The sequence below is a fragment of the Rosa rugosa genome, chromosome 7 (assembly GCF_958449725.1).
Source record: "Rosa rugosa chromosome 7, drRosRugo1.1, whole genome shotgun sequence".
In the NCBI taxonomy this organism is placed as follows: Eukaryota; Viridiplantae; Streptophyta; class Magnoliopsida; order Rosales; family Rosaceae; genus Rosa; species Rosa rugosa.
Genome location: NC_084826.1, coordinates 19,964,035 through 20,017,452, shown reverse-complemented (window position 1 = coordinate 20,017,452; position 53,418 = coordinate 19,964,035). Strand labels below are relative to the sequence as shown.

Below are 53,418 nucleotides of genomic sequence, written 5' to 3'. Positions count from 1 at the left end.
GGAAGGGGATCAAAATCTTGAATTGCAAAGTTGCTTAAAAGGTTGAAATTGATTCAAGTTTTCTAAGCCAAACCAAAATTTGATGTTAAGTTGGTGTGATATTTTGTTGGGGAACCAAAATGTTGGAAGGCATTTGATTGTGGTTTTCGGGTTTGGTGTCCTTTACTCTCTACTTCATTTGTGGTGACCAAGCATAAAATGAAAAAATTGAATATACAAGAAGGCAGAAGATTGAACATAAAACAAGGCAGTGTGTCGCTGCACCGGCAACAGGCCCTGCTACTACAATAAAACATTTTGCTACTACACAAACTAAAAAAAGACAGAAGAGTGAACATAAACAAATCTGCTACTTCATTACTAGAAACCAAAAATATCAATCACTGAAATTAAACTTTTTCCTGTAAATTTTGAAAATCTTTAATTTGCTACAACGAAACAATGTCATCTGCTACTGTTGAATATGCTACTTCTTAAAAACGATCATCCATGACCATTTATCCCTACAATACTCAGTTCCTCATGACATAGAAACTTCTCAAGAGCTCAAAAAATTAATCTGAGGCACTGCTACTATATAAAATTGCAGTGCGAACATATATGAATCAAAAAATTACATGTGCTACTGTTGAATCAATCTGAATCAATCTGCTATTGCTGAATCATGCCATGTGCTACTGTTACTAATGAATATGCTACTGCTACTGCTAAATATGCTACTGTCTCAGATAGCCACATTGCATGACCTGCGGTTGTGGTGGCCAAGTTGATCACACCGTGACTGGTCTGGACTCTTCTCCAAACGACTTGATCCTCCTTGTCCGCGGTCTTCCAGGAGGTTTTCGAGTCTTGGGAGGCTGCAAAGATGAATCACCAAAACTACTAGGGTCGGGCTTATCAAGATCCGGGACTGGAAAAATAGGAAGATCATGAGCACTTCTATAGAATGAGGTCTTCCAGTAATCTTCAATGTAACGGTAAGGGATACGGTTCGCCTTCTGCATTACTTGAACTGCGTGAGAACATGAGAAGCACCTAAACTACCACCAAGCACAAGAACACTCCCTCTCAACCAAGTTCACCATGACGGTGCTACCCTCTGTACAAACTTCAAAAATATCATTAGTAGACTGGCTAACTCTCCAATTTCTCCCTGTTTCTATCCTTTTCGACAACTTTTTCTCAAGCTTAGGACATAGCACACTCCTCCAAGTAGAAGATTGAACCTTCCTTTCACAAAACATCTCCATAACTCTCACACGAATGCCTTTAAGCAACTGAGGCAGCGACATGCATCTCTCATCTTTGACCATGTTGTTGAAGCTCTCTGCCAAAGAATTACTCATTTCGCCATATTTGTTGGTAGGGAAGCAAGCAATAGCATAGTTTTCGGGTGGCAAGTTAGCAAGAAAGGATTGACCCTGCCCACGACTTTGCTTCCTAAAACACATTTAGAAAACTATTATTAATGTTATATACTGCTACTGCACAACCTAAAAGCAAAACAATTAAAACATCTACTATGATAATATTAAAACTAAACATCACATCAAACTTTGCTACTGCTCTACAAGATATCAAACCTCACATACACAATAATCAACCACTTGCTACTGCTATTACACAAATTCAAACACCTGCTACTGCTCTACTACAATCATACCACAATTATAAACCACCAGACACTAAAATCACAATACTCCAATTATAAACCAACTCAGACCTCAAACTTCAGGATTGAATATATATTCCCGTACCAATTATGCAAAAACACAGAAGGTAAAAAATCAACACACAAATTCAAAATTGAAAAGTAAAAAGAAAAAAGAAGAATCAAATTCAACCTAAAACGAGTTCAATAATTCAAAACGAAACAAATTGAACCAAAACTAGAAGAAATTCACATGAAATTGGATGAAACAGTAGATGATCAAAATCTTAGAAAGCATGAAATTGACACAAAAACATGAATTTGAAGCATGAAGACATGAAGAATCCTAAAACTAACCTGGAAATTCGATCGCTTTCAATAGGAGAAGAGAAATCGGAAAACTTCCATGGACGGGTTCTCTCACTGCGTTCAAATTAAAGAAGAAGAAGAACGGGTCGCCGACGAAAGAGAGAGAGAGAGAGAGACGGTCTCTCCTTGATGTAACAGAAAGGGAATAAAGATACAAAAAAAAGGGTTTTTCTAAATGTACCCAGCAAACTTCTAAATATACCCAGCAATTTATTTGTATTTAAAATATTTAATTAAACCCAGCAAATATTCCCAAAATACCCACCCAAACAAACATGTACCCAGCAAACTGAATAAACATATAAACAAATCGAAATAGGGAGGATAGATGGGATTACGGCCGTTATGAAAAAAGGAGGAGTATGAACTCGTTATGATAAGATGACATCCATATCTAACAATTGCAGCAGTCAATAGACTTCCTTGTAGTTCTGGCTGAGGGTATGGAGTTTTTTTTCAGTTGGGGAGCTTGTAGTTCGGTAAGCATAGAGGACTCTAGGTAGGTCAACGTGCATGCCAGCGGCCTCTGCGCCTTTTTAGCCCCTTCTTCATGCAATCGAAGTAGTGCGATTCATTTTTTCTGCCTGCCTCTGTAAATAACTCTGAGAAGAGAATGGAAGCGTGATCTTTGTGCTTGTTTGCAAGTTTCTGAAGCTACGATGGTTGAATTGGGTCATTCCATATGCTTCTACTCTTCTCTCAAATACACACACAATTAAACGAGCCTCACATCACCATTACAACAAAACCATTGTCTAATTTGTCTTGTGAGAAGATCGATGCTGGTGAAGAATTTTGTGCTGGGAAAACTATGAAGATGGGGGTACTTTGGGAAACTTGTTGGGTTTAATTAGATGTTTAAAAATAATATTTAAATATAAATAATTTGCTGGGTGTACTAAGTATTTTGCTGGGTACATTTAGAAATACCCAAAAAAAATAAGTTAAGGGCAAATAAGTAATTTACCTTATAACAGGTGGCAAGTGGAGAACAGATTGTCTTTATCTGTAAGATTTTGTTTTTAATTTCATCTTTAAATGATGTATCTGCCAAACAATTTTTTGTCAATAACTTATATGCAATTTGTTATTCTTTTTTCACTCAAACATTTCTTCTATAAATGGTGTAAAACACATGTATTTGTTTAAACGGGTCAACCAATAGTCATAGTCAAGTTTTTGTTACAGTCAAAGGCCCTACGTCATACGTGTCGTGCGTATTTAATAGTTATCGCTGGCACACGCCTGTAAGTTATTCCCGAAAATAGCGCGGGGTCTTTATGTCTCCACTCTCCCTTGGGTTTAAAGCCGACTCTGCTTTTCTCCACCTCCAAACCAATATTCAAATTCCGAAATTCTCCATTCTCTTCCCCAAAATCTCATATTACCATTTTAGGATTAAATTTTTCCATCTCTTCCCGGATTCTAGGGTTTGCGGAAGGCCTGGATTTAATCAAATCGATTGAGGTAAGGGGAAGGAAATTATGAAATTCGGAGAGGCTTTCACGGAATACCTGCATAACGAACGAGAGCGCTACTTCTTGGAGAAATGCTCGCATGTCGAGTATAAGCGCCTCAAGAAGGTCCTCAAGACTTGTCAGACATTCCATGATGATGAGGCTGAACAAGAAGAGGCGTCTGTTGATCCTGATGATCAAAATCAGCTGTCCTGTCAATGTCAATCTTGCCCTGGTAAGAATTAATTCTCTTTCCCCGTATATATATATATATATATATATATATATATATATATATATATATATATATATATATATATATATATATATATATATTTTGTTCATTGTGCTGTTTGAATTACGCATGTTTTTTTTTTTAGTTGGAGTGTATATATAGTAATGATGATGGAATCTGTATGATATGGCAATGGAGAATGAGTGCTTTCTCTTTATGCATGTGTACGTAGAAGACTACTGGACCACAGCTGTGGTTCACTTGTGGACTTTACAGATTTCAATAAGGAAAAAGGGTCACTGATTTGATGTCACCTGCTATAAAACAACTCTTTTTGAGTATGCATGTTTGGGTTTAAATTTCACCATCATCAATGTTGTAGGGTTTAACATATTAGGTTGAGATTCACCCAGATTTTTTTTTAGTTCAGTCAATCCCATTCTGCTCAAATGGATTTCAAGAATTATAGGCAAAAACATGCATGCTGTTTTAGCCCCTTTTGATATTATTTTTGCCTTACTAAATCATGTCATTGACTCATTGGAAAACTGTGTGTGTTCAATTATACCCAACAACAGATACTTATTTCAACTTTCTGAAAAATGAGGGATGCTGCCCTCACAATCCTTTCCTAGTATTCCTACTTCAGTTTCTTATTCCATAGAAAGGATGTGGACGCTTTGGAATTTGGTTAAAGAAGTACCACGCAATGAAAAAAAATGTTGCTGTAAAGTGAATTTACATGTATCTTAGCTTCCGGCAATGTGTAGGATGGTTATTGATGATTCTCGTAGTTCCGCTTTATGTTATTGCATCTCCATTTGGTGATCATCTAAGTCATCAAGATTTCCTGATAGACTGAATATGTATTTAGAGTCAAAGATAGATGCTCCTTCATTACATGGAACGCCTGTTTATATTACCAATGATTAAAGTAGACCAGTCTCATCTAGTTTCAATGTCCATCTTGTAGTGTGTGATCAGACATTCTTCTCAGAGTTGATGAAGGAAGCTTCAGACATAGCTATATGCTTTAATTTGAGAGCCAGACATCTACTCCATCTCCATGTTGCTACTGGAATACAAAGATACTTACTGCGGTTTCGACAATGTTTCAAGTATGATCAACAAGCCATGGTTGAAGAAGGGCGGATGCTGATTGAGTATGCTACAATGAACGCACTTGCTATCAGAAAAATCCTTAAGAAATATGATAAGGTATGTGCCAGACTGGTCAATATTTATCATCCTCGATCACTACTTCAATTGATACCATTCTGTATCTAGGAATGACTTTTCACTTGGTTTTAAATCTTCTATTGTAGGTACATTGCTCTGAAAATGGCAAGCATTTCAAATCCAAGTTGCAGGCTGACCATGTTGAGCTTTTGCAATCACCTTGGCTTATAGAACTAGGTGCCTTTTATTTGAATCTTGAGGGATCGGATGGTGGAGAGCTTAATGAGCTTTCTAGTCACTTTTCTTGTGATCTTGATGCAACACCACCGATAATGGCTTTGATTCTTCCCGACTCTCTAAAGATGGAATACGATCTGACTTGTGCTATATGTTTGGTAAGGAAAAATATTTCAGTTCCATTGTAAAGGGAAAAAACCATTCTTACATAGGTGATCTTATGTGCATATTTGATCTACAGGAGACTGTATTTAACCCATATGCTTTGAGCTGTGGTCACCTTTTCTGCAAGTCTTGTGCTTGCTCAGCTGCTTCTGTGTTTATCTTCCAAGGCCCAAAAGCTGCAGACTCAGATTCAAAGTGCCCAATATGCAGAGAGGTTTGTACCTAGTATTTGGAAAGAATGGTCATAATTCTTTGATGTCCAAAAGCCATTTTCTGTTTCAATTTCCTAAACCATTGACTTTTGAAGGTTATATAAAGAATTTGTTAGAATTGCTATTCATATCAGGAACATCTATTGGCCCTCATCGATCCTTGACTTAGTGCCTCCATCTCAAGTCATCAAACATCAAAATTAACTCTCTTCACAAGTATATCTTTATTCTTTAGGAAAGGGTGCAAGGTTTAATACCTTAAACTATGCTCCAACTTTTCGTCTGACTAAGGACTTTGTTATTATATTATTTCTTATCTTTCATTAGCAGAATATGAATGGATTAGATCCGCTGGTTTTTATAAATTTTGATCTTTACTTTCCTTGCTCTCACTGAACATATATGTTCATTGTAGGCGTGATGTCTCTAGATCACCAAGTTTATGCTAGGTCATCCTGTTTTTGTGTCTGACGGTCTGACCTTCAAATACCACAAGTAGTGAACAGTAGCAAAGATGTTCATGTTTTAGAAGGCAATATATAGGGGATATAAATGAGAATATATATAACTTATTCACTGCGTGATCAAATGCGCGCTCTCTCTCTCTCTCTCTCTCTCTATAGTTCACATTTCTTAAGGTTCGTTTTTGATTGATAAAAAAAATTGAAAATTCCTACCCTACACTGTTTGATCCGTTCCTATCTTCCTCAAATGCAGACTGGAGTGTATGCTAAAGCAGTGCATATGTTAGAACTAGACCTGCTCCTGAAAAGAAGGTGAGTAAATTGAAATCATTCATTCTGCTCAAGTTATCATGAGAAAGCTAAACTTTTGTGACTTGAATATCTTATGATCAGGTGCAGAGACTATTGGAAAGAGAGGTATACTGCAGAACGTACAGAGACGATGAAGCAAACTAAGGAGTTTTGGGATTTACAAGCCAAATATGCACTGTATTGATTGATTGAGGTGCTCTTATCTTAAACCAACAAAGAAATGAAAGCTGCAATGTTTTTAAGATCATTCTTTGACGGCAGTCCAATATTATTTCAAAGTTTTTGCACCAAAGTTTCTCTATTCGTTTTGAGTTTGAAGATTGTTTGTTTACCTGTTAGTTTCCATGTTAGGAAAATGTTCTTTCAAATTCTTGTGGCATGAACCTTAATTCAAGAGTAATGAAATAATTGAGAAGAGAAAGGTCTTCAAATCTTTGTACGTACAAGCCAAAATGAGGAAAGAAAAAAAAGGTTATCAATCTGTTTCATAGAATTGTGTTGTAGATGTAACCCAGTAACAGTGAATTATTTCTAATATTTCCATTACCTGGCATATCGATCAATTGTTTCCCCTGCACATCCATCTCTTCTTGGCTAACTCAAGATCTTAAACCTCATCTCACGACCTTTCTTGCGTGGTGCATCATCACCTACATAAAGATATCAGAAGAAAGATATCAAAAAAAAAACAAAGATTCCAAATTCAAAAACAACCTTGGCCCGTGGGTTTGTAAATAAAATAAAATAAAAAGATGCCAACTTCAATCGTCTCTGTCTTTTAGCTGCATAAGTAAAAAGGTTGGCATGATTGCAAAATACCCTTTACAAGTTTCCCAATCGATCATAAGCAGATGGCCCCTATAAATTGAGTTCAAGCCACCCAACTCAACTCAAACTCAAACTCAAACTCACCATGGCCATGTCTTCCTGGTTCTCTCGCTTACGCTATTCCTCAAAGTCCTTGTTCAACTCTACTCCGCCTCTCCTCCGATCCTCCTTCTCCACCAAGCTCATCACAACTCCAACACCAACAGCAAACTCCGGCAGCCCATTTCCGTTTTGGTCTCTTCCAATCGCTGTAGCTGCTGGATCACTCGCCCTCTATCCCCAGTCAAACCCCTCACTCTGCCAAGCTCCCAATGCCAATGCTCGGTAACTTTCAATCACACTGGTTTCATTTACTTTTTTTACTTTTCTTCTGTTTGATGCTTATCTATAGGCTCTCTGTTTTTTATCAAACCCAGAACCGAGTTTGTGGTCGAAGGCTTACACAAGGAAGTCCCACAAGAACTTATCAATGAATTGAAGGCTGTTTGTAAGGTATTGGACTTACCCAGTTTGGCATTCACTTGTTTTAGTTGTATGGGGTCAAGTGATAATTGGGGTAGTGTTTGGTTTGGTTGGATAGGATAACATGACAGTGGATTATGAGGAGAGGTATAACCATGGTAAACCACAAAACAGCTTTCACAAAGCTGTCAACATTCCTGACCTGGTTGTTTTCGCGCAGTGAGCATCACTCTTTAACTCTGCTTCAATTCACCCATTGTGCATTTTCTTGGTTGTTTTCGTAGGAAAGTAATCCTTCTATGTTATATCGAGTATGCATTCCCCATTTTCTTGACTAAATGTGCCGTGAATGATGATTTTCAGGTCTGAAGAGGAAGTTTGTAAGATAGTCAAGCTATGTGACAAGCACAAGGTCTGAACTTCTTGACCCTTCAATGAAGTTGCAATGATTTTTTTTTAAATTATTTTTCGGGCTTGCTTATTCAATAATCTAGTGATTATCATATCTCACATGAACTTTGAGAAATGAAAAGAATGTTTGAAGAAGCCTACATCTGCTTGCATTTCTTTTGCTTGCTTAACTTCACTAGTGTTGGATGGTTGAGTTGACCTTTAAGTGCTAAGCTGGTTTTGTGTTTGTTTGTAAAAAGGTCCCCATTGTGCCATATGGTGGAGCGACATCAATCGAGGGTCACACCTTGTCTCCCCATGGAGGTGTTTGCATTGACATGTCATCAATGAAGGTATATATGCATTGGGTGCTTTTAGTATAACAAGATTAAAAAAGTATATTACTAAATACCGAAATATGACTTTCTTCACTTGTTAATCATGGTCTACTGTCAGACCTGGTTCTTAGACTAAGCAAACCTCATTAAAGTGATTACCTTTCTGTCACCTGAGGTTGAATAAGCGATCTAACAAGGTTGTAAAATGACTGGCATCTAAATCTTTCACTTTGTTGCTCCTACACATTTTCTCAATTCAGATGTGAAGTTTGTTAGTTATTTATTTTTTGGTTCAGTTTTGAATAGTCAACAGTACAAATATGGAAGGAAAGCGTCTGGATTACCTTCATCACCTATTTCGTTCATACAAAACAGTTAACAGCAGATTTTCTAGACTAGTTTAAATTTGAACGAGCCCAATGCATACATATTCCTTGTAGACATTTCTTTGTTCTGTTGTCGTTGTTTTGTTTCTTAAAACTTTCAAATTTTAGAATGTCAAAGCTTTACATGTTGAGGACATGGATGTCATTGTTGAACCTGGCATTGGATGGATGGAGCTTAATGAATACTTGGAGCCTTATGGTTTATTCTTTCCCCTGGATCCAGGTTAGTTTGTTTGATGTTTACCCTGTGCTAAGATTATAGCTTTTATGAAATACTGTTATATATCCCTGGTATGCTTGAGTTGTTTTCAAGTTTTTGATACACTAGTTGAAGAACTTTTCAAATGCATTCTCCATAATGGTGCACTTCTATGAAAAAGTGGCATCGCTGTATGAATGCAATGTGTGGGTTAAATCATTCTCGAGTAATTCTGGTTTGCCTTGATGCATATGTGATTTGCTCTTTTGGGTTACAACCAATATGATAAACTGTTTACTTTTGGTATTGTGGCGGAAATCGTATTTGAAAACTTCCAGAGGTCTGTTGAACATGATATTTGACATGCTAAAAGATAAGTATCATCTTTTTTTTTTTGAACAGGAAGATGAAGCCTTACTATCTATCTACCTTTTATCTTGTTCATATAAAACTAAGAAGTAATGTATGGTACAGTAGGAGTTACACATATTTGAGATTGATGCTGGAACAAGGAGGAAGTAGAAGGTTGTCAATTTGGACCTTTTTGTCATGCTTACACGCTGGTGTGATGTGGGATTATTATATATATTGTGCCTTCAATAATCATCTTGTGGGATAGACCTTCTCCTCTTCCTTTAACCCTCCGGTTCCCAAAGAAAGTGTGTGCATGTTGGTTGAAGTGGAGTAATAGGACACGACAAGTACTATATTTTTATGTTTCCGTGTCTTTCATTCCTCCTATACTGTCCTTTCTTACCTTCAACAAGTTTTGCTATTTACATCTTCATGTATTTCATTTTTGTTGACAAACAGGACCTGGTGCAACAATTGGAGGAATGTGTGCTACACGTTGCTCTGGTTCGTTAGCTGTTAGGTAGTTTCTCTGCTCATATATCAACTAATTTGCATTTAATGCATGCAATATCATTAGAGTCATTTCATGTGAGTTTGCTTGCATATTATTTTGGTATGACTTAAATTGACTGACAATTACGCAGTGTTAATTTGAACTTGTTAACAAGGTTTTCAACCTCAGCATCTAAGATTCTAAACCCTTAGTTAAGATGAACCCTTTAACTTATTCATTTAAGCACAGAGGTCTTACCATAGCTCTATCCATTCTTGTTGCTACATGTTGTGTGGTATCATATATGCTGGGCTGTCCAAAATAGATAAATAGGAGCATTTAAGTTATGTCATTGCTCTGCCTTAAAGACTTGATATGTAAGAAATCTCACTGTACTATCAATGAGATCTGGAAAGTCTAGAAGATGAATGGCAGATTTTTTCATAGATGTCCCAACATCAGTGGCCCTAATAGCTCTCTCTCTCTCTCTCTCTCTCTCACACACACACACACACACACACACACACACACACACACTCTCTTATCTCTCTTTATAATTATGTTCAAGCTACTAATTTTTGTTGGCTTTCTTTTTCTTCTTTCCGCACTTATATGCGGAGTCTTCTCTTCAAGATAAACTGCATGTCTGTTCTTCCGGTGTTTTCCATAAACTAGTACTATACAATATCCCATCATCTACATGTATTTTGCACAATGATTGCTCAGACAAATTATAGTCTGTCAACAATATCCGTATAACCTGCATGTGTGTTTGGTCTAGTTTACTATTCGATTTAATGATTTTGGTTTTAGCATGTAGGTATGGAACAATGCGTGATAATGTCATCAGTCTCAAGGTTTGTTAATTATCTTTACTTTTTTTTTTTTGAACAATTATCTTTACTGATGTTGACTCAAATATATTTGCTGTATTTATTATGTTCTTTATCCTGCAGGCAGTTCTTGCAAATGGAGAGGTGGTGAAGACTGCATCTCGTGCTCGAAAGAGTGCAGCAGGGTTTGTTTCTTTGCTTATTTCTTGGATGTGGCATATCTTCTAAGTGTTTTTGCCAACTCTGGCATGTTATGAACATTAGAGTTTGCATGCCATAGGTATGATTTGACACGCCTGATGATTGGAAGTGAAGGAACTCTTGGTGTAATTACTGAAGTAACTCTACGACTGCAGAAAATTCCCCAATATTCAGTGGTACCTTATTCGATCTTCTATTATAACTGATAATATTCATTTAGTATTATAAATTTTGTCCCTTTCCCTCAAGAATTTTGTGTCTCTCAATGGATGAACTCTTGCACTTTATTTATCCTTATTTACAGTTATGTTTATAGGTATTACTCTCGTATATGTGTTCTGTTATTTACTCGATAGAAATTGCAGGTTGCTATGTGTAATTTCCCTTCAATTAAGGATGCGGCAGATGTTGCTATTGCTACTATGCTGTCTGGAATACAAGTAAGGCTTTGCTAATTGCATATGAACATTTCAAATTTCAAGATCTCTACATTTCTTCTTCATAATCATTATTCATTAGGTGTCAAGGGTTGAGCTACTGGATGAAGTTCAAGTGAGGGCTATCAATATTGCTAATGGGAAGAATTTGCCAGAAACACCAACTTTGATGTTTGAGTTTATAGGCACAGGTCAGATAGGGCCTCTTCTCTTTCCTCTGGAATGCCAGTTATTCTTCTGTTCATTTTATTACTATATCATTTTCCGAAAAAAGCATTTCAATCATTGAGTTAAATGCATTGAATGTTATTCGTTTTTGCTCTATATATATGACAAAAAATCATTATATCTATGAAAGGATCGGAAATCCATGGAGGAATCTGTACTTTATGCGATAATGTCTGACTAAGTAATCAGATAATGTAGGCATAAGATCATATATTCTTTTGAATAATTATATGTATAAAGATTTCTGTTTGCCTCATGCTTCGATCAACTTCTGGTTCATTAATTTTCCCAGCCTCTACCAGCGGCAAATTCCCGTGAAAATAAAGAGAAAAATATGGGGAAAAGAAACAAAAGGAAGACAAGATAATATGACATATGTTATATGATGCTAAATTTCTTTGGTTGATCGAAATCTCAAGGAATTTTATAGTCCCCTAATAGTGATAAATGGGGTAGATGTAACTTTAAAGAGAATACAGGGATTGCAAGACTGGCCGACACACTGAAGTACCAGCCTATATATCATTTTCATCAGCAATGAATAAAGACAGAGGGTTGAAGTCATTTCTAACCTGGTATCTCTGAAATAGGGCCAATGCCAGTGGAATATCAACAGTATTGTTGAATACTGGATCAAAATCAAGGAAAAATCCTTGGATTTGGACAGATTGAGCAGAAAGTTTCTGATTCTAAAGGTAGAAGAGGATAAAGGAGATCTGAATGGACACCTAATCCTAAATGGCTAAATTGGTTTAGTTTAGAACAAAATTAACCAATGCAAGGGAATATTATTTTCAATATGACCACCGCTTGTTGATCCCCTTCTTCCGATGAAGGTCGGACAAACAAAATACTATTTTTTTTTTTCAAACCAAAGGCTTTGTTTTGTTGACTACCCCCAATCCCATGAAGACAAGATGGCCATGCATTTTCCAAAGCTGTTAAGATGCCCCTGTTTCTTTCTTCTACCTGTTGTGATTCATGTTAATTCTTTGCTGTTTTCAGAGGCCTATTCACGTGAACAAACCCAAATAGTTCAGAAGATTGTGTCTGAACACAATGGCTCAGATTTTGTTTATGCAGAAGACCCTGATACTAAAAAGGAACTCTGGAAGGTACCAATACTTTACTGGTCTACATATTGAATTCTTTTCTTCTGTTAGTTATGGGTAGTGGTTGGTAACTTATCTCATTATGTGCGCGCTCCTTTACGGTAACTTACATTTTTGAGTTTTTTCAGTAATAGACCTGATTTAGAAAAGGGTGGTTCTATTCAAACCTCCAAATTTGATATTTGGACCTCCCTTTCAATATTTTCACACCGAACTACCATTTTCACCCCTTTTTTATTTTCTTAAATCGATCTGCTCATGTTCATAATCATGAACATGATGCATGGTCTCCTTGGTTTTTAAGTAAGCTCTCAGTTCATGACTTTGAATACAGCTTGTTTGAATTTATTTCCATCAAGTTGAAGGCCCAATCATTCCAGTCGAATTCTATTCTTGTAAGCATGTATGATTGTCCTTTAACTGAAAGATTAAAAGATGAAGTAACAAAGTTCTGGTTTCAGTACCTTTAGTATTGCAGATTGTCCTTTAGTACCTTTAGTCTCTGTAGTACCTTTAGCATGGCCAACAAACCATGCTAGATCTGCCAGGGAAAGGTTATTTGTGCGTGGCTTCTCTTCTACAGAGACTACTGCAATTTTTTTTTTCCAGTATTTTATAGCCCTATAGGGGATCAATGGGGATTAAATTTTTAAAAAAATTAACAGAGATCCAAATACTAAATTTGGAGGTCTGAATAGAATCACCCTTTAAAAAATCACTCTTTTGCAGTTATTACTTCCATCCATCACGTTATTCTCTTTTAAGTTGAGGCAAGTGCAAAGCAAAACTGAAATTAACTTCTTGTATTGTCGTGGGCTTTTGGCATTGAGATTCTTGTCCTCCTTGCTGTTGACTACTTGAGTGGCCACAGTCTTTTCCATTAATCACGTTTGGCTCCTAACTGTGCCTATATTGTTTGGGTTTGGAGTTTGGAACTCTATTTCAAAATTTCCACATTATTTTATCTTACGATTTCAACATAGTTCGTTGAGTTCTTTACTGCCAGAGACTTGAGCCGACTGTCCTTGTTGTCTTTCTCTATATTTATTTCTTTATTAATTTATTATTATTATTTATTACTATTATTTTGTTGCATGCAGATAAGGAAGGAAGCACTCTGGGCATGCTTTGCAATGGAACCTGATTTTGAGGCAATGATTTCGGTTAGTTGATATCACTGAATCTTGATTATTATTCTGGAATATATTTCCATTTATTAGTCTGTACTCTGTAGAAAAATAATATGGTCAGTAGAATGGAAGGATCTCTAAACATCTGCTTTCCTTCAGACAACCTGGTAGATCCCTTAAGAAAATAACTCAATTTATCATTTGAGTTTAAACCGTTTTCTATATTAACTGATTCTCTTCAATTAATATAATGCATCATTGTAAATCCAATGACTGGTTTAGGGTTCTTAAAGTTACACTTTCTTGTGGTTGTTTCCTCAAATTCTAAAGTTTGTATTTTTTATCTTTTTGCCCTACTTTTTCTACGTGCAGGATGTTTGTGTACCTCTATCATGCCTTGCAGAATTGATATCAAGGTCCAAGCAAGAATTGGATGCGTCAGAACTGGTTTGGTAATGTCTGATCAATCCATGGTATTCAGGAAGAAAAGTTATGATAAAATATAAAATGTATTGCTAGTAGCCTGGAAGATTAAATGGGGACCTTTTGTAGTAACTTTTCTTGGTTTTCCTAACTACAGCACAGTTATTGCTCATGCTGGTGATGGGAACTTCCACACAGTGATTCTTTTCGATCCTAACAAAGAAGAACATCGACGAGAAGCAGAGAGATTAAACCATTTTATGGTTCATACTGCCTTGTCAATGGAAGGTAAAGACAATTCTGGGGCATATTTTAAAATTTCCTTGTTCTCAGAGTCAATGAATGATTGAGGTGATATGAAATGTGGCTGGTATCAACAAATTAATATTATTATTATTGTTATTTGGAGTCTTTTTTTACTCTTTCTGAGTTGTGGTTTATAGTGCCATTGAACTTATTGTAGTAGATGTTGTCTCAAGTTGGTTAATTTTTTAGTTTTTATTATCGATATATTATTCTATCACCATTGACAAGTTATGGCGCTAAAAGTTGGTCAGTGACAACTGAGCAGGAACATGTACTGGGGAACATGGTGTTGGCACAGGAAAAATGAAGGTATGTAATATGTTAACTTTGGAATTGCTAGCCATTTAATGTAAAATAGGCATGGTGCTATGGTCTCTGAGCCAAACCATATTTATATTACTACCAATGTTCATTAAACTTGGTAACCACCCCCCTTGCTGGTCAATGTGGAGCTATATGCCAAAAGGGATAGGTAATTCACATGGATATAGCAAATTAATAAGTTTAGTGAACTTTATGGATTTTGACTTCATCAGTACATGATTAGGTATTTCATTATGCCACTAAGTATAGCTTGATGACTTGAATAACTTTACTCATTCTAAATTTGTTCTCTTTTCTGCTCTCAGTATCTTGAAAAAGAATTAGGAGCAGAGGCTTTGAAGACCATGAAAAGAATAAAAGTAGCATTGGATCCCAACAACATCATGAATCCAGGAAAGCTTATTCCTTCTCATGTTTGTTTCTAAGCAGTCACTCTCTTTATGCATGTGTCTCATCCACTCATCTGGTGGCTGACTGGCTGTTGTAGCTGAGAAACACAGCTAAAACTGCTTTTGTATTACTATCTCATGCAATCTTACATACCCCTCTGTATTTAAAGGGGGCACATAAATAAGATTAAAGTAATACCTATCCACTAGTTAATGAAGTGGATTGGAAGTGATAGTTTTCATTTGTAACTCAAGCCTGAATCGTATGAAATCCTCGTCTTTAGTTGAATACTACATTTTAATGTTAGTCTTCCTTCCTTCCTTGGAAATTTTGTCATCAGTTGGAGTTTTATACCCTTAATTAGTGTCTCGTGGCCAGAATCTATTCCAAGGTGAAATTTTATGTTGTAGCAGCTTGCAAGAATTTTTTAAGCCCTTTTTGAAATCTAATCCCCATTTCCATTTCTTCTCTTCTAAATCTTTCATTCAGATCCTTTCAAAAAAAAATCTTTCATTCAGATCAGGTATGAAGAAAAAATCTTGTGTGCAACGGTGTATGCGACAGTCCTTCACCTTGTCTTTTGTTGATAATTTGACTTGGGTTATTTTGAAAGAAACTTTGAATGCATCCATTGTATGGAAGAGTTCTATGTATTATGAAATCAAATATTTTTTCTAAACCTCTCCATAGATAACCAAAAACAGAAGACTTATGGTCGATTAGTAGAAGACTCCAGTGGGGTAGAGTGGACGTTTCCTCGAGTGAAAACATTAACTAAATTCACACGTTTTTCTTGATTTAAGATCCAAAACCAAAAATAGTGGTATTTGCTAGCAACAACATAATGGAGGCAATCAATCAATATATAGATTGATTCGAAATCGCCTCTTTAGCCAATAAGGTGGATGCTTCATGGTTTTGATTCTTTTATCGGATTAGATAATAGGCTGCTAGCTACGCCATGAATTTCTGAGGCTCTGCATTTGCCTGAGGACCGGATCCAAGTCAAGGATGAAAGGTGACAAAACAAGAGTGGGACAAAATAGTTCTTATCTCTGGTTCACATGGATTTGAGCAAAGTGCTCTGTTTTTTCCTCTAAAAGGTATAGATTCTCATGATTATTTGATGACCAAGATTTAGATTGATCCTTAAATTGGAAGTATTAATAGAGATTTTATCTCTATCTTTAGCCAGAGGACAAACCGACAGAGTCATTGGAACCAATAATAGATAGAACCCATCTCCTATGGAAGAAAGTCTAGGATACAATCCTTTTCTTTTTGATGATTTAGACAAAGGTTTCCATTTCATAAACCATTAACCCAGCTATTGTCAAGTATTATTCGTTTCTACAATGCTGGATAAACACTCGGATTCAAACTCTCTTCCCCTGAGGGAAAATCAAACAAACAGGTCACTTTCTCCTTTCATTTTCTGTTCGAGTCATGGCCTGTGTTGAAACTGATCGACCTGTAGTTTTCAAAGCAACATTTTGTGGTCGACGTGTGATTAGAGCAATAAGTATTATGATAGACACGATACTGTCGATACAAAACGTTAGCAGAACAGAAAGTGGAGGACTGGTGCAAATTTGAGGTTATTTTGAACACCGATCACCATCAAGACAGCTTCAGCCACCTAGGAATATCCCTCTCACAAACTGGATTTCGGTTTGTTTCTAGAAACATATACAAACCTACCATTTTGCACCAGCTAGACCCATGCCGACGATTAGGAACCGAATTTACTACATGAATGACAACCATGATAATTTATCTGAGTCAAGTGTGAATGCTTAAAAAGGGGGATCATTTCTTATTTTCTACACGGCTGCTGATTAAACTCACTGTTGCTGAGGAATCACTCTCAAATCTCAATCTCATCTTACATATAAACGTCATTCCATGGAAGTCTAAGAGGATCATAAAGTGACTTTAAATTTTATTTTACAAGTAAATTGATACAACTACCATTGGTCCCTAAACTTTGACACAGATATTTTTTTTCATAATTAATTATTTCATTCGGATGTTTCGCTTAAGTTTTAATATACTATTTTTTTAATGTTTACCTCTTGTAATGGTTATCTTCAACTTCAATGGTTTTCTTCACATATTATAATTAAAATTTAGAAGGATGTGACTCAATATTTAAGAGGAAGGAAAATGAAACCTAGCAGCCTCGCTATGTCAGGATTTAGAGAGCACCTTCTTTGCAATTGACTACTCAGCACTTACCTCCATCCTTGATGGAAATTTTTTTTTGGTGTCAAGCAGATTGAGCCTGCTTTTGTCGTGTTCGATAAAAAAAAATTAAAATAAAATAAAATAAAAAAAAAAAAAAAAAAAAAACATTGAAGAGGATGTAATAAAACACCTTCGAGCCAGCCCAATTACAATGAAACTGGGGATCAGTAAATAAGTATTAGGTAATGGTACTTATGTTAGAGCCTAGAGGTTCAATGCCTTATGATGTGACACAACTAGAACACTAGTAAATATTTCTTTGGGAGGGAGATGGAAAAACAAAGAATGACAATTTAATACAAATGGGAGTATCCGGTCAAGTTTAGTTAGTAATAACTAAAAAGACAGTAATTACTAAATTAATCCATTGTAGCTTAAATTAACAAATTAACAGACGTCACAAAAGGGACATTGAGAAAATTGGTAAAAATTGGAGGGAGTTGATATCACCATGTCGACGTCGACTATTACAGCCACCACCGTGATGCACGCATACAACCCCCATGCCAGTTACATTTCAATCAAACAAGAAAGGTTTACCCTTCTTTCTTGATCAACTTTTGCATATTTTCTGTGCTGTGCATGGCTTCCTCCGGTCAAAGTGATTTGTAATATTCTTTTCTCCTTCACTGTTTGCCCTAACCCTATCACTGCCCGTGGGCTATGGATTTTCCACAGCTAGTGTAGTAGTTTAGTTTAACTTTATGGACTCCATTGGATTTCCTTGTAAATTATTGTGATCTTGCTGGCTATATACGCAGATATTCGGGGAAGAAGACTGAACTGATGAGTAGACTGTGCTTATATTTTTTTCTGATGGTCGCGTCAATGTTAGGTATAGGAATGAGTGTGTGATCTTTATCTTTTTTCTCATGCAATTCTCATGTTTACTATACGCGCTAGGAATCAATCCAATCCTTGCGCTAGGAATCTCCGAATGAATGTCTCATATGAGATGTTTTTGCTGGCGAACAAAGAAACTGTTAACTAACTTGTCCTTATCTTCTGTTGTGGATATGATAACGTCCTACTGTGTTGATAAGTCTAAGCTAGCTAGCATAATTATCTCTTAGTTGTTGATAGATGTTTGTAATCTTAGAGTTCTTATTGCACTACGATTTGTATACAGCAGCAATGGTTGTATTATATATACAGTTATCCAATACAAAGAATTTATTCAGTTCTAGTAAATGAGAAGAAGAAGCCGCGAAGCCTCCTGCTAAATACAACAAGTCAACAACACCATAAGGCTGGACAAACAATATCGCTGAAGGCGATCGAGAAAAAGCTGAGCGGGATGGCTTTATGGTACTCGACACCATAAAGTATTACAATTTGCGTTTTTCACGTTTAGAAGAATAAAAATTAACACGCTTCTATCTCTTTCAACTTCATTAACATGTAACAATGCAATTTAGACGTTTTCCAGTTGAATAGAATAAGAATGAATAAATAAATAAATCCTAGTCGACCCAAAACATAGAGGCATATTTCCCTAGTAATTAATATATGAGAATCACATTTAAATCACCGTTGCCCCGTTGGTGAGTGTGAACCAGCAATATAACCCTTATCTCCATCCAACAATGAAGCAACTTGGTATAGTATAGTAGACTTCTCAAATGGGCAAGTACGTTCTCATTACATTTTAATAACTTCTGAAAAAATATTAATCATCACACAGGGGTAAGATAGCTATTGGAAATTTGAAAACCTCCAAAACCAAAAGCTGGTGTAATTTTCAACCGTCCAAGCTATAGCAACATTCACCCAAGGGAGCCACCAATCTCATCCATATATGGTCCATATTCAAAACAATAAGATAAACCAATGGCCATGCATGCATATGCCACCACCTTCAATAATGTCAATGTCCCCATCATCAAACTTACAGAATCACCCCCCACAATTTCACTCTATTCCCACTACCACCATCCCTCTTTGTCCTCCATCTCTACTTCTCTATATATACACCCAAACCAAACCTTCCCTCTTCATCGACCCTAGTTCTTATTTCTTAAACCATAAAAAAAAAAAAAAAATGGGTTCCCTCCCTCACATTGTGGAAGACTGCATGGGCGTTCTCCAACTCTTTAGCGACGGTTCCGTCCATCGCTGCTCTTTGAAAGACATAAACTTCCCGTTTCCAGCCGTTAATGACAACTCCGTGGACTTCAAAGACGTCGTTTTCGACAAAAAGCTCAACATTTCCTTACGTGTGTACAGACCTAAAAGCCATGCGTCCCCGACGCCCGCAAAGCTCCCCGTGGTGTTTTACTTCCACGGGGGCGGTTTCTGCGTCGGCTCGCGGGTGTGGCCCAACTGCCACAACTGCTGCATCCGCCTGGCATCTGAGCTCAACGCGCTCGTCGTGGCGCCAGACTACCGGCTCGCCCCTGAGCACAAGCTCCCGGCCGCGGTGGATGACGCGGTGAGTTCGGTGGAGTGGCTGCAGAGGGAGGCTTTGATGAGTGAGGGCAGTGGTGATTGTGATGCATGGCTGGGTGGTGGTATGGTTGACTTTGACCGGGTTTATGTGGTGGGCGACTCATCTGGAGGTAATATGGCTCACCACGTGGCCGTACGGCTCGGAGCCGGGTCGGTCAAGGCGGCGCCGGTGCGGGTACGCGGATATGTGCTTTTGGCGCCATTTTTTGGTGGAGTGGAGAGGACAAAGTCGGAGGAGGGTCCGTCGGAGACGTTTTTGAATTTGGAGATACTTGACAGGTAATTCATACTACTACTTCCATTAGTCCTTCTCTTTAGTTACTAATTAACACTTATCCCCACAAACACAACAAAGACCCTAATTAATTTGGGTAATGCTTTTTCCAATGTGTATGTATCTACTAACAAAAGTTTGGGTCAACTTCATCTACAAATGAATGAAATTTACTAATTTAGTAAAATAAGTTAGAAGCGTCCTTTCAACAAAAATTTCGTACATTAAAATTTATGGTTATAGACTCAAATCTAAAATGAAATATTTTACTCATAAAAATCTTTATATATACTAGTTTTCATTGACACATGTGAAGATAGTGGAATTGAGAAGTTATATCTACATAATGTGGGATGAGAAGTTATTCTTGACAGTTTCCTTCTTTTTCTGATTTTTATTTTTATTTTTATTTTACTATTTACCATAATATCTTTTATTTATTAAAAATTATTTTAAATTAACTTATAGTCTAAGAATATTTATGGTATTTCATACCCAATTTAGCTGACAAAGTGAGTTCTCTTAATAATAGTTCGTGTGTGTGTGTGATAGTGAAAATGAAAGACTAAAGACGACGATGAAAACCTTCTCATCAAACATATCCTTTTTCAAAGATGAAAATTTGTTGTTAAGACTGTTATTTTTTTTTGTTTTTGTTTATGTTAATTGTATTGACTTTGTCTAACATTCTGATTAAATTTTGACTTCTATACAAGTTGGAGAATTCGAAAGTGGGTATATATATATATATTTTTTTTAAAGGGGTTTGGAACCCAGCCTAGCTGGGAGGCTCAGTGACCCCACGCCCGATTCCATTTATCGAAAGTGGGTATATTTCAATGTTAATTTTTTTTTCTATGCTAATTGTCATATTAGTCGTACATTAAAAAAAAAAAAATCACTGTACTTATCAATTTTTACAATAATATAACAATTTGTCTAACAAAATTATCATTTTTTTTATTGTCTTATTGTTGCATTTCGAAGAAAGTAAGAAATTTGAAAAAGGGCATAGGAATCTCATCGAGTGAAATTTGACTAACATCATATGTACATAATACATCAATCTATTCTTTAATGTTTCTGAGCATATTCAATGGAATTTGTCTAGGGACATATTTCCACTACATGCATGATCATCTCGACTTTTGAATGTATTCATGTCGTACATATGTGAATACAGTGAATTGCATCTTTTGTCCTTTCGACTATATGCAAGACAATCGACTAGAATTAGAGATGTGACTAATAGAAGAGACATGAACAGGGGAAATCGGGGGAACCCGAAGATGCACCTCTAAAGTTGCATCTTTTTTATATCAAATTCCTCTAAAGTTGATGATGGGAAAGGCAGCAGATATTTTGTTTTACATGTACGTGTCGGTCTTGGACCTTGATTGGAGAAGATGATGATTTAAACAAAATTTACAGCATATCAACAATTTTCTTTTTTGAAAGTAGAACAGTGATAAAAGATTTTTCGAAATTTTTGTAAATTAGAAGTATAATTTTTTTTTTTATCAATATCGGAATTCTAAACCTTAAATATGATTAGTGATAAAATCCTTTTGTTTTTATAAATTACATATATCCACTAATTTTTATAAGACTAATTTGTATGATAGAGTTTTCAGTGGTTGATCCAAAAGAACTATGACCTACATCCCAAAATGATTAAAATATACTATTAGAGAGCCTTGACATTAAAATAGCTAACCTTATTACAAATTAATAATTAGTGCTTAATCCAATGTATGAGTATGACCTCTCCACATCTATGTAAAGGATTAAGATAGTGCCACATCCATTATCATATCCCCTTAACAAACGATTATCCATGTGATGGTGATAATAATAATTAACTATGATTCCATTGAAGAAAAACCTTGTCCATGCCAAAACTAATTTAGTTCTCTTAATTTGCTGTCTTACTCCATATAACATATATGTGCAGATTTTGGAGGCTCTCATTGCCAAAAGGAGAAAGCAGGGATCATCCAATGGCCAACCCATTTGGACCAAACAGCCCCAGCCTTGAGGAGGTGGATCTTGATCCCATCTTGGTTATTGCGGGTGGCAATGAAATGTTGAAAGATAGAGTGGAGATCTACTCGAGGAGACTGAAAGAGTTGGGAAAGAAGATTGAGTATGTGGATTTTCATGGACAACAACATGGCTTTCTCACAAATGATCCATACTCAGAAGTGGCAAATGAAGCACTGCAAGTTATTAAGAGATTTATGATTGAAAACTCCAACTAAAAACATCATCATCTTAATTATTGGTTCAGTTTCCACTTCATTGAATATTTTGTTTCTTCCTTTTTGAGTGTTTGAGGTTTTGTAAGTTTGTAGTGTACAAGAACTTGATTAGAGATATTGTTTGTCCTTGTGCACCTATTAGTTCTACGTTAATTAGTCCTTCTGCACTTACTAGTTCTACGTTAGTTCTATGGTGATAGTCCTCTTGTAATTTGGTCTGCCTTTGAAAATCAGAGTAGTGATCATATATATGTTTGGGGTTTTGATCTATATCATAAGGCAGACCCTTGGTAAACCATTCCGAATATTATTACTTGCAAAAATAAATTTGATTGAAAACATTAGTCTACTTGGTTATATAATATCCAATTAGCTTTCCAACCATTAAGTAGCTTTTATGGCATTATCCAACAAATCGAGCGCTTCCAACGTCTTAAATGGTGTTTACACAACATAACACGAGTAAAAATGATCGAGTACCATCCAGAGAGCGCACTAGTTCTAATAATTCACAAGGACACATCACTTTACCAAGGACCGGCTTACCCTGCCATATGGTGAGACCTAACGAAGTGCTCACAAGGAGATAGGTCTCCTCTCTCTTAAAATGCTTCAAAGTAACAAGGGAGACACCAAAAATGTAAGCTTTATCCCGGGCAAAGATTAAAAAGATGAAGCACCTAGCCGCTTTATATAAAAGTATCCCTTTATCGCATCATTTACGGTAAACAATTAAGACTCAATTAGCATTATTTTGTCAGATTTACTCTTTTAATTAAGCATCGGAGAAGTAAAAACCATCCACGTACCCTGGTTTATGACTTTACTCTTTGACAATCTATTGTTTCCTAGATTGAGCGAAAACCTGCTAGTAAGTTCAAGAAAGGAACCGTAGTGGAGTGATCAACCTCTTAAATAGGGAAGTATGAGTGGATTGGAGCAAAACTCCTATGTTAACTTATCCCAAGTCGGCAGTCTCAATAGTCATTACCATTAACATAACAGGAGCGAAAGTGGAGGCAAGTCTTGCCATCATGGAAGCTGTACAAAATGAATATTTCGGTGGCTATTGAAAAAAACAAAATTAGATATAGTATTCATAGCAAGTGTTATTCTGCCACAATTAACAAGAATTGCGAGCACTGCAATTATCAATGATTTCGCTAAAGTAATTCCATTGAACAAAGAAAAATTAACAAGATATTTAGATTAAAAAGTAAATTTGTATTGGATTAGTTGAAATGGTGGAAGAGAGAGAAGAAATCGGTCATTATCATATCAAGGTTCGATGCATATACCCTCGATCAAATATAATTAAGAAAAAAGCAATGAAAAGATCTCTCGAGTGACAAATAAACGTCTAAATCCAAAACTTTTTAGACTTGAACTCACGCTTAATTAGTCAAACTTCTGGCCCGAAAATTAATCATCGTATCATGCAATATTGTTTTTATGCTAGATGATAAACTAAAATTATTCATTGTTTCATCGTGAGGATGATTTTGAGAAGATTATGTGGGTCCATAGAAATTCATCCATTCCTGGACGACTTTGTTTTTTTTTTTTTTTTTTTTTTGACGTGATGCTGGCTTAGAGTTTATATATGATATTTATTTTCATCTAAAGTTCCACTGCAATAAAAGTGTGCCTTATCTTCTAATATTATATGAACAAAACTGATAAAACCTTAATGTCACGCCCGAATTTCAATCACAATAATAATACAATTTCAAACAACATAAAAACTCCGCGCGTGATGGTTCAGACATCAAACAAAACAGCTAAGAAAATTTTTCTTTAAACAAACGCAACCAACTATGTCCCGAACCCACAATGTGAATATAGTCTCGTTCTTTAGAGTCACATATTACATTACACGGAGTTTACAAATTAAATTGCGTTAACAAAATAATAAGTAACCGCTCCTAAGAGCTTACTACACAGCGAAAGTCTTAATAACAGTAAAGTCACAAAATTAGCTTCGTACCCGATCAGCTGCTACAAGGTCTCAGCTTCAGCCACGATTTTTCTGACCTGCAGGATTAACCCCTACACCATCGAATAGTGTACCAGGTTGCCACAAAACAAACTCGGTAAGCTTACGAAAGCTTGTATGAGTAAACTCAAAACCACAAAACAAAAACACATTCTTAAATTACCTAAACCTAAACAACGATAAACACATAACTCACAACTAATACCATCGGTTTCATATTCTTCCATATTATGCTTACGTAAGTCAACTCGTGACTAAAACCACATGCTCGGACAAGTAATGTTTAAAATCATTTAAACACACAAAGGCGAATCACAAAATCACACTCCTTTCCTCCCTACTAGAAGCCTTAATTTGTCATCAACGTGACATTAAAGTTGAAAATCAATGAATCACCTTCCTATCTTCACCACAGAGAACAATCGTCACCACTATGACCCTTCAAAATCATTCAAACCCCTTAACAGTAAAACCAAGAAGAAGACAAGGCAATCACAATTCAAAACAAGGTAAATCAATTCATAATAGCCCATGCGTATAGTTTTAGTTCATGAGGTTATATTAAAACAAACAATTCAAATCATAATAATCGTCACAACTTCATGCCCTCACATCTATAGGTAGCTCCAATCATCCTAGTTGCCATCTCATTAGTTGTTAACTTAATAACAAACGTACCCCCTTCACGGAGAATTAATCATCACAGCAACCATCTCGATCATTGTTAACTTATTAACAATTGAACTAAATTCTGCTTACTACCTTGTACTTTCAAGGGTTCATCAGTTTAGTCCTTGCACTTCTAATTTAATTAGAAAAGCCCTTGCACTCTCCAATTTCATCAAATCGATCCAATCCGTCACCACTCTATATCAATTTTCGGGGAAAATTTCCAAACTACCCATCTGCATTCACAATACTGACGCGTCGGTGGGCTGCCTAGCGATGGGTAGTTTGGGAATTTTCCCTGTGAGAAGGTCCCACGTCAGCATTTTAACAGTGAAAATTGACGGAATACTGACGGATTGGATCGATTTGATCAAATTGGAGAGTGCAAGGACTTTTTTGATTAAATTAGAAGTACAGGGACTGAACTGATGAACCCTTGAAAGTACAAGGTAGTAAGCAGAATATAATCCTTAACAATTCAACTCCTTTACAGAGCAATCATCACACAGATTTCACCGGTCATGACACTGATTTTTCCACATTCTTCACACAAAAATCATCACAAAGATCATCACACTGATTTCCCCAATCATTACAAAGATATTCCTACACAAGTTTTACACAACAATCATCACAAGGATTCATCAGACTGATTTCACCGATCATTACGCAGATATTCCTACACAAGCTTTAAACAACAATCATCACAAGGATTCATCACACTGATTTCACCGATCATTACGCAGATATTCCTACACAAGCTTTACACAACAATCATCACAAGGATTCATCACACTGATTTCACCGATCATTACGCATATCGATATTCCTACACAAGCTACCACATCTTAATTCATAAATTAAGATAGTCATACTAGACTCATGGTATCTCAACAAATGAAATTCTACGATCACAACTCCATACACAATTTCTCTGTTCTCAAATAATAATGAACTCATTTCAAAATATTGTTTGCATCACAACAAAACCACCAATACATATATATTCCACATAAATATATATATATACACACACACACACACACACACACGTAGTCATCCACTCAGAAATGCCACTAATACCAACCATAGTCACAATTAAACTAATTAATATATAACTCCAAGACAATATGGTAACTTTATTTATAACGAATATTGTGAGATTTACTCACCTCTGAATCATGTTGCGTCTTCACACGCTAACTAAGACAAGCACAAATCGCCGCAATCCGCTCAACACAATTCTGTCAAGTACCTAAACACATACGGTCTCAATTCAGTGCAAGAATCACAAAGTGATTAAAGTTCGAATCCCCTATTTGAACTAAAATCCGAAAGTAATGCCAATCGAGGCGAAACCTTCCGAGACCACCCAAAGTCTCTGGAACACTCCTACGATCGATATGTCAAAACTACAAGTCGATCGAACTGTCGGATCCTCACAGATCGAAAACCGAACAATTCGAAACAGCTAAAAACCTTAGCATTCTCATACGATCTCCAAAAATTACATATCATATATCAAAATGCTCATATCAACGAGTAAACGAAAATGAAACAAGAAGTTGCCCCTAACATGGCCGGACGCGCTGCCACAGACGGCTGCACGTGCATTGCATGTGCCGCCGAACCAAACTCAAAACCACCTTAATCCAACCGTCTAAAATGGAGATAATACCAAGTGGAGCAACTTTAATACCTGGAGTTCAAGCCAACTCGGCCCAGATTGCCATCGATCGCAGCCGCAAGCCCAATAATTACTGTTCACCTCGAGTTGCAACTCCACACTAAAATCGATCAAAACCACCACCAAGGATCGATAGAGGAGGCTTCCATGAGCGCAACAAGACCTCCAGCCGTAGCCGGAACCGAGAAAACCGATCGGGTCCGCCGCCACAAATCTTCGCCACCTCGTTGTGACGCCATGGGTAAGAATCGCCGCTAGAGACCACCCTATGGAGGACCAGAATGAGGAGAGGAAGAGATCTGGGTCGGTTTCGTGGTCTGCCATCGCCGGAAAAGTCGGGTCTTCGATTCGGGTCTGGGTTAAGTCAACCAGAAAACTGAGAGAGTTCAATTTCTGGAAATTTCTGGAATTTGACAAAAATGGCAACTTTTGTTTTTCATGCAAACCAATCCGGAAATTTCCTTATTTATACAAAAATTTCCAAAAATGAAAATAACTTCCATTGACCATAACTTTCTCATATGAACTCCGATTTACGCGTGCCACATATCCACAAACTCGTATTGACACTCTCTACCACTTTTGTGAAGGAAGTTTTCGAAGAAACTCAACGAATAAAAAGTCAACTCCTTGACCCTTCGAAAATAAAATGTTTCGAGTAATTATTCGTCAAAAACACTTCCGCTCCATCCATGAGCCATGAAATCGTCCAACAACTACTAATTAAATTTCAGAAAATTCTCAAAAAATAATAACGAAATTCTGGGGCATCACACTTAACCCTAACAAATTGTTAAAAATGCCTCTACTCTCCTCAAACTCTAGCCTCTGGAGCTCTGCGCTCCATCAATGGCGGCCGGCGTCGGCCTCCCTCTTAGGCCATTTATTGATGGCCCTCCAACGCCGATTTATGCTGCGACCACCAAATCGAGCATGTAGAGTTTCATCATGGTGTTTGCTTCGCGTCGGAGTGAAATAGATGATGTGGAAGAGATTTTTCGAGGGTCTAATCCGATGACACCCAAGCTAGATAGGTGTGAGAATGAGATTTTTCAATTCGCTCGTGTAGGGCGCGGCTCAAATCGGATCTGATCTGGGTTGGAGGAGTGCATATTGGAGAACCGTGGTGTTGATCAAGGTGGTCTGAAAGCCCTGAGTGACGGGCGGAGACAAGTTTCTGGTCCCCATACTAGAGTAACGGGCGTCATTGCACTCCAACCTACAAGTATGACCAGTGCGGTGGCTGTGCCGATCGGAGCTGTGCACGCTGGCGAGGCAAAGGGTGTCGGATATGCATAAGCGACGGCGAAAAACTCCCATTCAGTGGTTGCGGCAGCAAGTGGATTTATACTTCGTTTGGATTGTGCAATGTCTTGATCGAACCCGGAGCCAGCGAAGTTGAAGGCAGGGATTGGTGATGCAGCCGATGGAGGGGTGCCCAAATCTGGTTAGGTGCCCAGATCAGTCGTGTGGCCCAAATCACTGTGGAGGCCCAATTATGTTAGGGTGCCCAAACAAATTGTCTAATAAATGGTGCTAGCATGCCACGTCCTAAACTTGTCCATAGATGACAAAGGAAGGTATGTATCCATGTCATTCTGCCTTGAGTTAAATGAAAATTGTTTGGCTTGATTTAAAAAAAAAAAAAAAAAAACAACTATTAACACCTTAATTGGTGATCATGTTCATAAGTTATCAATTATCATATTGATATCACTATCACTCTCCTATATTTATGTGAGTCAGTCAGGAAATCAGGAATGTATATATATATATATATATATATAACCTAGGTTTAATGCGTAATAAGAGTGTATTCATAAGATTGAAAGAAAGAAAAAATGTTTTATTAGGAGAATTATTAGCTCTACCACTACATATTCACCCACACATAAGGTGTTAAGAGTTTGAATCTTCTCTCATACCCTCATAATTTTCTTGTAATTAGAAAAAAAAAAAAAAAATCATCCGTACAATACCTAACGTTTTGCTAATTATAAATTTTGGTACCTCAAATTCAAAAAACATCAGAATGGTATATGAAGTTTTAACCCCGATCGAGGATTCGTATCTAGAGACGTTAGCTTCATTATGGAGGCTACCAAGTGGTAAATTTTCAAGGATATTTTCATCCTTGCACTGTTCTTCTTTCTCTCTCTCCCTCAATCAAGCAAAAACTCATGACTTCGGCATCTCAATCACCTGTTCTTGTTATCTAAAACCTATTCTAAACTCCAATTGCGATCGAAAACAAACAAATATAGAACTAGCTGAATACCATGGGCAACTGAACAAAAGATCCACATTGAACTCAAGCTATACAAGGCACTCGATAGCATAACTGCCGCCAATTTTGACAGATTTCGGCTTCTTGAAATCGAATTCAACTTTGTCTGCACCAATATCTTTAACGAATCCCAGAGCTAAACAGCTGTAACCTGACCATTTGATAATCCAAGCATCACCAATGAGCTCAAGGTAAATAGCCGAACCGAAATTCACAGTAAACTATGATTAAGAATCAAATTCGTATAACAATGAGTAAAATTGAACTCGAAATAGCTACAGTTACTAGCAACCAATCAATACAGAGAGCTGGAATAGAAACCAACCTTGAGGTCTTCTGGAATTATATGATTTATATCGATGGCTTTTTTGATCGACGAAACGGCGTCGTCTACAAACTTGGTGAGCGCAGGTGAATATTCTAGCTGGAACTCTCTCACGAGCATAGTTGATGTCAATATTCTCTGCTCTAAAATATGCAAACCCAATTGCCAAAAGAAACCAACTTTTCCACTATACTCAATCACATACCTATACACTGTTTTATAATCATCCAATCAGCAAAATCAAATCAAAGTGACCAGAAATTAACTCCCAGTTTTCCCAAGTTTGGGTTACAGATATTCGATTTCCAGAAATCCAGCTATTTCTCCATGTCCTTGTTTCTCTCTCAAAATTCGAGGACAAACCCAGAAGCTGTGAGGAAGAAGACGAAGAGATCAAGGGAGAGATAAATAGGAACAGTTCAAGGGCGAAAATACCCTTTAAAATTGCCACCTGACAGCCTCCTTAACAGAGTTAATGTCTTTATGTATGAATCTTCAGTCTGAATCGAGGTATCGACCTGACTGAAGATTCATTCCTAGAGATGTGTTGTATATTCCTGATTTGGACACTGATTGAATGCAATGCCTCAGCTAGCCTTCATTAATATCCAGTCACTATATATGATTCTATATACTGACAATCTGAGTGGTTCTTGGTAGGTCAGTTGCTAAAAGGCACTACAAGCCAATACAAGGAGACTTTTAGCTACTGATTTCGGATAAGGATATAGAGTAATGTCTGCCAAAGTGGATAATCTTATGAACAATTAATTAAAGACGAAAAATTAAGATGTAATAAACATGTCGATCGGGAGCTAATCAAAATGGGTTGAAATTAATTAAGTGGTAAAAAGCAGCTCCTTAGTCCTCACTATATCTGTCTGAATTGCTTTCGATTTGGCTTTCTACGTATGAAGAGTGAGAGTAAAATATAGAGCCGTTTAATTTTAGAATTCATCGTTTGATTAACAATCTTACAACAACAACAAAATAAAAATAAAAATAAAATCATGAGGAAATGATGATGAGGGATTGAGGGATGAGGTGTATATATATACGTTCCTCATCGTTTGAATTGCCGCAAGAAAGAGCAATCCTCTATATGATTGTGGTGTTGGGGCTGGACCTGTGTTTCCGCGATGCATGAACTAAACGGCTGTATGCCATGCATGTATTAATTGTAATGCTTCTGGAAATACACAACATGAATATTTGTGATGCAGTCGAAGTAACGGAGTTTCCAAACTATAAACTCTAGAATAAATAGAACTGGAATCCATCACATAGATGAGAAAACTCTCAAGTTGTATCTATAATAAGGATAATACTTGCCAAGGCTAACCATAACCAATAACAAGAGGACACGTGTCCAATAACCAATTATAAGTGTTTGACAAGAATGTGAAAAAGATTCCACTGCAATAAAATATATATGAGTATTATCATTGTTAAATGGACACGTGTCCTCTTGTTATTGGCAAGGCTAACTATAGCTGGTTAGTTAAGTATTATCTTTATAATAAGATAGCAGTTTGCAGCCATTTAAATACTAGAAAACAAACCCTAGGACAACTAACAATCAAGCCTACTATAAGCCCATGAATTAAATCAAAACAAATCGAAAACTAACTAGAAAATCTAAAATGCAGTTTTGAAGCCCAGAACGACCTCAGAAACCCAAAAAAGCCCATACATCGTGGCAAAACAACGATTTTGACTAATGGCACTGTTCCATTCTCAAAAAGATATAATAATTAGCATTTTGACACCGAATATCAAATCTGCTCTTTAATGCTAGCTGTCATCCGTTCTACATTAATTCGAGAGTGAAAGCATGCTGATTTATCTCGTAGTTTTCATTTACTATAATAGTTAACCTATTTATAAGCTAAGGGGTCACCTTCCATTTGTTCAACAAAAAGGAGAGATGCAAGATGAAGAATCCTGCTAATTAATATGCTCCTTATCCTTTCAGTATTTAGTTAGTTATCTACATTCGATTCACACAAAATGAATCTATTGCGCAATTGTGGATTTACTAGGCTTAATTACCGATCAAGATTTGGTTCTTGTGTCTGGACCCCAATTGATGTGTAAATGTGTTTCTTCCTCAGCGAGTGCCTCAAAGAATCAACGCCAAGCCATTAATTCCATATACATATCTATGGGTCAGTCCCTATTTATTTGGAGGAGAGTAATCAGTGTGGTAGTTTTACATACTACATGAGGAACACATTTCTACTATTCCTTTGGTGACCCATTAAATGTAAAGGAAGGCTAGCTATATGTATAACTAGGGTGGTGCAGCAAATATTGAATGTTAAGAGCCGTCCCTTGACCAAGGCATCTAAGGCCTCAGTTTGGGGAAGGCCTCCATCTCAATATATATATATATATATATATATATATATATATATATATATATATATATATCAGTCCGGCTACGATGCGGACGGTACAGATTTCCCGTTTTCTCTCACTTTCCGATCACATTTTCACATCTTAACCGTTCAGTTTTTAGGTCCTAATGTATAGATCACCTCTGCAAAATTTCAGCCAATTTGGTGATCGTTAAGGCATCCAAAACTGCAAATTACAACAATGTACACGAACGGTTCCGGTTTGACAGATTCGGTTCGTTCGTGTAAATTGTAGTTTTGCATGCCAATATTGAGCATGAAACAAGGAGGAATCTTGATGACTTTGCTTCTATGCATGCATGGTATGTGCATATGCTGAATTACATGAAGAGCAATGTCTATATAAAGACATTAGATACAAGAACAAAGGCATCTGAACTTGTCTAAGTTCGAGATCAAGGCATCCAAACTCATTCGAGCATTTGAGAGTTTGAGAAAGTCGGGGAATCCATCATTTGTGAGCAAAGACAATTGCTGCATGCACTTGGTGAGAGAGAGACTACCAAGATAGAGAGAGATAGTTTTGCCACTTTAGTGAAGTTTAGTCGCTATAGTGAGATTGTTTCTTATAATCCCTTTATTTTGCATATATAGTGGAAGAAAGAAACTGCTACCCCACAGACGTAGACACATTTGCCAAACCTCGTCAGATATTGTGTTTTCTTCTGTTTATTTGTTGCTACTTTCACAAATCACAGGAGATGTGAGAAAAGTTAGATCCTGAAATAACCAAATTAAACCAATTATCCATTGATCTTGTATTAAGACAACCCTTCTTTTCTAACAAGTGCCTTTGATGAATTTCTAAGCACCTCGCTGAGTGCCCCAATGTCAAAATGGGAGGTGTGTGCGCTATTACGAAATTAGTTCATGAAAAGGGAAATCATGACGTTTCTATATGCAATGAATTTGTTTTACGTTTCACTTTGTGAAATGAGTAGAGTAGTTAAAATATAGAAGTGCCTTGTGCAGAAAAACCAACAATGGATTTGTTTTAAAAAAGTCAGGAACAAAGACCATATCGATCTCCTAATATGTTAGTAGGGGCAAGGCCAGCCCTGAGGGCTGCTACCTGAGGCAGCCGCCTCAGGCCACCACTCTCCGGGGGGCCTCCGCCAATTTTTTTTTTCTTTCAATTTTACATATATACGTTGTGTAATTATATATTTTTCTTTTCCCTACATTTTGCAATGTGGCTGTGCTAGTGCAGCGGTAACAAAGTTTTGCTGCTGTTTGCAACACCAAGGTTCGAAACATAGTGGCCTCTTTTTTGGTCTTTTTTCTTTCTTAATTAGTTTCTTTGTAATTAAACGTTTTTTGTTCCTTCTTTTTCCAGCTTCTATGGAAAGAATAATTTGGAACTGAATACTAATGTATTTGCCCTTTGTTTCATTGGTTTCTTTTTTTTTATTGGAACTGAATACTAATTTAATTACAAATTTTGTTCTTTTTTATTTTTTCAACTTCTAAGAGAAATATTATTTTGAAATTGAACACCTTTTTTTTTTTTTTTTTTCTTTTTCATTACTATTAATGTAGGGGTTTAATTTATATATATATAAAAATTGTTCGATTATATGATTTTTATTAAAGGAAAAACACATTATATGCCTTCGTCAAAGCAACTGACGAGGAGGGAATCAAGGAATTACAATCACAGCTCAATCAGCATTTAGTATCATTATTGTAATTAATATTTCCATTGTAATTCTATCCCTATATAAAGGGACTATGAAATGAAATGAGTAGACTAATTCTAATTCTATTTTACTTTTACACGTTATCAGCACGCTCAGAGTCAATAGTCAAGAAAAAAACCCTAATTTTCTAGTTTCTTTATTCTTCCTGTCGAAAAAAAAAAAAAAAAACCAAAACCTAGAAGAAAAAAACCTTTTTCTTCTTTTGTGGCATTTGTGCCGCCACCCTAAACCAAAAAAAAAAAAAAAATTCCCCGTCCAGCCGGCCAGACCGGCCTCACCATTGTCCACACACAGCAGCACCCTGCCTTCAGTTCCCGGCATCGCTGCCTCTAGCCCAGCGCCACCGGCCTCCAACCCACAGGCCACGCCTAAGCCCCCCCTCCCAGCCGGCCAGACCGGCCTCACCCAGCCAAGAGCAATTTGCTCTCCGCACCCAAGCAATTGATCAACCAGCACGCGGCCTCACCCATCGCTGTTGCACGCCCAGCGATCCCATCGCTGCTACTGCAAACTTGATCGATATCAAGGTACCCAGCCACCCACCGGCAAACCGAAGGAAGAAGAAGACGAAAAAAAAAACCCAGAAGAAGAAGAAGATGCAAAGAAAAAAAAGGGAAAAGAAAGAGGAAAAAAGGAGGAAGAGGGCTCAGAAAAAAAAATGAGAAAAGGAAAAAAAAAGAGAAAAAAAAAAAAAAGTGACCCAGCCCAGAAAAGAAAAAGGCAGGCCCAGCAAGAAAAAAAAAGGGAAAAAGGAAGAAGGCCCCAGCCCACTGCTGAAGAAAAAACAAAAAAACATCTCTACGCACGCCTGCATCATCACGCTCGTGTGCTAGGATTGTTTTATTTTCTCGAAACCAAGTATGATATCTTTTATTTATTTAATTTCATACTCCGGTATATTTAATTATTTATAATTAGAACTTTTGAGCATGTTTAGTTAGATAATTTTGATCCTTTTAAAGCATGCCTTGTCATTTATGTTTTATGTGATTATCTTTAAGCATGATTTATATATTTTACTGTTTACATTTTTCTTGTAAATTTTTCAAGCATGCTTTGTGATTTTTACATAATTATGTTTAAGCATGTTTTGTAATTTTTATTTACGTTTATATAATTATTCCTAAGCATGCCTTTATATTATGCTATTGTTTATATATATATATATATATATATATATATATATATATATATATATATATATATATTTTTTTTTTTTTTTTTACGCATGATATATTATTGCTATTATTATGTGTAGCATATATTTTGTTGTATATTTGTGAAATATGAGCATGCCATGTAATTTATTTTTATATATGCTATGTTTTATTTATTATTAAATGTGCTATGGTTATTTTTAGAATGCAACATATAAATTCCGTTTTGCCATGATAATGAAAATACATGCGCATTATACATACACACTTACCGCACTACACCAATTTTTCAATCAGACGACAGTTTTTCACTGTCGTCTGATTATAGGCATTGCTGTTGTCTATCTCAATGCCGTCTGATACATAATCAGACAATACCAGAAAACTGTCGTCTGATAAAGTTTAGTACAACAGCAACTACTATCATGTCTGTTGTCTGAATACTACGAAGAACAACAGCAGCTTAAAAACTTACTGTTGTCTAATAAAGTTTAGTACAACAGCAGCTACTATCATGTCTGTTGTCTGAATACCACGAAGAACAACAGCAGCTTATATACTTACTGTTGTCTAGCTGTGGCAGACAACAGGGGCTTATATGCTTGCTGTTGTCTGAAGGCTTTATCAGACAATATGTACTTGCAAATCCCATTGTCTATCTATTATTGATACTATAGATTTCTAAAAAAAACCATTGTCTGTTGTTTTGCTAGACAATGGCTTTCTCGTTCTTTTAGTCCTTAAAGTATTATAGTTAGATGACTCATACAACAGTTTTTGTTAGGCATTTTATGATGATCAATTATTGGACAATAGTTTTTAGCTGGAATAGAATGGTCCGAGAGACATTCAAAAGACCTACATTCTGCATATATGCATGGGATCCAAATGACAACCCAAAACACATTTATTTATGTAAAGATTCGATACATTCATCCATATATCCAACAAAGTCATTCTATCCCAACATTAACCCCCACGATACTAGCTTGTCCATAAATGTGATGCACATTAACCTTGCCTAAACCTCACAAATATGTGAAAACAATGCACCGGCAGCTTTAAGTACATCTTTTTGTTTACCCTCAGTAAGAACCTGCATATAATAATGTAGAGATGAGTGAATACATTATATATTAGTATTATATATCTTAAAAAGCTGTAAAGAGATTGTAGAAATATTAGAGATAAAGGCGTTCAATTAATCAAATGCAAATTAGAGTTCTTACAAGAATTTACTCCGTTCTACCTGCTAAGATAGTCCTATTTACAACATCAACTAGCAAAGCATAAGTTTATGGAATTTAAATCTTCTTATGTACACTTTTAAATCTTCTTACTACTTTATAGTTCATTGTTTCTATATAGAGCACAGTATTTAACCGGACCAATCATACAAATGTGAAATGCCACAGACCAACAATGGTAGAACAGAACATACCAACAAATGAAAACCTACAGCTATTAAACACGTACATTTACAAATAGATAAACTGACCAGCCAAAAAGAGAGCATTTTAAGAAGCAAAAATTTCAAAGTCAATATTTAGGAAGGTCAAGATCAGTAGGCAATCATAGTACCTGATCACATAAAATAACTGTGCCAGGACCAAAACCCTCGTTTTTGAACTCATGGCCTCTGTAGACGTCAAAATCAATCGTATATGTTAGTGTAAACGCAAGAAATCTAAGCAAATCATGATAAAATCCTTAGCGATCAACCCATATCAGAAACAATCAAAACTTGGTAATCCAACTATACTAAGCAATAGAAAACAAATCAAAAAATGAAATCTGAACCCAAAAACAACACAAGATAACGACAGACATAAACCCAGAACAAGAACAATCATATAGAAATGACACCCAACAAAGAGCACACAAGCAATCATAAGATTAGCCCAAATTTAGAGGTTAACAAACTATAAAGCATAAATCTTTAATACCCAGAAAGCGATTTCTGTTTGGAACCGAATCCGATCAAGAACCCAGAACAGCAACAGGTCGAGAATTCAAGAATCAATAATGGGTATTGAGAAGAATAGGAGACCAAAGCATCTGAAACAAGAACTAGCTTTTTCTCCTCTGTCGGCACATTAAAAGTAAATTTAGGTAGGCAAGCACCAAATTGAGGTGATAATATAAGAGAGAAACTAACAACAAACATAGAAATTACAAAAATAACCAAGCCTTCAAAAATAACTATGAAATTATCATGCTGAGGCTTACAGTGAGACGTTGGAGTTTGCTAGTTCGACGAACCAACGAGTGTGAAAGATAAGTATAAGAGTAATATTCTGTAAAGAATTTTTCAACGGTTTCACTGCAGCTGCACGAACCAATACTGTGAACTGATTAGGCTGAGGTTTGGATGAATAGAAGTGAGCAATTCTTCTTGATGAGATATAACTGTACTCCTGCATAGTAATTAAGTTGAATACTGTTGATTCTATTGTTCTAAATGAACCACCAAAATCTGATGAAACAAAGGCATAGAAAAGAAACAAAATCTAACTTACATTGTAAAGAAGATAGCAGACGACTGCACTGAAAATATATGCTGCACAAAAATGAACCCATAACCTCTGCACAAAAATGAACCCATAACCTTTGAAACCAAAATTAACAGTCAGGGTCTCCTCATAATAGGTTTTACCATATGCCTACCATAAATATGATAAACATAAATGAACTTGGAAATATCTGGCCACAACTCCATTAAGAGGAACACGCTGAAGTAAAGATTAAACTAATCTGCAAGCAGGTAATTCAATATCCTCCGAGTCTATGAATGTTCAGACACAATAGGTAAGTGAAAACTCTAAGTCAGGTGCCAAACACGGAGGAACAGATCCTATTTATATTAGCTATCATAATCTGCCAAGGGGAATTAGAATATTCACCACAGACCTAAACCCAAATCTCAACCTAAGATCAAGCTGCCCTCACCTCTCATTAATCAACCAACTCTAACTTAACCGAAGGACACACCGACTTATACGGCTTATAAATGCCATAAATTTGATAGAATTGAAAGCAATAGAATGGAAACTGGGAAACAACGTGTGGAAATATGATAGATGTTATAAATGACCCTCAACCCAGTGTAGCTAATGCAACTATCAAAAACTACAACACCTAGTGTTTAACATTACAATTTCATCTCAGTATTTCCCACAATTTTCAACCACCCTCCCATAAGAACCACATACATACCAGTTTGAGCCATCATCCACATTCGAAATACTAAACGAGTCCAAAGACTTGTTGGGCAAATCGAAAAAATCCACCTCCAGCTGGGTCCCCAGAAAATTTATTGGCAGAAGAACAAAAACCCCAATAATCCCACCAAACCCAAACACCTTCAAACTGCACAAACAAAAAAACCCAACTTCAAAAATCAAACTCAAATCCAATATACCCTTTAACACTACTAGTCCATCCATCACTAACCTGAAGATGAAAATGCGCATAAACACCACGGCATCCAAACTGGTGACAGACAAGAGCTGATCTTCAGACAAGAACTGGTGACACAAAAACAAATATAGTATCATTATTCGAATTTTTATTCATCATCTATAATACAGTGACAAATGTAGACCAATAAACTCTTAATTAATGACAGACAAACTCTATTAAATTGGAATGTCAGCATAGATAGGTTTTCATCAAGTCTGCTGTTCTTCAATCCTAATATAACTACGATCTTAAAGATATGAGGAAATGACCCTGAAGCTCTTTATGAGTTTCGCTTGTCGATGCGCAGCTCTGGCAACTCTGATATGTAATTCTGCTCTAAAGTTTTATACTTTGATTTTGGCATCTGAAACCCCATTTTGACCAGTGATAAAATAGACTCAGTTGCTAAGCATGTCTGCAAGCTATAGTGGCACATGAAGTTCCAGTGATCCAGAATTCTTTATCCCAGAATTTAACACAACATGAAATCATTGAAATGCTTATATGTCATATTTTTATCAATATCCACCTAACTGGAGGAATACAATTTACTTTCAATGAAAACTAACAAAGTTAGATACATGATCACATATTTTTAATGTGAAGAAAGTGGAGAAGTAATAGAGAATATATTTTTACTAATCAAAGGGGCAAAATAGTTTGGAGAGAAAACTCACCAGTTGAAATTCACAGATTTAGTTTGAGGGCAAAGTCCAGAAAATGATCCTAAACTCAAAACTAAAACCAAAATTGCAGAAATAGCTTCCTTTCAAATTTTATCTTTTTCAATACTAAATGTTTAAAGTTCAAACAATTTTGACATCTTCTTTCATGTTACCAAAGATATACCCAAATTAAACACACAACTCTTCGAAAACCCAGCAACCTCTTCGAAGACAAACCCAAACCTTCCTCCAAAAGTCGACCAAAATCTTCAATCTCTCCTCTTCTTTTTCTTACCCCACTATGCACATAAAGAGAAACCACAAAAGTTCCTTCAATTTGATAAAGCCAAATAAACCCTTTTTAAAAACTGTTACTACTACTTAGGGATCCATAAACTCCCAACCAATCTCAACTGTAAACAATTAAGCCCAACCAAATGCTAGAACTAAATGGTCCGTAATAAATATGCAAAATCTGGAAAAAAAAAAAAAAAAAAGGGTGGGGTGGGGTGGGGGTAAGATCTGCTTCAGATGGAATCAACTTCATCAATAGGCTAAAAAGGCTAATTACACCTACTGTTATAAAACAGAACTGTAAATGTGAATGATACAGCAGCCAAAATTTCATTCTTTCTTTAATATATCAAATGGGTTTATCAAAAGCTAAGCATATAACTAAAAAATATGCAAAATTTGAATGACAGCAACCAAAGTTTCAATCCTTCTTCTAAAGTTTATCAAAAGCTTCAGACTTTAATCACACAAATGGCTATTCAGCAATACCCAGAGAGTAAAATCAAACAAAGTTGAGTACCTAAAGTTCAGAGGGAGCTGGGTGAATGAGTCGGAGCAGATCGAGCTTGGGCAACCCAAAAAAAAAACACATCCAACACTTCGCACTTCAAGCCTATTTGCCTGAAATCTCTTAACAACCTACTGGGACATGATATCGAACAGGATTTCAGGATTCACACTAATTTTTCTTCTCTTTTCTCATGGTTTCCCCATCATCCATACAATCCCTGACGAACTCCGGCGGGTTCCAGACCATGAAGCTGTTGTTGATGGAGGTTAAGTTTGAGAGGATCTGCCTTCAAACTGCTTAGTAGAGACGGTTCGTGGTCTGAGAGCGGGCTGAGGGCGGGACTGAGAGCGGGACTAAGGGAGGGCTGAGGGCGGGGCTGATCGAGAGAGACGGGTTCGTGGTCTGAGAGCGGGCTGAGGACGGGGCTGAGAGAGACGGGTTCGTGGTCTGAGAGCGGGCTGAGGGCTGGGCTGAGAGCGGGACTGAGGGATGAGAGTGAGAGAGTGTGATTTTCAGCTGGAGGCGGACTGGGTGTTTTGCTCGATGGAATGGAGAGGGAACGAGTTGAAAGAGTATAAGTGTTAAAAGTATAAGTCAAACCCTAACTAAAGTCAGCTATTCATTGTATCCAAAAAAAAAATCTAAAACTCAGACGACATCAAATAAAGTGCATTGTCTGAAACTCATGTAACAACAGACAAATTAAAAACCATTGTCTGAACCACTTAAATCAAACAACATCTTTCAGTAGCCATTGACTTACAAGATATCAGACAACAGACACCTAATAACAGTTGTGTGACTGAAAATAATCAGACAACAGCAAAAATCAACCATTGTATAAATGAACCTTGGACAACATCACATAATAACTGTTGTCTGAATTAATTCATTCAGACAACATCAAAAAAATAAACAATTGTCTGAAATGCTATTGCACAAGAGCCAAGAAAAAACTGTTGTCTAATTCGAAAACTCAGACGACACAATATTTCTTGCTGTCGTCTGATTAAATCAGACGACAGTTAAAATGTTTGCTGTCGTCTGATATGTGTTGTCTGATTCCGAAATTGGTGTAGTGCCGTGATAAAACATTTTCACATAGCATCGAAAAAAAATATGTGACCATTACGAATCTTGGTCTTGAAATCTAATTCATATTTTTGGAAAATAATTCACGTGGATGTCTTTATGATTGCGTAATTTATATCTTGCCTCTTGTTTATGTAGATGACTAATCCAACTCGACCTGAATTTGACATTTTGGACTCAGAAGGACTTGAGTACCACCGTTGGGTTTCCGATGTAGAAACTGCCTTTGTGGCAAAAGAATACACTGCCACCATCAAAACTCTCACTGACCCCAAAGACGATGGACCGTCTGACAAGGTGAAAGCAAATGCCTTAATGTTTCTGAGGTGACATATTGATCCTAGCCTACGCTCGGACTACCTTCAGTTGAAGACACCCAAAGAACTGTGGGATGCCCTTAAGGGACGTTTTGGGAACATTCATGACACCTTGCTCCCAGAACTAACTGTTCAGTGGAATGAAATCCGCTTGCTTGACTACAAAAGGGTCAATGACTTCAACAAGGACATGTTGCGCTTAAAGGCACGTCTAAATTTTTGTGGAAAGGAGCTCACAGAAGATGATATGATCCAAAAGACCTTTTCTACTTTTCCTACTTCAACACTTATACTAGCGAACCAGTATAGGCTGGAGTATGACAACAGAAGAATCACAACATTCAATAAGCTGATCAGCCTACTGCAAGTGGCTAAGAGGCATAATGAGGTTCTTTTGAACAACAATGCCAGGCCTGTTGGGACAAAGAAAATTCCCGAGGCTAATTATGGCAAAGTGAAAGGTGGAAAGAACCCCAATGCAAAGGGGGTTGGACGTGCTCATCCCTACCCACGTGGCAACAATGCACCACGTGGCAAGGGATGTGGGGGTCGTGGTATGGGCCGTGGAGGCCCTCCCAATGTATGGTGCAAAGATAGTGGTGCTGGCCCTAGTGGTCATGGAAACAAGGTGCACAGGGCACCTAAGAACCCTTCAGTCAAACAAGAAAGAGTTGGCAATGAACCATGCTATAGGTGTGGAGTCATTGAGCATTGGTACAAGAACTGCCAAGCAAGCAACATAGTTGCAGCCACTTACAAGAGGTATAGGGAGTCTAAAGAACAAGAGGCTCACTATATGGAAGAAGGAGGCCATAACCCAGATGTCAACCTCGCAATTGCAGACTTCAATGGCAACAAGGAACTTGCTCAGTCAATGGATGGACTAGATTTTGACTGATCTGCTTTATCTATTTATTTTCCAAAGACAGTTGTGAAGGCATAATGCCTCATTTTTAATTAGACTATTGCTTGGTCTTAAAGTTTATTTTCAATCATGGATTGATGAATTAGATTTCTGAACAAGATCTTGATTTGATTATCGTTGGCTTATTAATAAATTTCGGATTTTATTCTGAAGCAATTGAATTTATTCGATTTTATTTACTACACATATTTACATGGTTCGAAATAGCACTATAAAGATGTAAAGCAATACATCTAGAAAAAGAAAAATTATTAGAATGAAAAGATTGTCATTCTACCCAAATAGAAATACTCACCAAGAGCTAATCGAACCTTGTTAAGTTTCAAAGATATTCGTGCCAACGGTTATCGTGTAGAAACACACTGTAAGAATGGAACTGAATACCTTTATATTACCTCTAATGAATGTGGAAGGAAACGCATTTTAGGGAAACTTATGAGTCAATCTAGTGGACTGTACCTCACTACAATTTGGATCATTGAATCCTATGCTGTCACCAACAATGAAATGTGGGACACTGACTCATACAGGCTTTGGCATGACCGCCTAGGGCACCCTGGTCGTGACATGATCATCCGTATTTTAAAGAACTCACACGGACATCCCTTCTTTCGAGTGAAAAATAAAATGGGAGAAAAATCTGCCACACTGCAAGGTATCGGTCCTAGTACTGCTCAAATGCAGCCATTGCCTTCTGAAATACCAGAAGCACTACCTCCCTCCCATTATGCCTCATTGACTATTTCAAAGGCACATCACTCATTTTGTAAAGCCTGCTCTTTAGCAAAAACAGGATCGAGACCTTCCTATACTAAAGACACAAAACAAAACATTCCATTCTTACAAATAATATAAGGAGATATCTGTGGACCTATCCATCCAGAATGCGGACCATTCAAGTACTTTATGGTTCTGGTGGATGCTTCGACACGCTGGTCACATGTCGCTTTATTGTCCACAAGAAATGCTGCATTTGCAAAAATCCTAGCACATATTATACGCTTAAGGGCTCACCACCCTGATCACCCTATCAAGTCTATAAGGCTTGATAACGCTGGAGAGTTTACATCAAAAACATTTGATGATTATTGCATGTCTATTGGGATCAATGTAGAGCATCCTGTACCCCATGTGCATACACAAAATGGTCTCGCAGAAGCCACCATCAAAAGGCTACAGATGGTGGCTAGGGCACTGGTTATGCGCACCAAGCTACCTATATCCGCCTAGGGTTATGCAATATTGCACGCAGCTTTACTTATTCGTTTCAGACCCACTGCTAGCCAACCATTTTCTGCGTACCAGTTGGTAACTGGATATGAACCTGACATTTCACACTTATGCATATTTGGTTGCGCAGTATATGTGCCTATTGCGCCCCCACAGTGCACCAAAATGGGTCCTCAGAGACGATTAAGTATCTATGTTGGATACGAATCCCCAACAATTATCGCTACTTGGAACCCTTGACAGGCGATCTCTTTACCGCTAGATTTGCGGATTGTCACCTTGATGAGACAGTTTTCCCGTCGTTAGGGGGAGATAGGAAAAAGGATTTTTCAAGGGAACGACAGGAATTGTCGTGGTTTGTCCCCACTCTGTCTCATTTTGATCCCCGCACTTCACAATGTGAAAGTGAAGTGAAAAGAATAATCGATCTTCAGAACGTAGCAGATTCGATGCCTGATACGTTTACTGATATCGCAAAAGTGATGAGATCACATATACCAGCTGCAAACGTGCCTGCAAGGTTAGAAGTCCCCAACAAGGGGCACAACGCCGCAGATAGAGGCACTGCAACCACACTTAGTGGAGGTGTGGTTGAGGCCGTGGCTCCCCAAAGGAAGAGGGGGAGAGGCCACTTGGTTCGATTGACACTCACCCAAGGAAGAGGGTGAGTAAGGCACAAACCGATCCATTAATCATCAATGTAGAGAATCCCTCTCATGAGATTGTCTCTGATTATAGTTATGTCCATGAATCAATACTGGAGGATGCTCCGATGTTTGAAATGATTCCAGAGAACAAAGAAATGAGTAGACCATTTTAATTCCATTTTACTTTTACAATTTTTTTTATGAGGCCACATTTTAATTATTCGCCTCAAGCCTCCAAAATGTCAGGACCGGCCCTGAGTAGGGGCACACAGAGCTAGTAGAGGGCCTGCTGTGGCCTTGGCACCCCCAATTGTAGTTCTTCAGTTCCCCTTAATTTCCTTATAATTAAATTATGGTTCTGTTGTCCATGATTAAAACATACAATACTGCATGAACTGGCACGTAGTTGTACTGAACTACTAGTACTGACTTTATTCCTGATGATTGTTTAATTAAGTATTTAAGTAGATGATGCATGGTAGTGTGTGTTAGAGATCTCTCATTCTTTTTCCTCATGTAATTCTTAGCTAGCTTAGCTAGGTCTTATTTCATGTACAAATTTTATTGCTTCCTAGCTAGTTCAACTTCCTTAATTAATGAAATGATTAAGGGACGATGTTTAGGTTCATCTTCGGATTTAGATTTTCATATTTCAAACCCTTCAACATAATAATAAGATCATTTTTTGTAGATAAAAAAAATATATAAACTAAATTGGAGATCTTTACTTGATGATTCATCCTAATCATCCAACTATGACATACAATTTCTGTCATACAATTTAAAAATTAAACAACTTCAATTGTATTGATTTTCTATGAGATGATCTTAGCATTATGTTTCAAAATTTCAGCTATTGAAATTAAGAAAATATGAGCGGAAACTGGAAAATATGTTATTCGCAAGAATTAATAGGTGAACTACAAGGCGTAAACTTGAAAGTTACCTATATTTTTTTTTTGACACCCTCTTTTCGGATTGTTCGTGGTATTCTAACGCTTTCTAAGCTCAAAGATAAATCCACTAGGGGCCCAGACAACCAATAGAGCATTACAGCCCCTCTCCTGGCCACATTTATAATTAAGTAAATAACACTAAATAACCAAACTAGCCAGCATTCGAACACAAGACGTGAGAGTTTCACATCTTAAATATTCCCGTAGTAGGACAAAATGCATTTACTGAACCACATGTTGTATATCTTTAAACTTAAAATCATCTATGATTAACCAAATATCTGTTTTTATTTTTATTTTTTACATATATTTTTCAACACAATGCGTTGTATGCATATGTTTGTTCGTCATAAATAGGACCAAAAAAAAAAAAAAAGGCCACGTTCGATACTGCCAAATGTTCCATTTTCAAATCTATAATTACGATCTAAATTTCAATTTATTATAATCCACCACGTACGTACGTACTTTCAGAACTTAGGGGGAAAAAAAAATCAACCACTAGGTACCATCCTTCCTTCTTTCTCCTCTATATGAACCATCACCCTCCTCCATCTTCAACACAAAAAAAAAGGGTTCCCAACCTCACATTGTAGATGACCTCGGTGGCATTCTCCGTGTCTTCAGCGACAGTTCAACCTGGCGTTGCCCTTTCGAGGACATAAACTTCGGCCCTGTTGGATACATCGATGACAGCTCCGTCGTCTTCAAAATTACTTACGACCAAACCCTCAACCTCTCCCTCTGTTTATACAAACCAAGATTAACAAACCCTACTTCCTCCACTGCCAAGCTCTCGGTGGTGCTTTACTTTCAAGGCAGCGGGTTTTGCGTGGGCTCACGTGTCTGGCCCAACTTCCGCAACGAATGTGTCCGTTTGGCAGCCGGGCTCAACGCCCTTGTGGTGTCACCGGACCACCGGCTTGCACCAGAGGATAAGCTCCTGGCTGCGCTGGATGATGCGGCGAGTGCAGTGGAGTGGCTGCAGAGGGAGGCCTCAATGATTGAGAGTGGTGGTGACTGTGATGCAGGGATACGTGCAGTGGCGGATCCAGGATCCAATTATTGTCTAGGCTAATTAGAAGTGTACAAATTTGTTTTTTTTTTTTTTTTTTTTTGAGGTTTGGAACACAGTGGGAGACTCATTCTCACGCCTTTATTATTTTCAATCAAAACATACAACGGAGGGGGCATAAAACCAAACCCCGTAAATTAAAAACTACAAGCATACATTTGTTGTAAAACAACAATAAATTAACTAAATCGTACCCTCCGAGGCCCACTCACTTCAAACTCAGCAATCACAGAATCATTATCAATGCTATCGGCAAATTCTTTTTCGATGTAGAGAACCATCAAATCATCAAAAAACTCATCTTCCATCTTATTTCGAAGTTTGTTTTTTATGATGGTCATAGATGAAAATGCTCTCTCTGTTGTTGCTGTAGAAACTGGCAGAGTCAGCACAAGACAAATCAATCTATAAATCATAGGAAAGAATGCTGACTTTCTTGATTCAACTAACCGCCGACACAAATCAGACACAGTAGTTGTGTTGGCAAATCTTGGATCCTTCTGAATATCTGCTAGAAAATACCCACACTCCATATCTAGAGCAAGCATATCATATGATGTAAAATCATGAGGATAAAACCTCAAAGCAAGATTGCAAACATCTTCACATTTAAATGATCGAAAATTATCACGTGGATCAAATGTAGCACTAAGAATAAGGAGCTCCAACAAATTATCTGTAAATCTACTATCCAACTCTGCCAACTGAAAGTCTATCACAGCATTAAGTGTATTGACCCAATAATAATGCTCATTTGCAATATTTTGTTCACAAACCCTTGTACTATTCTTGTAAGGAGCAGACATATCTTGCATAATAATATCATACTGACAACAAAATGATTCAACCCTCATAATCAAATCATCCCAACCATCTTCTCTCATATCTTGAAGTTTTGATTTTGTTATTGAAAGAAAATTGAGAGCATTGAAGATGTCTATGGCTTTTTTTTGCAATGACTGACAAAGAATATTGTCACGCTCATTCAAAGGAAAGGGTACTTGCATATTGGACGTCGTATTCCTGGATCACGTTCAAGAGAACTAACATCAAAACTTTCTTCTCTCTCAATTCTTTCATTATGACACTCTTCTAGTGGAATAGATGGAGAAGGGTTTAAAGGGACATCATTAACAGAATTCTCAGTCACATTTCTACTCCCACTCCCACTCCCACTTCTAATCTCATCGACACTATCACTTGATGGAGTACCACTTGTAAACCATGACAAAAGATTTTTGTACCTCTTGGGTTTCTGGTGATCTGTCATTATATTCAATACCTATAATATTATATAGATACCACCATTAGAATTATACAACTACAACTAATTATACATTACTATTAGTTACTAACTAGCAGCAGACTTTAATGTCTAATGGATTTAATATGTGCCTCCTTAACATATATATAATTCTAATGGGTTTGTGAAATGAACACTCACTGTTTAAATAAGACAGGCTAAAGAATATAAAGTTAGTAACACTAACTAGATGGAAAGGGCATCAACAGCAATCTCGGTATTATGAATAAACCCAGACACTATCACCAAAACTCTCAAATAAAAATTCTCCAATCTGCAACACAAAATGCACATCTTTAAATAAAAAATAATCACAACATAATCAGAAGCCAAAGAAAGCATCAAGAAATCCCAAAGCCCAACAAAAGCTCATTCACTTATTGTTACTTTATTTTTTATTTTTTTTTTGCCAGTAATTTATCATCAAAGACATCAGTCGGTAATTCTAACTAAATATACAATCATCATAGCCTCATAGGCTATCCACCGACTGACCGACCATGATCAAGAATTCAAGATCCTCAGCTAACATGGAATCTTTGTCTCTCTCTCTCTCTCCCAATCCTTAACTTATACAGAAAAGCCCAACTCACAATTAGTCAATTACATCCGCCACTGGGTTGGAGTGAAATTTTCAAGTGGGATTTCCTATCATAACCTTGGAAAGAACCATATGATTATACAAAGTAGATTGAAGGAATCCCAAGAAAGAATGTAGAGTTTGGCATGTTACTAAAGCAAGACAAAGGCAGAGAAGCATACAAACTGGGCAATATCTAGGCATAAAACACTCACTTAGGGATTTACAAATATTCCAAGCAGATCTTAGGGACGAGCAAACAGAATCGGCGAGAGGAGATCTGGGATTTCTTTGAGAAAACCCCATTGGGAAAAACAGAGTAGGAAGAAGAAGTGAAGAACAGAGATGTATCAAAAATTCAAAACAGGGGAGATCGATAGAGCTTCATACCTCGTTTACGAGAAGGCGAAAGGTAGTGTGACTGTGTGAGCCTGTGAGCTGCTGTCAGTGTTGTGGGAGACTGGGAAGTGGGAATACACGCGATTTTGCTGGATAATTTTTTTTTTTCTTTGGGCTGGTATGGGCTGAAAGGTATATATATATATATATATACCTAAGGGTTTTTAGCCCAAAATCTTGTCTAGGCTTGAGCCCATATAGCCTTCCATGTCCGTCCGCCCCTGGATACGTGGTGGTGTCGTTGGCTTTGACATGGTTTTTGTCGTGGGTGAGTCTTCTGGTGGCACCACAGCTCAGCACCTGGCGGTTTCGCTCGGAGGCGGATCGGTCAAGTTGGCGCCGCTTCGGGTACTGGGGCACGTGCTGATGGCGCCATTTTTTGGTGGAGTGGAGTGGACAAAATCAGAGCGGGAGCGTCGTGAACAATTGATGACATTGGATGTAGTTGAAAGGTAATTCTTTCTGGCTACCTCTAGTTCCTAATTAGCTTGACGAATTTATATAAAGCAATATTGGGAAATAATGCACCTTCATGCATGCCACCGTTCTGGAAAAAATGAAACAAATTTTTTGGTTGGAACAAATTTTGGGCATAAGCCTACACTTAGCTCCGCTGCTGGGAACGAATAATTAAATGATCAATGATAAATATCTAGGACTTTGTGATATTATATAGATAGACTTAATTATATACCACTAATAATCCAGACTTTGTCATACATACCAGACCGAAAGAAAGTCATCTTCGCTAGATTATTTATTAACTAGTATATAGGAAAAACTTTACAAATAGTCACTCAATTATGACTCATTTGACACTTTGGTCACTCAATTTTTAAGTATATCATTTTGGTCACTCAACTATTACTCTGTCAATCAGTCTAGTCACCTAATGAATATTTTGTTTCACTTTAATCACTTCTTCCAATCATTCCAATTCAGACTTCTCAACTTTCCACAATTGGTTGGATGAAATATCCTTAATATTGTGGCAAATAAAGTTTTTATTTTTAATGAAAAAATTAACGGAGTGATTAAAGTGAATAATAGAGTTAAAATTAAGTGACCAAAATAATATATTTAAAAAGTGAGTGACAAAAGTGTCAAACAAGTAAAAGTTGAGTGACTATTTGTGATATTCTCCGTGACCGACACCTACCGACAGCGGTTCGCCGCATTCCAAACCTCCTACGGCCGCCAAACTCAGTCACCAGTAGCTGCTCGACGCCAAGATTCAGGAACCGGAATTAGAACCTCAAGAACCGGTCTAAAAGTAACTGAACCGACCGCCTAAGTCACTGAACTGTAGGCAGAAAAACCAAACATAACCTATTTAGGGCAATTCCGCCCAAGTTCCGGCCACCGACGACCAGACTGACATTCGGTGAACGTTTTCCGACTAGAATTCAGCCAACTTTTTTATTAAACGTTCCCGCTTTCCGTACTTTCAATTTCTTTTCTTTTTTCTCGGGGACATGCAACCTCCCTTCTTCTACCCCCCTTCTTCTTTCGTGGGGAGACCTAAGCTGAACTGTAGGGGTTCATGTTATCTCCAAGCTTGGAGCTTGTAGAGATCTCCAAACTTAGGGTTTGTTGAGAAGATACGATCGACCACATACACATCATTGTTTCGATCTAATCCAATACCTCTTGGAACTGAATTTCTTAGGAGCGATTACGCTCAGAAATTCCTAATTTCTTGGGAGCGACTACACTCAGAAATTTTTGTTGTTTTCGTGGTAGCCCTTTTGCTCCGAAACTAACCCTTTTTTCTTGTTCTCTTTCAGGATGAGTAACGTGAACAAACTGGACTTCGCGCCATTAGGAACAACTGGCTCTGGATATCACAAGTGGGTTCGTGATGTCTGCCAGCATCTCAAGGCCAATAGAATCCTAGATACAATTCTTGAGCCTAGTCAGGATGTGCTAACTATTGAGCAAGCTCAAGCTTTGGAAGCAAATGGAGCAGCCTTGGAGGCAAATAAGGCCAAAGCCATCATCCTAATGACTCGTCATATGAATGATTCGCTCCAGTACGAGTATATGAATGAAGAAGACCCCAGAAGGTTGTGGCTCTCACTCGAAGAAAGATTTAGCAACGTCCGTGACTCCCTGCTTCCTAACCTAGAAGTGAGATGGCATAACCTCCGCTTCTGTGATTTCAAGTCAATTCTTGACTACAACTCAGAAGCACTTCACATTAAATCCTTAATGAAATTCTGTGGAAAAGATATCACATATGTAATTTTAATTAAGAAGACTCTTTCTACCTTCCCTGTCTCTGCTTTGATTATTGCTAAGAACTATCGAATCGATGTTACTGTAGAACTGATCACAAGGTTTCATGAGCTCATTAGAGCTATGAATGTCGCTGAAAAGCATGACAACATCCTTATGAAAAACTATAATTCGAGGCTCGTGGAAACAAAGCATATTTCGGAGTCCAATTATAGTCGCGCCCCTAAGGGAGGGTGCCAAGAGTGAAACCCTAAATCTAGGGACATTTCTGGACATTCTGGTCCATATTCTCGCTCTAATGAGGAAGGTAACCGCCAAAATAGGAGAACACGGAAAGAGAGAGGGAGGCAACGCCTCTGGCCATGTTGGTGGCGCTACCAACACTAAGAGCCATCCTAATGACTCTTTCAAAGTGCCTCAATCATGGAAGCCTGAGCACAGAGATGTATGTTCTCGATGTGGAGCATCCGGTCATTGGGCACATGTTTGTAGAGCTCGTGAGAGTGTTTACACCACCTACAAAGTATATTGTGAAGCAAGAGAAACTCATTACATAGAACAAGCAGATCAAGAAGGTGATCTCGAACTAAGGGTTGAAGACTTCAAATCAGGCCAAGATCAAGAGACTAGCGATTCTGAATGAGTATTTATTTTTCCAAGAGATATAATAGGCAATTGCCATATATTTTGTAAATGCCATTGGTTAAGTTTTTCTTCAACTAGCCTCATCCAAAGTAAGTATGATGTCTAGGAAGGTTTTAAGATAAGTGGTACTTAAGCGAACTTTGCTTCACCGACATCTCTCTACTCACCTGGTCATATTTATTTTGGAGTTACCGAAAGAAGTCAAACGACTACCTTTGTTTTGCATTAGCTAGTTTCGGATTAGATTTTCTTTTGGTCAAAGAAACAATGATGTATATCGTTGGCTTATGAATAAAATTTCGAGTCCTTTTCATTATGACTACATTTCAATTCTGAGCTTTTGAGGAATGAATCTTAGAGAACTTCAGAGTCTTGCGGATAGTGAGACTACGCACACCATTCACTGCCATAGGCAATCATTCTTAGAGATATTGCCTAAACATTCCTCCGTGACTATAATGTTGGGTCATCAAGTTTAGTTCAAGGACATGGAATTGCCCAAATTCCTCTTTCCAAATGGTACCTTGATTACTGTCACAAAAACTCTCTACGCTCCTAGGGCAAATTGAACCCTATTGAGCTATTCGAGCCAATGAATTCCATGCTAAAATGTATGTAGAGAAAGGAAAATAATTCCTTTGCACTACCTCTAATGATTGCAAATATAGGCGCATCTTAGAGAAACTTATGTGTCTATCTAGTGGTTTTTATGCCACCACTATTCGAGCTATTAAATCTAATAGAGTTATGAGAGAAGATATATTGGATTTAGACACATATTGGCTTTGACACAACAGGATAGATCATCCTAGTCATGATATGATGATCCATCTACTAAAGACTTCACATTCTTTCGAGCGAAACAAAGCACGAATCAAAGGTTGATTCCTGGACTAAGTGTGACCGTCGCTGCTGCCTCTGGCGCCACCACTGTCCACCGCCAGCCTAAGGCTGGTGCAGTCAATATCCATGACACCATGGATAGCGTCCATCATGGTGATGGCGCCCCAGGTGATGTTGCAATCACCAACTTTGCTTCAAATAGCGTTTCAGACGCTCAAGCCCAACCAAAATCCTCATTGATTACTTCTAAGGCCTCTCACTCTTTCTACAAAGCCTGTTCCTTAGGGAAATTAGGACCGAGATCGTCCTACTCAAAGGATATGAGAATATTCATCTCGTTCTTATATAGAATCTGAGGGGATTCTGTGGACCGATTCAACCAACTTGTTGATCACGTGTTGTGCCATTTCCCACCTGTAATGCTACTTATATTGCACTCCTAGCACAAATCATATGCGACGGGCTCACTCCCCGGATCATCTCATTCAGTCAATTCAACTTAACAATGCTAAGGAGTTTACATCGAAGACTTTCGATGATTATTGCATATCACTGGGACTGATGTTGGACATCATATTCCCATGTACGTACACACCCAAATGGTCTCGCGAAAATGACTACGATGGTAGCCCAGACATTGGTAATGAGCACCAATCTCCATATATCTTCTTGGGGTGATGCAATATCGCATGCAGCTATGTTAATTCATCCACGACCCACCGCCACTCAATCTCTCTCTGTGTTATAGCTAGTGACTGGGTACAAGTATCTCGTACTTACACTCATTTGAGTGTGCCATTTATGTGCCTATTGCACCGCCACGGCTCATTATGATGGGTCCTCACAGACGACTAGGAAAATACGTTGGATATGAGACTCCAACAATCGTCTGCCACTTAATGCCCTTGCTAGGCGATCTCTTTAATGCTAGATTTGTGGATTGTCACTTTGACGAGATAATATTCCTATCGTTAGGGGGAGATAAGAACACAAATGTTCAACAAGAACGACAAGAATTGTGGTAGTCTGTCCCCACTATGTCTCATCTCGATCCCCGCTAAAGTGACGAGATCACACATATCTGCTGCAAACATGTCTGCAAGGATGGACGTCTCTACGAGAGGACGTAGTGCCACCCTATATGGAGGTAGGCATGGCATCAACGCCATAGAGAGTGACACTCTAGCGTTACAAGTCATGGCCCCAGTTAGAATGCGTGGGAGGTCCATTGGTTCAAAGGATAATTTGGCACAACTCAATTCTTTGATCATCAACATTCAAAATCCGTCTCATGAGAATCTTCCAGATTATTGTTGGGGGACGCCTCAACATCAAAACCTATTCCTGAGAATATAGAGCTCTCTGAAAATAACACTAGTGTGCATGAGACGTGGGATAGAAACTCCATTATGATTGATGTTGTATTCGCGCATTTCATAGCGTATGAGTTTGTTGAGTCTGATGATATTGAACCACGCTCTGTTAATGAATGAATGCCATCATAGAGAAATTTGGCCTAAATGGAAAGATGCGATCCAGGTTAAGTTGGATTCTCTAATGAAGAGGAAGGTTTTTCGAGCCAGTGATGCCAACACCTCATAACATAAAACCTATTGACTAATGGGTCTTCGTTAGAAAGCGTGATGAGAA

The 53,418-nt window shown here is 37.4% G+C and overlaps 5 protein-coding genes and 1 long non-coding RNA gene across 8 annotated transcripts; 4 read left to right on the top strand and 2 right to left on the bottom strand.

Moving 5' to 3' along the window:
• The first annotated feature begins 3,286 nt into the window (after positions 1–3,286).
• LOC133720559 (probable E3 ubiquitin-protein ligase BAH1-like) lies at positions 3,287–6,528 on the top strand. Its single transcript, XM_062146930.1, has 6 exons — positions 3,287–3,712; positions 4,686–4,930; positions 5,038–5,286; positions 5,370–5,507; positions 6,223–6,281; positions 6,363–6,528. Exons 1-6 carry the CDS (start codon positions 3,505–3,507, stop codon positions 6,463–6,465), a joined length of 1,002 nt encoding a protein of 333 aa, XP_062002914.1. The 5' UTR covers positions 3,287–3,504; the 3' UTR covers positions 6,466–6,528.
• A 542-nt stretch (positions 6,529–7,070) lies between these two features.
• LOC133720558 (D-lactate dehydrogenase [cytochrome], mitochondrial) lies at positions 7,071–15,443 on the top strand. Of its 2 annotated transcripts, none has more exons than XM_062146929.1 (18): positions 7,071–7,433; positions 7,526–7,601; positions 7,690–7,790; positions 7,935–7,983; positions 8,222–8,314; positions 8,794–8,908; positions 9,698–9,758; positions 10,552–10,588; positions 10,688–10,749; positions 10,845–10,941; positions 11,131–11,205; positions 11,285–11,393; positions 12,436–12,545; positions 13,643–13,705; positions 14,045–14,124; positions 14,253–14,383; positions 14,653–14,710; positions 15,031–15,443. In XM_062146929.1, the coding sequence occupies exons 1-17, from the start codon at positions 7,195–7,197 to the stop codon at positions 14,706–14,708; spliced, it is 1,554 nt and encodes a 517-aa protein (XP_062002913.1). In that variant the 5' UTR covers positions 7,071–7,194; the 3' UTR covers positions 14,709–14,710; positions 15,031–15,443. The 2 variants fall into 2 exon arrangements, with proteins under 2 accessions (XP_062002913.1, XP_062002912.1); XM_062146928.1 differs by having other exon boundaries at positions 7,074–7,433; positions 14,667–14,710.
• Positions 15,444–19,350: 3,907 nt separating this feature from the next.
• Positions 19,351–22,525, top strand: LOC133723739 (carboxylesterase 15). Its single transcript, XM_062150611.1, has 2 exons — positions 19,351–20,089; positions 22,039–22,525. The coding sequence occupies exons 1-2, from the start codon at positions 19,404–19,406 to the stop codon at positions 22,343–22,345; spliced, it is 993 nt and encodes a 330-aa protein (XP_062006595.1). The 5' UTR covers positions 19,351–19,403; the 3' UTR covers positions 22,346–22,525.
• Positions 22,526–35,488: 12,963 nt separating this feature from the next.
• Positions 35,489–36,919, bottom strand: LOC133723970 (uncharacterized). 2 transcript variants are annotated; one of them, XR_009853387.1, is made up of 3 exons: positions 36,816–36,919; positions 36,168–36,225; positions 35,489–35,682 (listed from the first exon to the last, which is right to left on the bottom strand). XR_009853387.1 is itself a non-coding variant. In XM_062150836.1 (3 exons), exons 1-3 carry the CDS (start codon positions 36,751–36,753, stop codon positions 35,608–35,610), a joined length of 354 nt encoding a protein of 117 aa, XP_062006820.1. In that variant the 5' UTR covers positions 36,754–36,776; the 3' UTR covers positions 35,489–35,607. The 2 variants fall into 2 exon arrangements, 1 of the variants encoding a protein (XP_062006820.1); XM_062150836.1 differs by lacking the exon at positions 36,816–36,919 and adding an exon at positions 36,533–36,776.
• Positions 36,919–37,864, bottom strand: LOC133723971 (uncharacterized). The gene is made up of 3 exons (XR_009853388.1): positions 37,803–37,864; positions 37,106–37,169; positions 36,919–37,003 (listed from the first exon to the last, which is right to left on the bottom strand). It is a non-coding gene; the product is annotated as an uncharacterized LOC133723971 (long non-coding RNA).
• Positions 37,865–41,448: 3,584 nt separating this feature from the next.
• On the top strand, positions 41,449–48,498 carry LOC133722996 (carboxylesterase 15-like). Its single transcript, XM_062149831.1, has 3 exons — positions 41,449–41,541; positions 45,260–45,707; positions 48,263–48,498. The coding sequence occupies exons 1-3, from the start codon at positions 41,449–41,451 to the stop codon at positions 48,496–48,498; spliced, it is 777 nt and encodes a 258-aa protein (XP_062005815.1).
• Positions 48,499–53,418: the final 4,920 nt, after the last annotated feature.

Bases quoted from the DNA above. Each gene is read 5' to 3' on its own strand.
- LOC133720559 (XM_062146930.1), top strand. From the start codon at position 3,505: ATGAAATTCGGAGAGGCTTTCACGGAATACCTGCATAACGAACGAGAG. The intron at 4,931-5,037 runs GTATGTGCCAGA...CTTCTATTGTAG, and splicing joins TCCTTAAGAAATATGATAAG to GTACATTGCTCTGAAAATGG. The intron at 5,508-6,222 runs GTTTGTACCTAG...CCTCAAATGCAG, and splicing joins AGTGCCCAATATGCAGAGAG to ACTGGAGTGTATGCTAAAGC.
- LOC133722996 (XM_062149831.1), top strand. From the start codon at position 41,449: ATGCACCACGTGGCAAGGGATGTGGGGGTCGTGGTATGGGCCGTGGAG. The intron at 41,542-45,259 runs GTCATGGAAACA...ACAAAAAAAAAG, and splicing joins TAGTGGTGCTGGCCCTAGTG to GGTTCCCAACCTCACATTGT. The intron at 45,708-48,262 runs GTGATGCAGGGA...TGTCCGTCCGCC, and splicing joins GATTGAGAGTGGTGGTGACT to CCTGGATACGTGGTGGTGTC.
- LOC133720558 (XM_062146928.1), top strand. From the start codon at position 7,195: ATGGCCATGTCTTCCTGGTTCTCTCGCTTACGCTATTCCTCAAAGTCC. The intron at 7,791-7,934 runs GTGAGCATCACT...GATGATTTTCAG, and splicing joins GACCTGGTTGTTTTCGCGCA to GTCTGAAGAGGAAGTTTGTA. The intron at 10,589-10,687 runs GTTTGTTAATTA...TTTATCCTGCAG, and splicing joins ATAATGTCATCAGTCTCAAG to GCAGTTCTTGCAAATGGAGA.
- LOC133723739 (XM_062150611.1), top strand. From the start codon at position 19,404: ATGGGTTCCCTCCCTCACATTGTGGAAGACTGCATGGGCGTTCTCCAA. The intron at 20,090-22,038 runs GTAATTCATACT...ATATATGTGCAG, and splicing joins AATTTGGAGATACTTGACAG to ATTTTGGAGGCTCTCATTGC.
- LOC133723970 (XM_062150836.1), bottom strand. From the start codon at position 36,753: ATGTTTGTTGTTAGTTTCTCTCTTATATTATCACCTCAATTTGGTGCT. The intron at 36,226-36,532 runs GTATTAAAGATT...TGACGTCTACAG, and splicing joins AAACAGAAATCGCTTTCTGG to AGGCCATGAGTTCAAAAACG. The intron at 35,683-36,167 runs GTACTATGATTG...TATTATATGCAG, and splicing joins CAGTTATTTTATGTGATCAG to GTTCTTACTGAGGGTAAACA.